This window comes from Boleophthalmus pectinirostris, unplaced genomic scaffold, assembly GCF_026225935.1.
Source record: "Boleophthalmus pectinirostris isolate CB_2022bp ecotype Guang Dong unplaced genomic scaffold, ASM2622593v1 HiC_scaffold_8, whole genome shotgun sequence".
Lineage (NCBI taxonomy): Eukaryota > Metazoa > Chordata > Actinopteri > Gobiiformes > Gobiidae > Boleophthalmus > Boleophthalmus pectinirostris.
Genome location: NW_026571515.1, coordinates 22,716,658 through 22,780,392, shown reverse-complemented (window position 1 = coordinate 22,780,392; position 63,735 = coordinate 22,716,658). Strand labels below are relative to the sequence as shown.

General features: G+C 38.2%; 2 protein-coding genes, 1 long non-coding RNA gene and 2 pseudogenes across 3 annotated transcripts in view; 4 read left to right on the top strand and 1 right to left on the bottom strand.

Annotated features, from left to right (window-relative positions):
- The first annotated feature begins 3,996 nt into the window (after positions 1-3,996).
- Positions 3,997-24,262, top strand: LOC110157988 (dynein axonemal heavy chain 12-like; annotated as a pseudogene).
- A 296-nt stretch (positions 24,263-24,558) lies between these two features.
- Positions 24,559-28,100, top strand: LOC129412385 (dynein axonemal heavy chain 12-like; annotated as a pseudogene).
- Positions 28,101-28,384: 284 nt separating this feature from the next.
- Positions 28,385-42,412, top strand: LOC110157958 (protein TASOR-like). Its single transcript, XM_020922361.2, is given in 24 exon segments — positions 28,385-28,804; positions 29,947-30,092; positions 30,541-30,633; positions 30,711-30,783; positions 31,491-31,582; positions 31,672-31,806; positions 31,892-32,016; positions 32,100-32,131; positions 32,218-32,320; positions 32,397-32,500; positions 32,776-32,885; positions 33,031-33,103; positions 33,205-33,279; positions 33,871-34,686; positions 35,209-35,498; positions 36,102-36,204; positions 36,310-37,199; positions 37,712-37,834; positions 39,155-39,314; positions 39,395-39,503; positions 40,047-40,225; positions 40,310-40,444; positions 40,830-41,133; positions 41,135-42,412. Coding segments are annotated over 24 exon segments (5,436 nt in total). The 5' UTR covers positions 28,385-28,500; the 3' UTR covers positions 41,997-42,412.
- Positions 42,413-53,453: 11,041 nt separating this feature from the next.
- Positions 53,454-54,856, bottom strand: LOC110158051 (amphoterin-induced protein 3-like). Its single transcript, XM_020922479.2, has one exon. The coding sequence runs from the start codon at positions 54,831-54,833 to the stop codon at positions 53,454-53,456; it is 1,380 nt and encodes a 459-aa protein (XP_020778138.1). The 5' UTR covers positions 54,834-54,856.
- A 2,890-nt stretch (positions 54,857-57,746) lies between these two features.
- LOC129412369 (uncharacterized) overlaps positions 57,747-63,735 on the top strand; it is an 11,034-nt gene continuing 5,045 nt past the window's right edge. The window contains exon 1 of the long non-coding RNA XR_008633678.1: positions 57,747-57,886. This is a non-coding gene — a long non-coding RNA (uncharacterized LOC129412369). The remainder of the gene's footprint in view (positions 57,887-63,735) is intronic.

The window sequence follows — 63,735 nt, the reverse complement described above, 5'->3', positions numbered from 1 at the left end:
TCAGCTGTTGAGGCGTTTGATAAAGGTAAAAATTAGCCTAAGTGACGTTAAGTTAGCAAGAAACGCTTCCATTTCAACAGTCAAATGTTTCGCGTGCCAGCTGCTGCCACCTGCTGGTCAAGAACGTGTCTGTATTTGTGGATCTGTTATGAGTTTGAGCGTCTCAAAATTATGTCATACCGGGAATCGGTGGATTCATGGAACTGGTGATCCACAAATGCGAATCACATTTTACAAACAGAATTTTCAGTTTTATAAATGAAATTATTTTTTGCAAATGAAAAAATATATATTTTACAAATGCCCATCTATTTGTAAATAGCAAAATACAAGTTACAAATATTAAATTGGCATTTGTGGATATCAAAACATATGTACAAACCAATGACTATTTGTAGATCACCATCTGTGCATTTGTGAATATTAATGAGACAAAAGTAACCCTATAAAAAGTAAGCCCATAAAAGCAACCCCATACTTAATACTTTGTACCACCTGCACTTGAAATTACATATGCAATATAAACTGGAATTATACATTAATATTATACACAATAGTAATACAATAATATAAACAATAAAGGTCATTGTGCCATTACCAACACCTACTGGATTAATTTTGTATTAATTATATTTGGTATTTTAATTATAAGAATAATTAAAAGTGAATTAGTGCCACACATAAATTAACCAAAATACAGTCAGAACATTACCAAATAAAAATTTATTGTGGGGTGTCTTTTTATAGCAAATATGTCCAGGGTGCCACAAATGTGAAGCCTTGGTGTGTTCATTTGTATGCTTGATTATATGATTTAATACATTCTCTTTATTCTTTTTTTCAGATTGACGAAACTGTCATTCCATTAATGACTGACCATGACCTGGCAAAGTACATCCCAAAAGTTGCTGACAGAATGAATATCCATCGTCACTTTTTCTGCAGAAAATAAGCAGCACACTTAAGTAGCATCTTCAAGAAAAGAAACCATACATTCAAGTCTTTGTCAAAAAACTCATCTCAAAATGATGCGGGACCCTCGGACCCTCTTCTTCCTTCTCCTCCTCCTCCTCCTCCTCTTCGTCCGCACATGAAACAAAAAGAAAGTGGACAAAGTGGGTGATGGATGGGTGACTTATTACAGTTAAGTTTATGTTCATAGCTGTTTTTCTAGCTTTTCCTAACAGTTTTCCTATTTGTTTGTAAAATCCCTAATCCATAGCAAAGGATTCAATTTGTCAACTAGACAAAAGTTTTTTTTTTTATTGAAAATGTTCAAAAACTGAAACTACTCTGAAATGCACACACCTACTTGTTTACAGTTTCTATTTGTTAGCTTTGTCTACTGTACTGCACTTACTAACAAAAACTGTAAACAAGTAGGTGTGTTACTTTCAAAGTAGTTTCTGTGTAGTTAGCGCCTCCCTTCAGGCAAATATAAGGCAATATCCACCAGCATCTGATCTAAGAAGCAGCTTGAATAAGCTGTGAAACGTTTTCACTCAAAAAATCTTTAGTCTGTTTGACAAATTGAATTTGTCCTTTGCCAGTTTTTCTATTTATTCTAAACGGTGGATGTTTGGCTATCTAGAAAACTATTTTGAAAAGTGTTTCTAACAAACCTTACTATAACTAATAGCATAAAACTGAGAACCATTGTCAACTATACAGTATACAAGTTCAATTAAAATATGAAAATGTCGCTGTTTTCACCCATTGACTTTTTTCTACATGGTATTGCTTTCATCACACACAGTCAGATCACTCCAAAAGCAGTTGACTTGTCTTGAAATTGCAAAATAATTTATATCTTAAGGAGGCATGTAACAGGACACTACTATCTGGAATACACTTTATTACATTAACATGTTTTAGTACATTGTTCTATATTATGAGGTGTACCAACAGTCGATGTATATTTTAGCAAGAATCAAGATCTTGTTAAGTGAGAGATCTGGGCAACGTGATGGTGCATACAATATCTTTCTGTAGCCCTATTACTCCTATTTCTTCAGTCACAATGTTACAAACAAGTTCTGGCCTCTGTCTTCACGTGTGTTACACATTGTATCATGGTAATAGCATAACCATGTATAAAGGTATTCATTAAATATATACTCAGGACAATAAATGCAAAAGTTTTATCAGGTCCTGACACAAAGTACCAGAGTTATTCCAGGAGTGAGGTGCTTGATGCTGAGGACACGGTCTACTTACATGTGTCAATAAGCACTAGTCTTTAAAGTTCACTGTATGCAGGATTTATGTGGCTCTGGATGAAATAAATTGAGGGGTTTCTTGTCAAACTGTTGTGGCCTTCTTTATTTTTTAGCGTCCAGCATAGCGTTAGATTTACGAAATGTTTATTACGTGGTCGTTAGCATATAACTTAATTTCGATGCTAATCGCTACGTCAATGAACAATGCAAAAACAATTCTACATGTGGCAGTGATTTCTATCAGGCTCTGGTGTTACTCACGTGTAGTTGAGTGGTTGTAAGTCTTCAAAACAGTCCTGGTATTTCATAGTTTGTGGTGATAGATGGCTAACGCTAAGACGAAATTGGGGCTAACACTGGGTCTATACAGGTCTATTCGCATTTCATCCAAATCGGTATCTTACATTCTACATGGATGTTGTGTTTGGCACTTGTATTGTAGGCTATAGATGTTACGAGATCAATGTTCTGAGGTGGAAAAACAGAGAAACTTACATTTTCATCCTTCAGTGTCTGGATGACTCCCTCCTCTGTGTTACGCTCCCTCAAAAAAGCAGCATTTTTGTTTTGTTTTTTTTTGGGGGGGGGGGGTAAGATATAATGATATATCTTACCTTTATTTGTGTCTGCTGAAGTCCGAGGTCCAGCTAGCCATGCAAGAAGAACTTGCCAAATCAACCGAACACCACGCCCTGTTTGTTTAATTGGCGGCATTTTCTTAATTCGTGGGAACGATTTAGCTAAAATGTGGGAACGATTTAATCAAAACGTGCGAACGATATATCTAAAACGTGCGAACGATATATCTAAAACGTGCGAGCGATATATCTAAAACGTGCGAACGATTTAGCTAAACTGTGGGAACGAATTATATATTGTGGGAACGAAATAGTAATTTGAGGCCACGATTTAATATCTTTTTTCGCGTACGTCATCGGGCGGGCTCCGTAGGGAGCCGTGTTTTCTCTTTCTCTCACTTTTTTTCTCTTCACGCCGCGTGATTCGTGGTTTGACAGCGGCAGCGGCTAAAAACGAAACTTTGAGAAATTTGCGTGTACGTAGGATTAAAGAAAATAAAAATTAAAAAAAACGAGCATATTTGACTGTAGTTTAGCATAAAATAAATAAGTCCCGGTTTAGTCCTTTTTCAGTCCTGGTTTAGACCTGGTTCAGTCCTGATTCAGTCCTGCTTGCAACAAAACAATCTGAAGAGCCACTTGGGAGCCAAAAGAACCAGCAGCTTTTAGTGAGCCGAGCCAAAAGAGCCGGTTCTCTAAAAAGAACTGGAATACCATCACTAGTGTCTAGAATGTGATGCAAAAATGCCATTAAGCCAACCTACTGTCTGTAAATATGATGTAAAGAGGCAGAATAACAATAAATGTTGCCTAAATAAACCCAATTTAAAATCCACCAGAGCCAAACCTAAGTTTTTTAAACAATTCAACATTTACAGTGAACTTTTACATCACTAAATATATCGGTGATTATATCGGCTATCGGCAGCGCCAACTCCCATTATATCGGTTTCATATCGGCCACAGCAAAATCCATATCGGTCGGGCTCTAGTTTGTAATCCACTTTTTATGGCGTTCTGTCAGCTTTTCCCATTTCTGACCTTTGTGGACGACTATCTTCGGTACTCTAAAAAAATCGCTTTTCCTTCTCTCGGTTAGAACAATTGGCACAAGCCGTAAACTGCACAACACATCGGCATTTCCCTCCAGTCGGTTCACTTCTTGCCCTCCATCTGATTTTGCGCGCTGACAAACGTCGCCCTGTAATGTCACGTGAAACCCAGATATTCAGAATTATTATTTCCATGTAAACTCCAAGGAAAATATTTTAAGTCCAAACAATTTAATCCAGAACAATTAAAAAACATCATGTGAACGTGGCCATTGTGTTCTAACAGTGAGTTTTTTAATCATTTCAATACCAGGTTTAACATTTGTGCGTTTACCTTTTGGATATTTCGTGGCAAAGTACAGTGTGATAAAGAGTAGAGGGGTGTGCAAAAATATTGAAATATCGATATATCGTATCGTTTAATGTGATGACACAGTATCGATATTGTGGGCTGCTCTATCGATATATCACCAAGAGTATTTTTGGTTTATTTTACTAAATGATTTTGTTACAGCTACAGTTTCGTTGTTTGTTTAGTGGAAGGAAACTCGTTTGACATTTTCGCTGTTTTGAGGATTAAAATGTTTGTGTTTCATATGAACTTTGCACAAGAAGTGGTTTAACAAAGATTTTCCATGATTTAGCCTTTATTTTTTACTGAACCGTATCGAATCGAAAGCGCACTGTATCGAGGTTTGTCTCATATCAGTGACTTCTTAACAACACTCGGCCTCAGTCAACAGGGAAACGTGGCTCTTGCCCCGTCTGGGAGTATGACATCATCACATTCTAGAACCTGAAAACCTCCCAGTTCCATCAGGTTCACGGCGCCGATGACATCATACATGTAAAGTTCCATAAAGCCTTGTTACCATGGCAACTCCGGAACTCAAAGCTAAACTTCAGAGCTCTGTGGGCTTTAACTCAAAGCTTTGTTTGGCCTCGGGGAGATTATAGGAGTAGGCAAATCGAAAATCACAAATCGAAAATCACATATCGCTTAACGGAAAAGGCACATTTAGCTGAGCTTGACACAGAGCAAATCGTACAAAGATTTCAAACAGTAGACTTCACAGAGGAGACTTTACAGAGTAGATTTCACAGAGTAGGTCGCACTTTTTATCTGCGTAACAGTAAGTACAGCAACACTTACAAAACAACTCAATTATAAAACAAAAATGGCCAGAAATAACAGAGGAAATATACCCTTGACCTTAAACCATGACCTTAAACTAAAGAACTGTGGTCTTCTTTGAAACATACTGAAGTTCAGGCCTATAATAACAACTACACTAACGTTAACGCTGTGTTTTTTAAATTCTATTTTAGGCATTTTCTTGGGGTTCACATTGTCTACTTATGTCAAACTCTAGGCTTTATTATCATATTAATCCATCAAAATTCACGATAATGTTTGAAATAGTTATATTACCTTATATATTGTTGAGCTACGTCGGCGACAGCTAGTAAGCTAGCAGTAAGCTAGCGGGTTTTTCGTTAACTTCCGGTCATTTCTTCCATCAAAAACTGCCAAACCAGGATAAACAGCGCCATCTATAGACTTTAGAAAAGATTAAATTAAGTTGCAAACACTTCGTTGCATTTCCTTAAATTAGTTCTCCTCTGCTTGCAGTAAAATAGTTTTGTTGATATTAGTAGTAATAATTAGTGATTACTAAAATATATTAGTAATAAAGTCTTTTGATCATTAATTAACTTGGCAATCTAACTTAATGATTTCCTTTGATGTTAATGTTTTTTTGGTAGAAATGGCAACCTCCGGTAGAATTTTGAAAGACAAAGAAGTGGATGGTTTGCCAAAGTTCCCAGTCCTGCCGCCAATTGACACACAAAGGTCGACGCTGTCAAAGAGACATGCATGTTGATTCATCAGAAACTTCAGAAGCGTCGAAAAAAGAAAATGCTAAATGACCAACGTCGATTGTTATTGTAAGTGTTCTGTCAGGTTGGAAACACTTGCAGTTAACTACAATGTTAGCTGGCTAAAGCAGTTGTATTGTATATACTGTCATACAGGGTGTCCAGGGCCACGGCTGCCTATAGACGGTGCTTGGATAACGAACCAGAGAGCTCATCACCAGAGCCACAGTTTCCACCCTCTGTAAGAAATACACAGTTAGACACTGTCTACATAAAATATTATTTATTTCAAGCATCCATCTAACACAGTGTTTTCAAATTTATCACAGATGATCAGTGAAGACCAGATGGAACGGGTTGGTTTACAGGTTTATGCCATTAACAGAGAAATGCTTATGTTTGAGAAATAACATTTGCTTCTCCTATTTTCAGATGAATTATGCATTTTTAAAGAAACGTGTGGAAAGTGGTCCATTTACTCCAATACAACAAGAATGGCTGCACTCCATCACTGGCCGACTCCTGCCTGAACTTAAAAATACTCCAAGAACACAGGCACTGTTACAGGAGCTCTGCACAGAAGTGAGCGAGGACTTCCGTAATGCAATTGTCAAACATACAGGTATTTTTTTATATTTAGTGTCTTTACTCTTAAGTGTGTGTTTGCTACTAATAGAATTGGTTACTTTAATGTATTTTGCTTTTGCATCAGTGGGCTCAATTTTAAAAGAACCACACAAACAGAATACTGAGAAACAGGAAGTTACTTCACTTGAGTAAGTTACACAATAAATGTATCAACCTAGACAACATATTGTAAATATTTTGTCTTGTGCAATAGAATTTTGGATTTCTCACAACCCCGGCACGAAAGCTTTGTCCAAAGCCACAGGAAGATCAAAGCAAATTTGCACATTCTTCATCCAGTGATGCAGATAATACTGGACATCAGTTACACCACATTTTCTCCAATAGTCTTAGCTGATCTTTCAGATTACAGGTAATAAAATGCACTGGGCATAATAACAATGTAATAATGTAATAATAGCATGATTTATTATGTCTAAATTCAGAGTTTCAGGGCCTGTTGACTGTAAAAGTTTACACAATAAAATGGCATTGGAGTGCAAGAGAACAGAAGAGCACATAATGAACACTTGGTTTCCGAAAATTATTCATCTGCTAACCCTAAGAGATACAGTAAAGGGTATTAAAGAAGAGAAGTTGGACTCTTTTTACAACTGTGCATCCACTCTTATGTCCAATCTGGTGAGATTACTGTGTCATTTTTTTATGGTTAAGATCAAATACTTGGATATACAGCACATATACTATTTCTTACATTCAAATTTGTTTATAATATTTTACAGCTTAAGTCCCTGCTTCATAAAAGTGTAGCACAATATGCTAGTCTTTTTGATGAAAAGAATCAGCACAGCCTGCCTTTGTTCAGAATGTCTCTGACATTTGATGATGAAAAGATGGAGATTTACCCAACCTTACAAGATCTAGGGGGAGCCATTTTTGGGATTCTTAATTCAATAACAAGTACACTGCAGGTAAGTGTGGCTCAGACTTCAGGCTCAGAATTAGTTTGAAGAGTTATGTCAAACATTTGTTGTTTATATTTCTAAAGAAAGTACCGACTGTCCAATCATGGCTGGCTCAGTCAACATCTTCATTTGTGGACGCTAAAGTGGCTGATCATATATGGGGTAGTGCTAATGCCATACTGAAGACAGCGGTTGAAAAAAATTTAGAGGAACCCGACAAACATTTCCAGAGTTATGGTAATATAATATTATACAAATTATGTCTTTTTGACAGTATATAAGATTACAATAATTATTTTACACAAAATAATATTTGTTTACCTTTACAGTTGAAAAATATGCATGGCTTGTTAATGGAACTGCACAAACTCAAGTGAAGTTGTTCATGGAGGAGGAGCATTCTTTTGAAGAATATACTCAGGTACTTACTTAAAAATAAGGTAGACTTTACAATAGCTATTATAAATATATATATATTAAAAACCCGGTCTGATATTTTAAGAAAGTGGAGGAGTTCCATCGTTTGTCCAAAGAGATTATCGACCTTCCAGCCAAAGCCCACTTCACAATGGTCCATCTGGATTGTGAAGAACTAAAGCAGGGACTAGCCAACAAAGCTAAACACTTTGCTGAAGAACTCATCAAGAAACTAGTTAACAATCACAGAGTGCTTAATGTGGAGTAAGTGGTTTAAGTATCAATTTATTACATAAATTACTATACAATTGGATCCATATGTAATTTATATCACGTTTTCTGTGTGTTTGAAGGATTTGTTCAGAATTTGAAACAATCAAGGAGAATGCTCAGAAAGTACCAGAAAGCACAGAAAAGATGGTTGAAATGATTGAATACATCAACTTTACCAAAACAAAACAACAGGTCTCTCACAACTCCAGAAGAAAATATCTGTGAGTAGGCCTACAGTGCTTAGGCTTTAACTAATGATTTATTTTCCTTCATATAACAGTTTGTGTATAATGCTTCTGTACCAGGAATCCCTTAAAAAATTACTGTACCTTGTGGATGTCCACATATTTGAGCCTGATGATCTGAAGCTTCACAAAACTGTATTTCTGTGGCCACAAAACATCATGCAGGCATTTGAACTAAGTAAGTGATGAGGTAATCCTCTTCTCTCTCTCCGTATGCTGTAAAATAATTGTTTCTTGTAATATAATACAGAGTTGTTGTTTTTTTCTAGGTGATAGAGAAAGCTAAGTATAAAGGAAAACATGAGCTGATTGCCACAAGAGAAAAACTAATGGTAGAGTTGACTAAATTAGCCCACAGAATTCTTGATTTCCCAGAATGCTCAGAGCTAGACCTGATTCCACAGGTAAAAAATACAATTTCATGTAACCAAATATGGTTATGAATATTATGTTTTCTAGGCCTTATATAAAATTTGTCCTAAAACTGGTCTTGTTGCAGTATGTGGCAGATATTAGGATTGTTCAGAAACTGATCCGGGAGGCAGAGGAAACTGTAGAATACATCAATAAAGAAGAAAAAGTTTACGACATGGCGCAAACCAGTTACCCAGAAGTAGCTGCAATTAAAGAGAGCATTGAACCTTACCAGAAACTCTTTGGGCTTGTGCTGGAGTGGCAGCACACAGAAAAAAAGTATGATTTACTGTATGGTTCCTTTTAGTTTATTTATTGTGGTAACAAATATGTGGCATTAATAGTGTCTCTGTTTAGATGGATGGATGGATCTTTCCAGGGCCTGAATGGAGAGAGCATGGAAGTGGAAGTTGATGAATTCTTCAGGAACGTTTTCAAGATGTTAAAGTTTTTCCAACAGAGACAGAGTAAAGCTGGGCAAGAGGGTGCAGAAGATTCAAGCAAAACTGAGAGTCCCACTGCAACTTTGTGCAGTACTGTGTTACAAGAGATCAAAGAGTTTAAGGTAGTAGAAGTAGTAAAAATACTTTAAATGCGTGTTGAAGAACTAAACAATGCATCTTGTATTGTAGGAGCATGTTCCTCTTGTGTCCATTCTCTGTAATCCGGGCATCAGACAACGCCACTGGGACCAAATGTCAAAAATAGTAGGATATGATATTACCCCAGACTCTGGCACTACACTAAGAAAAATCCTAAAACAAAACCTCACTCCTTACCTAGACAAGTTCGAGTCTGTCAGTGCAGCTGCTAGTAAAGTAAGTATATTACACATTGCAGTTACATTTTGAGCTTTTCACCCTAATCATGTTTTCTTTATCGCTGCAGGAATTTTCTTTTGAGAAAGCCATGAAGACTATGGTGACCATATGGGATGATGTTGCTTTCCACCATCAGCCTCACAGAGAGACTGGCGTATCTATTCTAATATCACTGGACGAGATTCAAACTATGCTGGATGACCAAATAGTTAAGACTCAGACAATGAGGGGCTCACCATTTATTAAGCCATTTGAACATGAAATCAAGGCAGGTTACTGATATTTTACAAAAACATGTCGGGCTTACTTCACATTAATTGATTTTCTTTTTTTATACAGAGTTGGGAAGATCGTTTGCTTCGTATCCAAGGAACCATTGATGAGTGGGTAAAAGTGCAGACTCAATGGCTTTACCTGGAACCCATTTTCTCCTCTCAGGACATCATGCATCAGATTCCAGAGGAGGGACGTCTTTTCCAAACTGTTGATAAAATCTGGAGAGAGGTCATGAGACACTGTGTCAAGGACCCTAAGGCATGCATTATATTAAATGTTGTATTAGTCTTATGGCTATAACATAAGCCTTTATATGTTAGTAGATAATATGCTCTGCTTGCTTTAAAGATCCTACCAGCAACATCACTGCCTGATTTACTTGAAAAGCTACAGGAATCCAATAACTTACTGGACACAATTATGAAAGGTCTAAATGCATATCTTGAAAAGAAGCGCCTTTTCTTTCCAAGGTAAGATGATGAATGCGCTTTATACATACGAAGAGAAAAATTTACACAATACTAATACAGTTATAATTTCTGTCATCAGGTTCTTTTTCTTGTCAAATGATGAAATGTTAGAGATTTTGTCAGAGACCAAGGATCCCTTGCGAGTTCAGCCACACCTTAAAAAGTGTTTTGAGGGTATCTCTAAACTGGACTTCTTACCCAATTTGGATATCCAGGTGCACATTATGCTCTATTTTATTTTATCACTAAAATTACAACATAATAATAATCATTCTCTCCTGTAGGCCATGTATAGCAGTGAAGGGGAGCGTGTTGCCCTTGTCCAGAACATTTCCACAGTAGAGGCCAAAGGGGCAGTGGAGAAGTGGCTGGTGCAGGTGGAGGATGTGATGCTGCGCAGTGTTAATGATGTGATTGCTCGTTCGAGAGAAGTTAGTGAATTCATGTCCAATATTATTAAGATCTTGTGTGTATCATTTAACTGTGTGATTATGTCCTTTTCAGGCCTATGCTGAAACCACCCGCAGCCAGTGGGTGAGGGAGTGGCCTGGACAGGTGGTGCTTTGTACTTCACAAATCTTTTGGACATTGGAAGTACATGAAGCTATTAGAGCAGGGGTTAGTTTAAAATTAGTTTAGTTAAGATTTCAAGATTCTGAAAATGGTATGGAACAGTTTTTAAATTCCTTTTTGTCTAGGTTTTGAAAAAGTACTATGAGCAGCTCCAAAGTCAGTTGAATGACATTGTGGAGCTTGTGAGAGGAAAACTGGCCAAACAAACTCGAACCACTTTGGGAGCACTGGTCACAATAGATGTACATGCCAGAGATGTCATCATGGAGCTCATTGAGAAAGGTATCCTATCACAGACCACTTTCATTTTAACAATTTCGTTGCTCTATACACTATTTTTAAATATCTATCCAACTACAATCAGGTGTATCAAAAGATACAGACTTCCAGTGGCTGGCCCAGCTCCGGTACTACTGGACCAACGACAATGTGCATGTTAGAATTATCAACTGTGATGTCAAGTATGCTTATGAATATCTTGGCAACTCTCCACGTTTAGTCATCACTCCACTGACAGACAGATGTTACCGAACTCTGGTAAGTAAAAAAAAAAAAACTTAGTGGTGTAATATATCATGATTTCTTAAACTGTTTCTGTTTTTTAGATTGGGGCTTTCTACCTAAACCTGGGTGGTGCTCCTGAGGGTCCAGCAGGAACAGGGAAAACTGAAACCACAAAGGATTTGGCCAAAGCACTTGCTGTTCAGTGTGTTGTGTTTAACTGTTCAGATGGGTTGGATTATCTTGCAATGGGCAAGGTTAGAATTTGTGTTACATTATGTTAAACCTACATGCATGTGGTTAACTCATTTGATAACATTTCCTCTTACAGTTTTTCAAAGGTCTGGCATCTTCAGGTGCATGGGCGTGTTTTGATGAGTTCAATCGAATTGAACTGGAGGTGCTTTCTGTCGTGGCTCAACAAGTGCTGTGTATTCAGAGAGCCATTGAGCAGAAGCTGGAGTACTTTGATTTTGAAGGAACAACACTCAAACTTAATCCCAACTGCTTTGTGTCCATCACCATGAACCCAGGCTATGCAGGGCGATCGGAACTACCTGACAATCTTAAGGTAAACTAAACACTTTTTTGTTATGTTGCTGTATTTGCTATATTTTCCTTTTTAACCTGACAGTAAAAATTTTCTTTCCCAGGTTTTATTTCGAACTGTTGCCATGATGGTCCCAAACTATGCTTTGATTGCTGAGATCTCGCTGTATTCGTACGGCTTTCTGAATGCCAAACCATTGTCAGTGAAGATAGTAATGACCTACAGACTGTGCTCAGAGCAGCTTTCCTCCCAGTTTCACTACGACTATGGCATGAGGGCCGTAAAAGCTGTACTTGTGGCAGCTGGAAATCTCAAACTGAAGTATCCAGAAGAGAATGAGGATATACTGGTATGAACTATAAACTTTCACTGACAATGTGTTTTTGAGCATTTTGTAATATATTATTTTATTTTATTCCTATAGCTCCTGAGATCTATAAAAGATGTTAATGAGCCTAAATTTCTGTCTCATGATATTCCTCTATTCAATGGGATTACCAGCGATTTGTTTCCTGGAATCTCCCTTCCTAAAGCTGACTATCAGGTATGAATCTAGTTTATTTACTAAGCTTCTTTACTTTATACTTTATATATACAATAATAAACTTATTTGATCTTTTTTGTAGTTGTTTTATAAAGCTGCTGAAGAGTGCTGCAAAAGCCACAATGTCCAACCTACTCAAGTATTTTTTAGAGAAGATGATTCAGACATATGAGATGATGATTGTGAGACATGGGTATGTTTATTTTCTGTTAAATATTAAAATGATATACTTTACCACAACATTAACCTTACATGTATGTATCTATCTCTGCCAGTTTCATGTTGGTTGGAGAATCTTTTGCGGGAAAGACCAAAGTTCTACATGTTCTAGCAGACACACTGACTCTGATGAATGAACAGGGTCAAGAGGAGGAGAAGGTCATTTACAGGACACTGAACCCTAAGTCCATCACTATGGGGCAGCTCTTCGGGCAGTTTGATTTGGTTTCCCATGAGGTACATCAGTGTCTATATGTAACTGCTACTGACTGTGAAAAATGTCCTTATGCAGTACAATTTTATTTTTTTTAAGTGGACAGATGGTATTGTGGCTAACACGTTTAGGGAATTTGCATCAGCTGAGACACCAGAACGTAAATGGGTAGTGTTTGATGGACCCATAGATACTCTGTGGATTGAGAGCATGAACACAGTACTTGATGATAACAAAAAGGTAATGAAAAAATGGCTTCATTTGTATGTCATGTACACTTAAAATTTTTTATTTGACCCTGACAGCTGTGTCTGATGAGTGGTGAGATTATTCAGATGTCCAATCAGATGAGCCTTATCTTTGAGGCTATGGATCTTTCACAAGCTTCTGTAAGTTACCAGATACTAGTACATAAGCATGCAAATGTTATCTTAGTGTATAAGCATGTAAATGTAGTTACTGTTTTTGTTCTGCAGCCTGCTACAGTCAGTAGATGTGGTATGATCTATATGGAGCCATCTCAGTTAGGCTGGGAGCCTTTAGTTCTTTCTTGGTTCAATACTCTTCCAGAGGATTTACAAAGTCCAGTGAGCAGGACCCTTTTGTTAGAACTATTTCACTGGCTTTTACCCCCTGCCCTGAGAATGCTGCGCAAATACTGCAAGGTAGCCTAAACCTCAGATGAAAATGAATAAAATTATATTTACACATACAATTAAGAATATCAGTATTGTAAATATGCATTTTTTTCTACAGGAAGTTGTCCCGACTAGTGACAGTAACACTGTGACCTCACTGTGTCGTCTGTTTGAAATGCTGCTATCTGAACCTGTCAAGACACACCCTGAAGACAAAATCCTTCATGTTTGGATTAAGGTAAATTGAGAGAGCAACCTTTTATCACTTTGATTCCAGTTGTTTTTAAATTCTCTATTCTCTTTTTTCTTCTACAGGCTGCCTTTGCCTTCTCTCTAGTGTGGTCAGTAGGGGGCAGTTGTGATGCACAGAGCCGGGGGAAGTTTAATGAGTTCTTTAGAACCACTTTAACAGGAAAGACAGACAAAAACCCTATTCCTGAGGCCATTGGGAAATGGGAATGTCCACTAGATGAAAAAGGTTTAGTTTACGACTACTTTTATGAGGTACTACTGTGTTATTACTTACAATTACACAATTACCTCAATTACTGCAATGAATAATGCTAATGAATATTTTTTGCACAGTTTAAAGGTAAAGGTCGCTGGATTCATTGGAATGACGGCATCAAGAATGTCAACTTAGGGGGCAAAAATACCAAAGTGCAAGAGATAATTGTTCCCACAATTGACACGGTCCGTCGTTATACATACCTTATGGACCTATGCATCACATATGGAGTGTAAGCATTTTTACAAGCACTGCGTACCATTTCTCAAATTGACATACAGCATCATATTTTGAAGGTTTAAGTAGAAATTACATGCTTTTATTTACTTTGTGTATTTTCTGTTCAGGCCTAGTTTGTTTGTTGGCCCCACTGGCACTGGGAAGTCTGTGTATATCAAGGACAAACTATTGAACAATTTAGACAAAGATCTCTATCTACCCTTTTTCATCAACTTTTCAGCACGCACAAGTGCCAATCAGACACAAGTAAGCTATTAGGATTATATTCAATTTTTATTTAGATTTCAAAATGTAAAATGTGTACTTGTTTTGTGTAGAATATCATCATGTCCAGATTAAATAAGCGAAGACAGGGAGTCTATGGGCCCCCAATTGGAAAGAAGTGCATAATATTTGTCGATGATGTGAATATGCCAGCGCTGGAACAGTTTGGAGCACAACCACCAGTGGAACTTCTCAGACAGTTCATGGACCATGGAAACTGGTACAATATTTGCTTTAAATTCTGAAGTGATTATTTTTATTTATATCTATATTTTTTTGCAGGTATGATCTCAAGGACACATCCAGAATCTGCCTAGTAGACGTTCAATTTATCTCTGCAATGGGTCCCCCTGGTGGAGGAAGAAATGCTGTTACATCTCGCTTCCTGAGACACTTTAACATCTGCAGTATTAATGCCTTCAGTGATGATACAATGGTTCGCATATTCTCCAACATAATGTCCTTTTATCTAAAAAACAATGAGTTTACCCCTGAATATTTCACCATTGGCAATCAAATTGTCACAGCCACCATGGAGGTAAATTTAGTAAAATCAATAATGTTACATAGTTTTGCTACATTCATTTTTTTTTTTAAATTATGTGGTTTGGGCTTCACAGGTTTACAAGAAGGCCATGGAGTACTTGCTTCCTACTCCAGCCAAATCACATTACACTTTTAACCTGCGTGACTTCTCTCGAGTGATCCAAGGCTGTCTACTCCTGAAGAAACAGTCGCTTAAAAGCAAACAAACTATGATCCGCTTGTTTGTTCACGAGGTTTTCCGAGTCTACTACGACCGCTTGGTGGATGACAGTGACCGCACCTGGCTTTACCGGCTAATGAGCAACATTCTTCACGATAACTTCAAAGAATCATTTGATCAAGTCTTTGAACATCTAAAAACGGGCAAGCAAGTAAGTTAAAAGATGTGTTCCACCTTAGTGTGTTGTTTTTTCTAGGTGAATTAATTAATGAATTTTTAAGCTTGTGGAAGAGGACATGCGTAATCTTTTATTTGGTGACTACATGACCCCTGACTTGGAAGATGAGGACCGTCTGTATGCTGAAGTGCCATCAGTGGACAAATTTGCTAAAGTGGTGGAGTCCTGTCTGGTAGAATACAACCAGATGAACAAGAGCCGCATGAACCTTGTTATATTTCTGTAAGATTTTTATATACTCTAGTGTTATTTTTGGAATGCATATCAAAAGCTTTACAGCTGAATATGTTGTTTTGTCATATAGTTATGTTTTAGAGCACCTGTCTCGGATTAGTCGTGTGTTAAAGCAACCTGGTGGGAATGCTCTGCTGGTGGGTTTGGGAGGCAGTGGTCGACAGTCCATAACCCGTCTAGCCACTTTTATGGCCCACATGACCATGTTTCAGCCTGAAATCTCCAAGAGCTACGGCTTGACCGAGTGGAGGGATGATATCAAGGTGAGCGTTGTATAAACATCTTTACAGATGTGTTACCTTTGTAGTTACACTGTCTCTGAATTTGTTATAGATGCTGATGAAAAATGCTGGGGTGAAAGGTCAGAAGACTGTGTTTCTCCTCACGGATACTCAAATCAAAGATGAAGCATTTCTTGAGGATGTGGACAGTGTCCTGAACACCGGAGAGGTTCCTAATCTCTTTGCTGTAGATGAAAAGCAAGAGATAATAGAGGTAAACTATACTACAATTAACTACTTAAATGATTTTCAGTATTTTTTCTTATTTTGTTATTTTTTTCCATAGGCCATACGCCCTATTGCTCAGGCTGGTAACAAGAATGTGGAGCTGAGTCCTTTGACTCTGTTTGCCTTTTTTATTGCACGCTGCAGAGAAAACCTGCACATTGTGGTGGCCTTCAGTCCAATTGGAAATGCATTTAGAAACAGATTGCGACAGTTTCCATCTCTCATTAACTGCTGCACTATTGACTGGTTTCAGGTAAAAGATTTGTATCTCAAAACATATGTGTAAAATTGTAATGCATCATATAGTCAAGATGAAATGTCATTGTCATTTTCTTGTATATTAGCCATGGCCAGAAGAAGCTCTTGAGAGAGTAGCTATTTCATTCCTGAAGACACTAGAAATGACTGAAATAGAGCGACATGAGGTTATACCAATATGTAAAACATTCCACACTTCTCTAAAGCAGCTCTCTGATAGGTATGGCCTGGGGATTTTACATGCATTCATTTAGTCTTATTTACTAAACAAACTACTACTTGTTGCAGATTTCTGTCAGAACTTGGCCGTTATAACTATGTGACTCCTACATCCTATTTGGAGCTCATGGCAGCTTTTCGGCTGCTACTTACTGAAAAAAGAGACATTGTTATGAAGGCAAAGCGACGTTATACTAATGGCTTGGATAAACTAGCTTTTGCTGAATCTCAGGTACTGTATATTCTACAATATTGCAGTATTATATCTTCTCTGTTTTATTTGTACAAGTTGGAATTTAATGAATGTGGCCAAGAAACTGCTCCAGTTTCAATATAAATGTTCTGCTCTGTGTGTTGAGCATTTTTAAGTACTTTGGCACAATTGTGGGTAGTCATTTTCCAAATGAGCACAGTATAGAAGGTGTGTACAAAAGAATCTTCTCACCGTCTGACTGTACCATTTGAGGAAGCTTGGTAATGTGAAAGTCAGTAAACAAAACCCTTACATTACCTTCTGTTAAATTGGCCCTAGGCATTCATTTTTACAGCAAGTAATTCAGCCACTATAACCCCAATAACATCACACTGCATTGTGATACAGACCTAAAATGAATGTTCTAAGCCTCATTTGAGATGTGATTTGGCCTTCGATGAAAAAAAGTTTGGACACCTCTGCACTAGTGGATAGTGTGCTAACTTTTGGCATCACTGCATGGCACAATCAGATTCCCTGTAGAGTAAAAAAACAAAATGAACTGAACAATATTGTCTTAATGGGCAGCATAAATGTGGGGAGACCTCAGAAACAGCTGTTTCAACTGTAAAGAACGAGGACACTTAATAAAGCCACCATGTAATTTCACGCCCCTACAACCCTCTCAACACACTCTATTCTATATACCTTAGGTGGGAGAAATGAAGCAGGAACTGATAGACCTACAGCCCAAACTGGAACAAGCCAAAATTGACAATACAAAAATGATGAAGGTGGGCATAATTGTTTTTGATCTCACATGCTGTAAATCTTCAATAAAGCATAGGAATCCAACTGACAACTGAATCTACCTTTTTGTATTTCAGGTTATTGAAGTTGAGTCAGAAGAAGTGGAAGCTAAGAGTAAAACCTGTTCGTGTTGATGAAGAAGCAGCGACTGTAAAAGCAAATGAGGCCCAAGCTTTAAAGAATGAGTGTGAGAGTGATTTGGCTGAAGCCATCCCTGCCCTAGAGACTGCTCTTGCAGCCTTAGATACTTTGAAGGTTGGTATTTCCTCCTTTAATCTATATTATGTGTCCCATGTAGCCATAGAAACTTTTGTGCTTTGACCTTCCAGTAAATTAAACTGCTTCCATGTTTCAGCCTTCTGATGTCACTATTGTGAAGTCAATGAAAAACCCACCATCAGGAGTGAAGCTTGTGATGGCTGCTGTGTGTGTAATGAAGGATATAAAACCAGATAAAGTCCCTGACCCCACTGGAACTGGTAAAAAGGTATGTTCTTTACATTTTTATCATATTTTAGTTATTGTCAACAATATGCTCATAAGTGTGTGTAATATTTTATAGATTTTTGACTACTGGGGACCAAGCAAGAAGCTACTGGGTGATATGAATTTTTTACGAGATCTAAAAGAGTACGACAAGGACAATATTCCTGTATGTTCTCAACGTGTGTACTATTCAATCTTTGTGTTTTGATGCTTGATAAATAAATATGAACTATATTTCCTCTGCCTCTGTAGGCAGCTGTGATGCAAAAGATTCGCACCGAGTACATGACTAATCCCGAATTCGACCCCAGTATAGTGGCGAAGGCATCTTCAGCAGCAGAGGGCCTTTGTAAATGGATAAAAGCAATGGAAGAGTATGACAGAGTGGCTAAGGTCTGGTGTGGCTCATGTCCTATCTTAAGTCATTGGTTTTAGTCTAAAATAGAAATTGTGTGTGCCTATAGGTTGTAGCCCCAAAGAAAGCCAATCTGGCAGTAGCCCAAGAGTCTCTTGCAACCACTATGGCCCTGTTGGACCGAAAGAGAGCTGAGCTCAAAGAGGTTGAGGATCGTTTGGCTGCTCTTCAAAAAACATTTGAAGAAAAGACAGAAGAAAAGGCACAATTAGAGTTCCAGGTAGATTTGTGTGCAAGGAAACTGGAGAGAGCTGAAAAGCTTATTGGTGGTCTTGGAGGAGAGAAGACAAGGTAAAGAAAGAGCAACATTTGTTTATGCTTATGTTAATGGTTTTATCTACTTTAAACTTGTTCTCAAGTTTACATTTATGTATGTTTTAGGTGGCGTAAAGCGGCAGATGACCTGCAGAGCACCTATGACAACCTGACTGGGGATGTCCTCATTTCGGCCGGTGTCATTGCTTATCTGGGAGCCTTTACAGCAGGCTTCAGACAGCACTGTACAAAAGAGTGGACTAACCTCTGCAAAGTATGTAATTACTAAAAATAATTAACAAAAAAGCCTCATTAGTAAGTTCTATTTATGTTTAAATATTTTTTGCAGTCAAGAAATATTCCCTCATCTAATGAGTTTTCCCTCAGTAAAACTCTGGGAGATCCAATTAAGATCAGGGCTTGGAATTTTGCAGGCCTTCCCAATGACAGTTTTTCAATTGACAATGGAGTTATTGTCAGTAATTCAAGAAGATGGTAAGTGTTTACACTATAATAAGTATAAATATTTGTAAATAACATCTAATATGTGTATGTTATTGTAGGCCTTTAATGATTGATCCTCAAGGCCAAGCAAACAAGTGGGTGAAGAATTCAGAAAAGGACAACAACCTGAGTGTCATAAAGCTGACAGATGCAGATTATATGAGAACATTGGAAAATTGCATCCAGTTCGGCACACCACTCCTGCTTGAAAATGTGGGAGAAGACCTTGACCCTTCGTTGGAACCACTGCTCCTCAAGCAGACATTCAAACAAGGTGATGCAAATATAGCTAAGTAGACTGATCTTATTTACATATGTTATATTAATTTGTAGTCTTGTACTGTTCTAGGAGGTGTTGACTATATCAGACTTGGAGAGAGTGTGATTGAGTACTCTTCTGATTTCCGTTTCTACATCACTACTAAACTAAGAAACCCACACTATCTGCCCGAACTATCCACCAAAGTGTCTCTGCTTAATTTCATGATAACCCCTGAAGGCTTAGAGGACCAGCTTTTGGGGATTGTAGTTGCCAAGGAAAGGTAGTGTTCAAACTCATAATGCTATATAGCAAATTTATATGTCTGTCAGAGTTTGCAGAGAATTGCTTGTGCTCCATTTGCTCCACAGACCAGAGCTGGAGGAGGAAAGAAATGCCTTAATCTTACAGTCAGCAGCCAATAAAAGACAGCTGAAGGAAACTGAAGACAAAATACTGGAAACATTACAATCCTCAAAGGGGAATATTCTGGAAGATGAGTCTGCAATTCAGATTTTAGATTCTGCTAAGATTTTGTCAAACGAGATAACAAAGAAACAGCAGGTCTGTAAACAAAAAGGTTACAAACAATAACATAAAACATGAAAACTAACATTCTGAAATTGTGTTTCAGATTGCAGAGAAAACAGAGGTCAAAATAGCAGAATCTAGAGAAGGCTATAGACCAATAGCAAAGCATTCATCTACACTGTTCTTCAGTATTGCTGACCTGAGCAATATAGACCCCATGTACCAGTATTCTCTCAGCTGGTTTGTCAACCTATACATTAATTCTATCCAAGACAGGTAAGTATTTGCCAACAGAAACGTGAAAATAGATTAACCCTTTACATTTTTTTACATGATTTATGCATAAATGACTCATATTATCTATTTAATTATCTTATTTTTATCAGCAATAAGTCAAAGATACTGGAGAGGCGTCTTCAGTACCTCATTGATCACTTCACCTACAATTTATACTCCAATGTATGCCGCTCATTATTTGAGAAAGACAAACTTCTTTTTTTCATTCCTCCTCTGTTGTAACATACAATTGTAAGTATATTAAAACACCAATTTTAATATTCAAATTAATATTTAAATTACAAATATAGATCTTGATACCTTTTGTGTACAGGGCAAAGAATGAGATTGAATACTCCCAGTTTATGTTTTTGCTGACTGGAGGAGTAGGCCTACAAAACACCATTCCCAACCCTGACCCCTCTTGGCTTCAGGACAAGAACTGGGATGAGATCTGCAGAGCCAATGAACTCCCGGGCTTACAGGGCATAAAGTAAGTTGAGCCTAAACTTTTACATTTTCTGCATTTTTCTCCTTTTTTAAGTTATACTTGGGTTAATTACAATCTTATGCATACAGAAATGATTTTATCAAAAACCCTGGGGAATTCAAGGTGATATATGATAGCAAAGATCCAGCAAACACTCCTCTACCTGCACCCTGGTGTGAAAAACTCAATGAGCTTCAGAAGATAATCATAATTCGCTGTCTACGACCTGATAAGATGGTACCAGCTATTACCAAATATCTGACTGACAAACTGGGGAAGACATTTGTCCAACCACCTCCTTTTGACCTAAGTAAAAGTTATGAAGACTCTAACGCCACCATTCCACTTGTATTTGTTCTGTGTCCTGGAGCGGATCCTATGGCCAGTAAGTATTTTTCTTTGTATACATGTTTCAACTTATGCTGCATATTTTCGTTTCATTAAGTACTACTTTATATGACATCTGTTGTTAGTTGTCATCTAAAAAAATATTCTTTCCAAAGGTTTGCTCAAATTTGCCACTGACAAGAACATGGCGGCTACAAAGTTCCAGTCTATATCTTTGGGACAAGGCCAAGGTCCCATTGCTGCAAAAATGATTGCGACAGCTATGCAGGACGGGTCGTGGGTGTGTCTGCAAAACTGTCATTTGGCCATTTCCTGGATGTCCACTCTAGAGAAAATCTGTGAAGACCTAAGCCCAGAAACATGCCATCCTGACTTTAGACTTTGGCTTACAAGCTACCCATCTGCAAAGGTGCAATACTAGCCTATTTTATTTGGTAAAATGTAATTTGATAATCCTAATATAAAGCAATGTGGTTTGTCTCCCTTTAGTTTCCAGTGACAATTCTACAAAATGGTGTTAAAATGACAAATGAGCCTCCTACTGGTCTTCGACAAAATCTTCTCCAGTCTTATCTGTCTGATCCGATATCTGATCCAAACTTCTTCAGCAGTTGTCCCAATAAAGAGATGGTAAGAAGATTATAGATACCCATTTACAAAAGGTTACTACACAATTTCTGTATTGATGATAAACATTTAAATTTTATCTTTCAGATCTGGGAGAAGCTCTTGTATGGACTATGTTTCTTCCATGCTCTTGTTCAGGAGAGAAAACAATTTGGTCCACTAGGTTGGAATATTCCATATGGTTTTAATGAGTCTGATCTGCGCATAAGCATCAGACAGCTCCAGGTATTGTTATTTGTATTATTTATTGTATATTTTACAGTATAGTAATGATGAAATAAAGAAAAAAAATGGTGTTAAAGTTTTACTCTTTTCTCTTTTTAGCTGTTTGTTAATGAATACGATGAGGTGCCATTTGAAGCTATAACGTATTTGACTGGAGAGTGTAACTATGGAGGCAGGGTGACTGATGACTGGGACAGACGACTGCTGTTGACCATTTTAGCTGATTTTTACAACACCAACGTCATCAAGAAACCTCACTATGCCTTCTCACCCAGTGGAGATTACTGTGCACCACCTAAGTCTGCATATGAAGGATATATAGAATTCATCAAGGTAAAATAATAATGAAAAGAATGCAATGTGGAAATTATGTTGGTAAAATGTGTCTGTGTCATGTTTTAAAGGAACTACCATTCACCCAGCACCCAGAGGTTTTTGGGATGCATGAAAATGTAGATGTTTCCAAAGATCTTCAACAAACAAAACTGTTATTTGATTCACTGCTACTTACTCAAGGAGGAGGGATAGGTGGAAGCAGCTCTGGGAGTGACAGCACGCTTTATGACATAGCCAATAATATTCTCACCAAGGTACACATAAAATTGAAGTGCATAAAATTATACTCGTATTACTACTGTTCAAGGCCCATCATGTATGTTTATTTCTAGCTGCCAAAGAATTTTGACATAGAAACAGCTCTTTTGAAATTCCCTGTTCGCTATGAGGAGAGTATGAACACTGTGTTGGTTCAGGAGATGGAGCGTTACAACACGTAAGCCCCATAACTTTTACAAACGTTTACAAAAAGTCTTTTTGATCTCAACCCATTGTTCTGCTTTGTTAGGTTGTGCACTACAATCCGTGTTAGCATCCAGAACCTGCTCAAAGCCATCAAGGGGTTAGTGGTGATGGATGCTGAGCTGGAGGCGGTGGCTGGCAGTTTAATAGTGGGGAAAGTGCCAGAAAGGTGGGCCAAGCGCTCTTATCCCAGTCTCAAACCCTTGGGCAGCTACATAAATGACTTTCTTGCAAGGCTGAAGTTTTTGCAAGTAAGATTTTTTATTTTTTTTGTTACAAAGAAATTTAACTGTTTATTGGAAGTTAATTAAAAACATTGAATCTTTTGTTACAGAAGTGGCATGACACAAATAAGCCTAATGTATTTTGGCTGTCTGGATTCTTCTTTACTCAAGCTTTTCTCACTGGTGCAATGCAGAACTATGCAAGAAAGTATCACATTCCTATTGACTTACTAGGGTTTGATTTTGAGGTGATTATTTTTTGTTTGTTATGCATTTTATTATTCAGGCTTTAAAAATATGTATTCATGTTTTTTTTTCTTTCACATTTTGGCTAAAGGTTCTTCCCATTGATGCATCAGAAACATCACCTGAGGATGGTGTCTACATTCATGGACTGTTTTTGGATGGAGCTCGATGGGACAGAGATAGGTAAGACAACTAGACAATGGAACATTCTCATTCTTATAAACTGTTCCCGCTAAAATCTGACTGTTGTTGTTGTTGTTTGTAACAGTAATGTTCTGGCTGAACAATACCCCAAAGTCCTTTTTGAATTTGATGCCAATTATCTGGATCAAACCAAGTAAGTCAATTTTAAATCATTTCAGCCCACAGTCAAAAAAAAGTAAAAAAAAAAAAAAATGTGTGTGCTGAATTGTATTAAACTGAAAATATGTTATGCATCTCTATGCTTTAATATATATATATTTTTTTTTTTACCTTTGTAGCTCAGAAGAAGGACATCCTTCAGTCTCAAAAGCTGTACATTTGTCCACTGTATAAAACCAGTGAGAGGAAAGGCACTCTATCGACCACAGGCCACTCCACTAACTTTGTCATTACTATGATGTTACCAACAAGCAGGAGGCCTCAGCACTGGGTCAAACGTGGAGTAGCCATGCTCTGTCAGCTTGATGATTAAGATACAAGCCCTTGTATCTTACATTTAATTATATATTCTTGGAGTATGCAAAATAAAAGTTGACTTATTCTGAGTATGCATAATGTCCTGAAAATACTTACCTGTCATCCAAACCGCGTGGACCTATTACCCTCGATACTTCCTTATGAAATACTGTAGCAATAATAGACGTACAGTTACTCCATATGGCCACTAGGGGGTGTTGTAACCTTATTACAGTTTGAGTAAATTTGATTTGAGCTGACACCTCATACAATACTTTTTTTCCCCTACAAAATGCATTTTTTGTTGACATTACAAATTTTTTAAATAAATGTAGATCATTGCAAATCAAATTAAATTCAAGTTTTTATATGTCTAAAGTATTTCAGATATGTGTTTTTTATTGTTTCATAACCTTAACGAAATTATGCTACTGCAAAGCAATAAATTAAGTCCATGTAGTGGGTCAGAGCTGAGTGTTGGCCATGATGGCCCCATGGTCTCGTATTTTTAGCCCACCTAATATAGCAACAGTATGTGGGTAACTGAGAGCCTGCAGACCAGTCGAGCGCAGCATTTCAATGAAGGTAAACATGTTTTCTGTCTTTTCTGTCCTCATGTAGTTCTACTATAAGTGTTTTATTTTGCACCACATTTCACTTACACTCGCAGTTGTGTAGCACTTTAACTTTTAAATTTTACTTGCAAACATTGTTTCAGTTTTTGACTGAATTTAATTCGTCAGGTTTAGATTTCTAATATGCCTCACTGTGTCACGGCAGTAGTGCTGTTCTTGTTGTTAGTATTCGCGGGGTGTCCATTCTGTGCCTCCAGCCTTTATGATCTTGTTTACCTTTTGTCTCTTTCCCAGCTCCTGGTGCTCGTGCTGGACATAAACACAGATGAACACTGAAACAGAAGATGATTTTTATCAGTCAGACGACAACTTTGATGATGATGAAGATGAGGCAACCCAATACATAATAGAACAAAGTCTTATCCAATACAGAAAACTTAAAGGGCTCAATCCAAGGTGACAATCTGTCTTTTTCTTAACCTATGTGTTCTGTGAATTTACCAGTGCTTTGTGATTTTTGGTGGCCTCCTTTGCAATGAGTAGGTTCAAATCAACCGTGAAGTTGGTAGAATAGCCATTGAGTAGACTATTATTACTCGAGAAACAGTCATCAAAAAGTAACTCATTGCTCTCCACCTCTGATCAACAGTGATCTGAAATCAAGTGAAGATCCACATGAGATTTATAAAGCAATCAAGGAGGGTGAGATGAAGTCATGACTGTACTGAGGTCAAAAGGAGAACAGTACTGAATGAACCATGTGTTTGAGACCTTAGGTGATGAAGATGCTCTGATAAGACTGACTATCCAACCTGAGATGCTGTGTAAAGTGGATGAGCGTGGGTGGATTCCACTGCATGAAGCAGCAATTCAGGACAACAAACAAATCCTTGAGATCATCTTTTCAGGTAATTGCGTGACTTATGTTATCTTTGTCTTTATACTATTTTGATTATGGGCGGCAAATATGTCATAAGGTTATATATAATGTATAAAAATGTATAAATGTGTTTAATACTGAAGGCAATAAAACAGTTGCTAGAGAAAACATACGTGTCATATCATGCATTGTTATCACTATGTTTTAGCATCGCCCCCTGGTGCGGCACAGTGTCGAACCCTGAAGGGTGAGACAGCACTGTTTTTGGCAATTGTCCATGGACTCAGGGAGAACGCCACATTCCTCCTACAGAACGGCAGTAGCCCAGACACCCAGAACGATGAGCAGGACTCTCCTTTAGTCGCTGGTATCGACTGTTTGTAGAGATAGTAATTTTTCGTTTTCATTAAAGTCAGAGTGCAACATGGTAAACAAAGTGTCACAATGTTCTAAAATATGATCTTAATTCATTATTTGAAATAGAAGGCAGTTTGTCACATTTTTTGACAGAAATAAAGAAACACAAAATATGCAAATGTTATATAAACAAAAAAGACTTGATTGTTTCTATCAATTTTGATAACTGCAGTTAATACAGAGATAGCAATTGTAAACACTGCATATAGACATACATTTAAAAAAAAAAAAAGCACAAAGAAACATTCTGATCACATACTAAACACATATTTACTATTATACTTATTGTTCTCATTTTTCCAGCTATTTTGAATGATCAGTATGACTTAGCCACTCTACTGCTACGTTATAATGCCAACGTGGATCAGACTGGGCCACTGAACCGGACAGCCCTTCATGAGTCTGCGTTTCTAGGCCTGGACAATTTTGTCTATCTGCTCCTAGAGTCTGGGGCCAATCCAAACGCATGTGACATCAAACAGAAAATTCCCCTTGCCCTGGCTGCTCAAAATGGGCATTTTAACGTGGTAGAAGTTCTACTACAGAAAGGTATGAAAAAGTTTCTCAGAATAAAAACACGCTTTTTACCTGTACCAGAATTTAGTAGAATTTGTGTGATTACAAATATAAGCGTACTCACAAACAGTTATTCAAGTGCTTGACACATTTGTTTTTTAGGAGCAAATGTAAAATGTGAGTCAGAGTCAGGCACCATTTTGTTCGATGCGGCTGCCTCAGGAAACCCTGACATCATATCACTGTTGTTGGACCATGGAGCAGATCCTAACCTACCTCTCTACAGCGGACACCTGCCAATCCATCGTGTGGCCTACCATGGACACATCCTGTAAGGAATATTTTACGTTAATATTAAAATTTTACACAGAACTGGACAAAATTCAGACATCTAAAATGTTCTTCAGTTCACCTATCACCATTAATTGTATAGTTTAAACAAGCATGATCTATGTCTTGGTACTGATTAAGTCTCGGTTTTAATTTAGTTTAGCCCAAGTTTACCCTTGTCAGGTTCATTTTAAACCTGTTTTTTGTCCACATTTAGTCCTGGTTTATTATTTAAGACCTGGCACATTCTGGAGAAATACTACATTTGAATTTCTTTAATTGTTAATGAACTATTTTTCCCTACTAAATACTAATTGAGTTGTATTTAATGTTCATAGATGACCTTCTCAGGACTGTCGCATTGTTAGGCCGTGGTTCAATACTTATAGAGGAGTAAGAGTTAAATGCATTTCTTTGACAGAGCTCTGGAGAGGCTAATCCCAGTGACAGACCTGTATGCAGTCAAGGACAGTGGCATGAGCCCTCTCCACTCTGCAGCTGCTGGAGGCCATGCTCACTGTGTAGACCTACTGCTCAAAGCTGGCTATGATCCAAACTTCATGCTCCACCCACGAGTTCGCCGCAACTATGACGACGAACGAAGGTCTGCTCTCTTCTTTGCCGTGTCCAACAGTGACCTCCAGTGCAGTCGCCTGCTGCTTGAGGCTGGAGCTATGGTAAACCAGGATCCAGTCAACTGCTTACAACTGGCTCTCCGACAGGGCAACTATGAAATGATCAACATTTTGTTAAAGTTTGGGGCGAATGTGAACTACTACTCGAGAGTAAACACAACACACTTCCCCTCGGCTCTTCAGTATGCTTTAAAAGATGAGGTTATGCTTAGGATGATTCTGAACCATGGTTATGATGTTAAACGCTGCTTTGACTGTCCTTATGGTGACAGCTCTCATGATTATGCTCCATGGGCATCTGCTGTCATAAAAGACATGGTGGTGAGTATAAACCAAAAGAAAAAATTACTTTACATATTTTTTACTATATACAGTTGACTGTATCCTTTTGTGCACGACTACAGACAACAAGCTCCTTACAAGAAAAGCAGCCAGAGATTTGTGACAAAAAGTAATCCGATTATTATATATATAGGGCATGGCCTATTTCCGAAATGCACTTTGAAATTTTTTTTTTGCTCCTAGGAAACGTAAGAAGTTTGAAGCACCTGTGCCGGTTACATATACGGCAACATCTCAGTCGCCTTCGCTTAAGGTCTTCATGTTTTATAAATTTCCTTCCACTTCCTCCAAGGCTGAAAGACTATCTACGTTTCAAGGAGTATGATGTCTACAACAGGGGGATCATGGGGGCCCCATAGCCTATAATTTTATCTGAGAAAATAATAACTATATTATATTTTGTCAGAAAGCATATTATTGTGTTGCTCATTAAAAATATTTGTATCTACCCTCTACCCTTTTCTATTTTGTCCAAATGAATAACAAAGAAACTAATTGTACTATATAAGTACAACTACTGTACTTATATCTATCATATTGTATATTAGTGATATAGTTACTTATTTACGTATTTAACTATTTACTTGGCCACCCATGTTTGGTTGAAAAGGCACATGACAGCACAGAAGTAAAATCACATTATTGATGTAATACCCGTTTCGTCCGTGCGGGGGCGCGGATTCTCCCGCATGTAAACAGTGACGGCAGCGTTTTGCGGCGGTGGAGAAGAACGCGCACGTCATTTTCACAATGGCGGAGGCAGGGTGAGGAGGAGAGTGTGTGTGAAGCGGCGCCCAAACTCTGAGACACATACTGCCCGTTTATACGTGCATGCTGTCCCAAAATGGCCCTGAACCCCAAAGCCCTGGGTAACAAAGACACGGATTGCACCACCACGGGCGGGCCTAGTGCGGACGGCGGCGGATCTCAGAAGAATCCTACCGCCACCTCGGCCTCAGCCAACCAAAATGGCGATCAGCCTGGATGTGGAGACCGTGTAATGCCCGAACATGAAGCCCCTGAACGGCGAAGGACTGCTCAGACAGACGCCAGGAGCTTTAGCGGTTCTCCTTTACCAGGCCAGAGACCAAATGAGGAGCTGCCACGGAAAAATTTCCAAATTCCGAGGAAGATACGAGAACGGAAAGGTGGTCCCTTACAGCTATTTTGCACTGTGGCTATCATGGCTTTCATAATTTTGTTATTGCACGTTGCTAGCTTGTTAGCTAGTAAGCTTTTAGATGTAGTCACTACTAATTTTATTGCTGACACAAGCCTTGATCATTGCATAGCTTTGGTATTTATCACCCCACTACTTGTAATGTAGCGTGGGTTGATACAGACTGGTTGGTTGTAGTGGTCAAGCTGTAGTCTCCAAGTTACCTCAGGGCAGCAGCTACAGCCCTGTGAAGACGCCCGGAATATGCATTTTAGGAAATGTGTGATCGAAGATGACAAATGTGTATGGTGTACTATATACCGAGGATAAGGGTACCTCACGTGCGCTACAATTGAAAACTTGAGCTTGTCAGTTTGACCCCAATGAAGGACATACTCTAATCCAGCAATCATAACATAACATGTTTGCCACATGCTGTACACACTGTATGAATTAAAATGTTTATAGGTGTGAAAATCCTCTCTTATTATGCCATCTACGTTGTATTCTATATCAGCCTCATCAGCCATTATAATAAATGGTCTATAGCTGAGACAAGAGCCTATATTCTAAGATATAGAGGACAATGAACACTCTATAGACCACAAGCCTACTTTAAGACAGGACTGTTGTTGTCACACTAAATATAGTTACTCATTTATAAATGCAAATGACAGACAAGAAGTGTAGTATACAGTAGTTTCACCTGTTTGCATGCTTGGGATTGTCTCCATCATCCACATGTAAATACCAGTGTGTTTCTGTCTGCAGTGTAGAAAGTTGCACTTGAACTGATTCCATGTCAGGTGATTCTTTGGTTCCCATTTTGATTTACTGAGTTATTTTTGAATGACACTTGATGATTAAACAAGAATTGTTCCTCATATACCAAACATATCTTTCTTTAATTTTCTTTGACATTTTGTTCATTTTTTTTTTCATTTGGGGGGGAAGGTTGAATTAATATACAATATATTCTTAAGATATACAATTAGACTCAATTCAGGATTCATAACAATCTTGATTTTCGGAGACAAGAAGAAAAATGTCATACTTTCACAATGATTGCTGCATATGATATAAACTCAGTTCACTGTCTGTGCTAAAATTATGTTACCTCTATGTGCCCAGGCCTGTACCAGTTTCTACCTCCAGACAGTAGAGAGTTTGAGGACCTCGTGAAGACCATTTCCTCCTTTTACCTGGACTCTGCATCACGAGGAACCTTCACGTACTGCAAGGCCAGGCTCATCCACAATGAGCTGTTGGAGAAAGAAGTAGGGTCATTTCACATACATATGCCTCCTTTTGAGGATATTAACTCTAGGCTTTTTAAAAAAAAACTTCTTATCGGGTATGTGAATTTGATTGGTTAGGAGTTTCTACTATATTGATATTCCCGTCCACTTTGAAATTTCCCATTCATTTTTTCAAAAAAATTGCACAATGGAAGCTAAATAGTTATGTGATAGCTAATCTCTATGACACAGCTTCAGTCCAAAAACACTTTTAAAACTTAAAATCCTACAAAATGCTTTAATGGGAAAACTAAATGATACGTTTACTTCTACAATCTTGTTGTGGGCGGACACTGTTAAGTTCCATTTAGGCACAATTTTTTGTAACAATTAGAAGTGAAAGTGTCTCTCGTACTGTTAAATCTGAATAGAAAAAAAAAAAACATTTTAAGAAAAGTGATGTTGTTTACCTTTTTCTAATTTCTAGTTTGTTGAGAAGCGGAGAGAAATGAAGCAGGAGGGTCGAAATGAACCAGAACTGGCAGAATCTTACTGCTTTCTGTATCCCGATAAATCTAAAGTAAGTTTTCCATTAATATTTTAAAGTGCATGCTCTTCTTATATTATTTTTACCCTTTGAATATTTATCTCATCCAGCTCCAGTGGATCTGTGAAAAGGGTTTGTCTGTTGGACACTCGAGGATTACTACTCTTGGCAATCCTTCATCCGGTACGTTGGTGTTTTTTTGCATGAAGATAAGTGTTAATTGTAGTAAACACAGGGTCCTATGTATGTCTTTTCACTTCTTGTTTGTATTTCTTAACTCCTGTCTGGCAACGGTCTATGTAAAAATCCCAAAATACACAGATAGTTGGTTCGATTTTGAGCACCAATAATGGTACCTACATGTACATGTAAATATACCTTTGTGTATTGTAATGTACCTTATACAGCAGACCTGGCCGTTGTACAGTTCCCGGGCCACATACGACCCTTTCTAATTTGTAATTACAAAATCAAATTATAAAATATGTTTATCTCATGCATGGACTAAACCTGCATTGCTTTTATTTTAGAGGTGTTTTTTAAAAGACATTTTTTGTAAGGCAACCTCAAGTTTTCATTGGTTAGTCATAACATGAACTCTTACCAGTTTTACCAGCTCATCAAAACAATGCTATTTACTACCTTTTTTACAGAAATAAAATTAATATTATGCAGAATTGAGTTAAGCATTTTGGCATGGCCCTACACAATATTTTCTTTTTCTCATGTGGCCCCATGGAAAAAATAATTGCCCACCCCTGTTATACAGGCATGTTGGCCAAACAAATAAAAATGAATGAATGGATGAATGATTTATGAGATGCATGTATCATTGCCTTATTTTTCAGAATTAAATTGTTTATAATTGATCATTATTTTTGTCTTTTCAGGTGTTTACCTCTCTAAGTATTCAGATTTATTACAAATTAATCCATTTGAGGCTGGGTCATTTGGGGACATGATAGTTTTCAAAGTAATGAGGGTAAGTTAACTGTTTTATATTCTAATTTATTTAAAATTTAATTTAATATTTAAATAAAAAAAAATTCTGACACATTTTATATTTTTCAGGGTCGAATAAAGCACATTCATGAGAACATGCCTAAAAATGCCATTGAACCTACCCCAAAGTTTGACTGTCATCTGTCCAAACGTGCCAACAGAGTTACATCGCTTCTGTCGTACAGGGCTTTTGAGCACACACAGGTTGTTAAGGCTCTATGCTTTTCTGATAATAAGACTCAGTCATGCTCTGGCCTTTTTCAATATTTATTTCATGTTTATTTTTCAGCAATATTTTTTTGAGTTTGCATTTGATGAAATAAAGACAAGACCTCGGCATGTGTGCCCCTATGCGGTGGTTTCCTTCCAGTACAAAGGCAAAGAGGGAGTAACTGCTCCTATGTCGGCACACAGGTAAGGAATGAAGCAGAACTAAAGTGTTTTTTGCCTCCAGAACTGCTTGTACAGCATGACAGTATACCTTATGTGTTTTACAGGTTTAACACCATTGCACCAGAAGGAAGTAGAGGTACTAAAACCTTTCATTAACTTGCCAAGCTGTAATGTACACTATGACATTGCTATTTACATATTTATATCTGATCTGTGATTTAGGGAAGAACTGCTACACTGTTTGGAGTGGGCCACTAGTGAACAAGAGTGAAGAGTTATTCCCTGTTTGTTTCCGGTCCTCACGGCCTTACCTTCCCTTTAAACTGTGCGTAGATCTGAAATTGTTTATAATGTTTACAGTTTTACATTAACACTAATAATGTACATATTTTGTTCTGTAGATCTGAAAAGCTGGAGATGAACCAGGGCATGCAGCTAGAGCAAGTGAAGAGGAAGATACCCTCAATTTTATTTTCTTCAGAGACCTACATTACATCACGGGAAGGTCAGTCTAGACCACAGTTACTCCTACACACAGCTCTTAGGCAGAGATTTCACTGTTAACAACTATAGTTCAAAACTGTATGCCTTAGATTATTTCATCTATGTTTTGTTTTTTTGTTTTTTGTGATTGTCCAGTTTTTCAATATACTTAACAATAATTTAAATGTGATTGAAAAGCTATCAAAGTTATGGCAATAAAGGAATACACTGGGAATATGTTAACCCGTATCAATATCCTAGTCTGTCTTTGTTCAAAATGTGACTGGCTTTTTACAGTGATGAGGTGTGGGATGTGGTGCAGCTTGTTCGACGTTATCGAAGGAAAAGGCAAACCCAGCAGAGGAAGCCTGGCAGCTCTAGTCAACAAACTGGAGAGGGACAGACTGGTGAGTTACCAACACACAGAAAACGAGTTTATTAACAGATTCATTTTATATTAACAGCACAGTATAGTAGATTCATTCAGACGCCGTATATTTGGGCTGAATCTTACCATTATTACTGTCTTACCTTCTACTTACCTTCCTTCAGGTGCTAGTGAAGTCCTTGTTTGATCGGGGTTTTCTTTTCCTGCTGTCCTCAGCTCAGATGCACGATTCCAAAGGTGCTGTTACATTCTTTTTGTTCTGTATTCTGGGATTGCCATTTTGCTGTTTTGTGCCTCTGGTAAAATGTGAAGCTTTAACATCTTTGTTTGTTTTGCAGAGCGCTGGGGGAAGGTTGAGAGAAACCTGCAAGCATTATTCATCTTTCAGGAGCCCAGAATAGTTGCTAAGTATTGTAAGCGCAGTTTGTGATCTTTACACATATCAGTTTCCCAAGTTTTGATGCTGTTTGTATTACAAACTGCTGTTTTGTCCTTGTGAATAATAATAATAATAATAATAATAATGAATAATTATTATTATTATTATTATTATTATTATTATTATATAAAACTTTTCTAAACACTCTTTATTATGACTTTGTTTTAATTACGATGTTAATCACAAAATGTTGATGTGGGATGCACTGTTACCCATACATCCCATTCAGACTATGGTGGCACAAGTTTTTTATTTCATATTAATATTTTTTTCTTCTAAAATTTTTGGAGTTCAAATCACTTATTGCCAATATTTGAGTCTTTTTTTCTCTATATAGTTAAGTTTGTATTCATAATGTGAAAGTGCGATTTTGTTTTTATTATACTATAGGGGATAATGTTTTGATGACTTTTAGGACTACTGAGGGGGGCCATATTAATGGGAAACACTGCTTTTTGAAATGCTATCCTCTTTATTGCTCTTCAGAATCTATTTAGAGGTGTTATGTTGGCTTACCCAGGCATATAACAGCTATTAACTCTCCACAATTTTGTTTTTAATTTAGCGTCCCGGATGGGTGAGCCTGAGCCACTGTTTATGGAGCCTCACTCTGCGATTCTGTCCTCCGCGGAGCCCTTCATCCCAGGAATCCATTACTCCATGTTCAAACTTCGACCCAACCCCGGCAAAGACATGAGCGCTGGTGTGGAGCGTCAGACCACGGACTATCTGACACGCATGGAGTCTGCCACAGTGCGCCCTTTCATCCTGCCCGATTACAAAAGCAACGTAGATGACAGGATGAATCCCCTGCTAACGCCTACTAGACCCAAATACAACATGGATGCTGCACTACGAACATATGTCCATAACTCTAATAATTACATGTTACCTCTAAACAAAGCCAAGGGGATCATTGAGAGGATACGTAACCCTGCGCCCATTGTCGAGGAAACGGCCGTGCCCGAGTACAGTCCCGTGTCAGATTGGGGTGGTTCAGATCGGGGTTCAGATCGGGCCGAGAAACCGCCAGAGAAAGTGCAGCAGGAAAGAGCGCCACCGGACAAGCGACCAGAGAAGAAGAAACCTGGCATATCTCATTCAAATGGTGGGCAGGTTCAGCACAAGGCACAAACAGAGCAGGCGTCTCCAGGTCAAAAAACACCCATGACCCAAAATGAATACGACGAAGAGAAAATGAAGAAATTACTCAAGCTCATTCAGCTTCATAAGAAAACACGTGTGAAAGAGCCGGGGAACGAGGAGGAGGACTGGAGCTCTGACATCAACACTTTAAAGAGGAAATATGAAGGGGAGGAGAGAGAAGGGCCAAAAAAACACCAGCGCAAAGATTCACTGAGCAACGGAGAGCCCAGTCGAGGTAAGGCCAAGTCCACAAGCAAATGATTAACTGGGGGGATCAGTGATACTTTAAACATTGCAAAAGTCCTTAAAAGTCTTCATATTAAGTGACAAAAATGAGAAACCACGTAAGATTATATTAAGAGCAAGAACACAGGAAAGCATGAGAAAATTGAGCATATACTCAGAATTTTCAATGCAATTTTATTTTTGTTTAACTAAAAAGAAATAAATGGCTTTCAATTATGATTTCATGAACATAAACAATACAGTATTTTAATTATTGCTATTTACCACAAAAAGAATGAAATTAATAGGTGCATCTCTTGACTAAAAAGACTTGATCATTCATGACGAGAGGTGACTGAATCTTGATCTCAATTCAACTTTAATTGCACAACCCGACATGCATATTTTAATGTAATTTTTAAACAGTATTCTTACAATTTCCAATGTTTTTCATATTTTCAAATTTCACTACATTTACTGACACAATCCCTCTTACACAATGATGTACTCACCATTTTACTGTTTCCTGTAGGATCCCAGGGGCGCGACTTTGGAAACGAAGGTGCAAAGACGGACAATCTGATCTCGGTAATGGAGCATATCGGTTATGACACGGACCTCAGAACACACAGCACACAGGGATCAGCCGTCAGCGAGACCCAAAACCTGCTCAAGATTCTGCTGGCCACTCTCAACAAAGCTGTGGCCCAGGGTTCATTGCCAAACCAAGATGATGCAGGATCTGAGAGGACTGGCTCTGTCACCCCCAATGTTGACCAAAGGAAGATAAATGAACATCCACCTCAGACAAATTACGCTGAGGTACTTGTTTTATAATTGGTTACTGTAATTTTTTTAAGTGGTTGTACCTACTAGGTATGTCATGGTACCACATTTTGAAGTACGATATATTGCTGTTGAAAATATAGACTATATACTATAATATTGAAACTAGACTTGGCAAGTTTATTCGTATAGCACAATGTAATTGAAAGTGCTGTACAGAATAAGAAGTTAAAATCACAATACAAACAAATCAAAATAAATAAATATAATCATCAATAAATAATCATCATAAAATTAACATGAAAAGAAATACAAAAATTAACATTAAAAGGACTTTCTAATTATACAACTAATTATGCTACTAACACACTTAACCTAAAGCAGGATTTCCTCCCAAAACATTGTGTACAGTATTGTTATTGAACGTGACATGCAATTAATAAATGAAAACTTACTGAGTCATAGATTTCAGTTGTTCACCCTGCAACTCAAATAAATAAAAAATCCCACTATAACAAAGAAAAAGAAAACATGATAAATATTTAGCACCAAATTTTATAGTTCTATCTGTCATATGTTGCACAATAAGTCGATATAGTAGTTATATTGACAGCTTGTCTTACTTTATGGTTTATTCAGGAGGACATGGAATGTAGCCCTGGAAGTCCATTCAGTCCTGGATCGCCAGTGGAGCAGGCTCACACGTCAGATGACCTCAACTTGGGTGCATCCAATTCTGAAGGTACTGCATGTTTGTGACACACTTTGTATCACTAATTTAATTTTCACGTCATCATCTCATTATACATTCTTATTTTTTGTTTGTCTCTTTTTGCTTCCTTCATAGACAAAGAGCAGCTGTCATTAGAGCTGCTGAAGAAACTGAAGGCAGAGTTAAAAGCAGAAATCAAACCCGAGCTTAAGCCTGAAGTTAAACCAGACATAAAGCAAGAAGTGAAGACTGAGGTGGAACCAGAGCAGTTTCACCAAAAGACAAAGCCGCCCCCAGTGGCAGAAGTGAAAAAGACAGGTCCACCACCAGCATTACCTGTGGTGGAGGAAATCCCCACCGCAAGACCCTCCATCAGCCTAGACACTATTTTAAACCAGGAAGTGTACAGTTTGACATCGGACATCAAAAGCCTTATGCAAAGTCACCACATTTCCTATACCTCAAAGCTGCCACCACGGTTACCCAAGAGGCACTGCTGGCAGCCCAACAGTGGCTTTTCGGAGTTTGTTGTTCCCTACGCTAGTCCAGTATCAGTCGAGAGCTATGTGAAGGTACTGAGCGAGAGGATAGGCAAGCTAATCTCTGCTTCATCAGAGGATTCTTCTTCTGTTCCCCCTGTCTCTACGCCCTCCACAACCCCCAACCAGTCCAGAGCTACACCCGAGCCCTCTTCAAGTACTGCATCCACCACCTCTTCTGTTAAATCAGGCCCAGTCAAAGATAAGCCATCCACTAAGGTCAAATCTGAAGCTTTTAAAGGGGAGGAGAAGAAGGAGATGTACTCGCCCACGCACGTTACTCCTGACTCTCCAGATATTTACCGTGACGACCAGGACCCTCCTCCGGGCGGGGGGCTGCTCGCCGGGAGCCTTATTGGTCAGCTCAAACCCGAAGTTTTCAGCAGTTTGGTGGAGATCTTTAAAGACGTCACCAAGAATACCGTCAAGTTTTTCATCTACTCTGGAGACGAAACTGATGAAAGCACTGTCTGCAAACAGATCAAGGTAAAAGGAATTAGTTGTATTTTTTAAATAAAGCTTTGTTTTGGCTAGAATTAAATATTTAGAAAAAAGATCTTCAATTTATAATGAATAGTTAAGGGATTTCATTACACAAATATCTTGAGAAAGAATTAGCCTTTCCTTTTAAATTTTTAAACAAAAACTGAAAATAATTAAATTATGAAACGATTTGATCCCATTCCTAACTTTTAACCCAACTGTTAATGACTTGTTTACTTAAAACTTTGAAAGTTTCCTGTCTTTGCTTTTTTCTTTTCTTTTACTTTTATTTCTGTGACTGGAGAACTGTAAAAACATGAACAAAGAACTGGAGAGAAACATAATTTTATATTCACTAACACAAAACATGCGTTCTGGCCTTCCCATGTGTAAGCGTTATTATGATTCACTGGCTGATGTCCTTTATATAACTGGTGCATGGTTCTGTCTGTACTGGTGTGTGTAGATCCATGTGTCCGGCCCTAACAAGCATGTCTCTTCTGTCTGTTACAAAGGAGTACTTGATCAGCCTGGGCAACAGTGAGAGCAGCCCTCAGATGTTTCTGGAGAACAGTGGCAGTTTAGATAAGCTCCTGATCATCATTCAGAATGAACACATCGCTGCTCATGTGCACAAGGTAAGACCACATACTTTGAATGTTACACTGGAGGACATTTTATTACCACTTGTAATACTAAAAATAGACAGGTAGGTAATGTTTCTTGGATTTATTTTTGTATAGATGTAGATCTGAAAGTGAATAATACAATACTCCAGAGAATGCAACATAACATGTATTTATAATATAATTTAATACATAATATTTAAAGGTGCACTGCGTAGCATTTCTAGTAAAGGGTCCATAACCTGCTTCTCTCCACTGAAATGTTATTGCTTTGTCTAGAATGTTCCATAGTATAGATCAAACCTATATAATACAAGAGAGATAAGTAGGTTACAAGGCTATACTACATTATAATTCAAATCTATGGAGAGTCCACACCTTTTCACTGGAGGAATTTTTGTATTTTTGTGCAGTAGAAACACCCGTAATAAACGCTAGATAGATCTGTGTAATGACATATTTATTTGACAGGGACACTGCACAACAAATGTTTTGAACTGACCAGATTTAGCTACGAGATAATTTTCATCTGTAGTCCCTGGGCAAAGGCAAAGTGACATACCATGGAACATTCCAGGGATAGCAATAACATCTCCATGGAGACTAGAAAAGTTGCACCTTTAAGTTTGCTGAATAGAGATAATTATAGTTGCAGGTGACTTGGTAAGTATTATTTAGCAGCTTAATTTCCCTGCTCGACTCCATGGTGTTATTATGTTATTGGTCATAATTACTTAACAGGGTTCCCCCACTGCAGTTAGGGCTGCCACCTGGCAAAAACCCGCTCTGTCCGGATTGGAGATGTCCCAACTGATTGAACTGACATCCAATAGAGCAGGCTCAAGACGAAAGTGGCACCATGCATGGCCGATATGAGTGTTGCTGAATAAGTTGTTATAAATTTAGATGAGTAGATTTAAATGCTTTTGCCTCTAGACTGAACTAGATCTTGGAAAATAAACACACACGAGCAAAATGATAATTGAGATTTTTCTGTATATTCACATTGGGATTGAACAAAGAAGGATTAAGTGCTGGTGAGTCTTGAGAAAACTGTCAACTGAATTGCACTACTTATTATAAGCTATGTCAAAATGACATCTTCGTCATCGTCTCATTCTCTGGACCCAATATCTCATATCTTTGCTTGTGGGAGTTGTGTCTCATCCCACCACTATTTTGCCACTAGGCTTCTCACTTTTGAATTACTGTCACATGAGTTACTTGTTCTTTGAAACAAAAGGCAAAAAAATTGTTATTTGACCTGTCAAGTCCTGCTCAAAATTTGAACTAACCGCTAACTGAACTCTTATCTTTTTGTACTTATTGCAGATCCCAGCATTAGTGTCTTTAAAGAAGCTGCCTTCGGTGAGTTTTGCTGGAGTGGATTCTCTAGACGACGTCAAAAACCACACATACAATGAGCTCTTTGTGTCCGGGGGCTTCATGGTGTCTGATGAGTTTGTCCTCAACCCCGACTCTATCACCCAGGGTAACATTTTAGATTTTCTCTGTGGAAAGTTGTCTCTGTAGCTGTCAGCGGATTTACTAATGACTCATTTTTCTGTTCAGATCATTTGCAAGGGCTACTTAAATTTTTAGAAGAGCAGAGCACCCCGGAGCACCCCTGGCAGTGGAAGGTGCATTGCAAGTCACAGAAGAAACTGAAGGAAATGGGCAGGTTAGTTATTGAGGCAGTGTGGAGAATTGCACTCATTTTAAATTTAAATATTCTTTGTCTGATCTCAAAACCAAAATCTCTCTCACAAAGAATGTTGTAATCTTGTCTAGTATAATATTAGTAGTAATGAAGATTGTAATAATAAGTTCCAAGGTCCACTATGCAACTTTTCTGTTTGTCTCTATGGAGATGCTATTGCTTTGCCTGGAATGTTTCATGGTATGACATGAAACAAGTCTATCTACCTTTTATTCATCACAGGTTTTTCTTTTGCTCAAAAATACATTAATTCCCTCTGTGAAACGGGGTGACCACAGATCTGAACTGTAATGTAGCATCGTGCTGTAACCTGCTTGTCAGACAGGTTTAATCTATACTGTGGAACGTTCTAGACAAGGCAATAATATTTCTATGAACACAAGCAGGTGGTGGACTTAACCTAAGAACTTGTATGACTCAACATGTTTGAAATTGAATGAAGCAACATTGAGACCCTTTTATCTTCAATAACATGGTAACTTAGGGATTTGATCTTTTTCTCAGGCTCAATGCAAATGCAATGGGGCTGTTGAATCTCCTGAACGCGTATCAGAAGAAGCACTTGGTGGAGTTTTTGCCTTATCACGAATGTGACACAGTATCACGGCAGGCTCCAGATCTCGACTGTCTCATAAAACTACAAGCCCAGCACACACAGCAGCGCCACCTTATTTTTCTCACTGGTACAACCATTACTTTATCTGCCTATATAGCATAAATCTTATATAATTCTTTCTTTTGATGTATTTTATGTTTTGTGCCCACAGAGCGCCCATTTGAGATGTTTCTTCAGTACTCTAGGAATGGGATAGTGATAGCAAGCATTGATGATGTCATGAACAGTTTTCACAGTCTGATTGGTTCCATTAATCAAAATGAGCTTCCCACACCTCCTTCTACTGGTGAGTTACAAAAACATTTCAGTAAAACCCCCAAATATATCCATATACTGTAGCTCAATCACCATGAAGTCAAATTGCAACTTTGAATCTTGACAGCTGAACTTTTTAATGGATTGTTGATTGTTGTTGATTTGTTTTGCTTTGTAATTACTCTGGTGTTAAGTTCTCATCACAAATGATTGACTGCTCCAGACCCTGGTTTTAGCCACTTCATTATGTTCTTGTTGTTTACCAGCTCTTTTATGTTTTGCGTTGTGGCAGAGTGAATGCTTTTGGGCTCAGATTCTCCCTCTGATGTTTTAAAATAGGAGTACAACAAGAATATATTATATAATACTACATATATTGTCATAATTTGTCTTTCTCTCTTCTTTCTCTTTCACAGTAGTGAACGATGAATGTGTGGAGGAGGACATGTCCATAGACTCTGAGGACGATTGTGAAGCTCCTGGGGTCTCAGATGAACAAAGCCAAGAGGGAGAGAAGCCAGCGCAGCCCCCACTCCCCGACAAAGAGGAGTTTCGTCCTCCTCTCCCAGAGCAGCAGGCCACCCCCTCTCTGTCTGACTACAGTGCCCTCAAAAGTGTCATCTCCCAGTTTAAAGCAGTAAACCAGATTGGAGCAGCAGACTTTGGCAGTTTATCCCCTGGAGGATTCCCCGTCAACCCTCATCAGAGCTTCCTTTGCCCCGTCTGCCCCCTGGTCGTCATACACTGGCACCTCCAGTTACAATGCGTCCCCAGCTTACCCTGCCTCTCCCTGCAGCAGCACACAGGAGGCTGAGTACCGGCCCGTGGTCACGACCGCAGCCGCAGCGCCCACGACCCCTGCACCTGTCATAGCACCTGTCACAGCTGAACCCCTGGCAAACTTGGCATCGTTACCCCTTGAAGTTAAACCTCCGCCTCCACCTCATCTCATGATGTTGGGCCACACATACAGCTCAGACAGCACAGGGACAGAGACTGCAGGGGCTTCTCCTCTGCCTGCTCTACGACCCTTTTCAGAAAGTGTGGACACAGTTCAACCAACCTACACGGCAGGCATCACTTCAAATGTTCCCGGGACAATGGGGGACAGGACACTGGGTAGTGGGCCTGGGGAGGGGGTGTGGGGGACACCTCTCTGTGTGGACACCAGTAGTGAACTGATGGGAGGCAGCACTCCCAGTAGTCAAGGGGACAGGACTCCATTGAACTCTGACAAGCCTGGCCCACCTGTGGGTGTTCCTGCAGCAGACACCAGGGGGAGCTCTATACCCAGGCCTAGAATGCCTCCTCCACCTCCACATTCAGGATGTGGAGCAGGGTACAGTGGGTTTGTGCCCGGACATGGACCCATGGAGCATGGGGTTTTACGGGGTGCTATGAGTCCAGGGCCTGGGGGCGGCTTCCGGGGCCGGGGACCCGCTCCTGGGGGACACTGGCCCCGGCCCATGCGGGGTGGGGGTCCTGGAGGACCACCCTGTTACTGGGGCTTTCAGGGAGGTAGAGGTGGAGGACAGAATTACTACTCGGACTACTCATACTCTCACAATTACGCTCCTGAATAGACAATCAGCTCAAGTAAAGGGGCTTTGTGGTGATACTTCAGAGACTTAAATGAATGTATATATTTCCTTGTCATAAACCCTAAAGTAGGTTCATCATTTTCTACATTAATAAAAATTGATACAGGCAGTGCCGAGTGTCCTACTGTCACATAACTGTACGTACACTCTCTGTGTGATCTTTGACCCTGTCAGACCACTATATTTATATTTGCCAACAAATGTTTATGGCCTTCCAGATCACTTTTTTGTTCGTCCCACCATTTGAAAACGGTTTGTGAATTATCGGGAAAGGCTGATAATATTTTTTTAAGAGAAAAAAAAAAGTGAAGCAGATTTCACTTTTGCTGTTGGTTTTCTTTTTTTATTTGACATTTGGTTGTCCTAAATTCTATAAAATAAAAACATTTCAAATATTGTTTGAGTGTGAAAGATTTGATAATGATGCAAATGGAATCATTAAAATCAAATGCTGAAGTCTGTTCACTGTGCCTTTCAGACTTATTCAAAGAAAATACTGTTAATTACTGAGACCCCTGAAAAACAAATGACCAATGTGCCCTTAATGTAATTATGCCCATGAATATTTATTAGTGCACCCCCCACCCACCTAAAGCCCACCATAGCTTGAAATTGATATTTCGTAAAATCTAAGCCTCAGCCTCCTGGACAGACATGGTTCTCATTACATTATGCACAACCATTTTGTCAGATTTGTTTTTCAGACATGACAAAAAGCACAGCGGTAGAAATCAGTTAAATCTAGTGCTCCCACAGAGAGAGTCATGCCCACAGAGCAGCATCACTCTGCCCCTCTGGAGAAGCACGTGGAGAGTTATCGGCCCACGAGACTGGATCATTACTGCAGCTCAGAGCTGATGGTGGCTCAGAGCTGATGACGGCTCAGGGCTGATGGCTTCTCCTGTGTAGGGGGCATGGACTGTATGGTGGGGCACATTAGGCCCTTTCATAATGTGCGGTGTTGAAGTTGGACGCCAGAGGGCGGTATTTGCACTTGATGTTTAAGTAGACATTACATAGACTGGACTTTATTGCTAGTAGTTACTAATTACATTTCATACACCTAGTTTAATATCTCAGAACGTAATTAAAAGAACGTTTGAACGATCTATCTGTCTGTGATGATTCATGTGTGGTCTAAACTGAGTTTCAGCTTTCTCTTTATAGGGGCAATTTTGAGCACTTTTCAGCACTCTAAAGGTCTAAAGATAGAATATCGGTGTTCTTCAGATGTTAGTATGTGATGAAGTCATACTCCAAGTGAGGATAGAAAGTTTTTCCTATTGATTATATTGTAGGCTATTTTACCATGAAATGTCTAAAAGGTAAAGTCACAAATGTTGAACATGATCATTTGTATTAGTGACTAGATCCAATAAATCACTGTATTACAACAAAAATAAGCATTTTAACAATATTAATATAGCTGCCCCATATTTGAATTGAATATTATTGGCCTATAGAATGTTGTGATGTCATCTGCAACCTTGTAATTAAGGTTTTTAATAGTTAATTTCCATGGCGTCGTACATTTTAATTACTCTGCAACTATGTCGTAGCAGCATATATATGTGAACGGTAGGGGGCGCTGCGATTTAGAATTGCTGCAATAGCCTTTTCATTTCCAGAAGAAGATGCTCAAGTTCACAAAAACATAGCTTTTTCTTTTGTTCATCTTATGGTAAAATTTACATCTTTCACTTTAATTAATGTTAGATATGTAGGAATTCGTTTTGATTTCTAAGTAAAACACAGCTATTATGCCATGTAAATATATGTTATAAAAAAACAACAGATGGCTATAAAATTAAATAAAACCTGCTTCTAAAATTGATTTCCGGCTAAATTAGCCTACTAAAATCCTTCTGGTTTTGTTTCAGCAGCTGTTCCAAACTCCCAAAATGCCTGGTAAAGTTAGTTACGCTGGTGGTTTACACTGAAAAAGAGACTGATCTTGAGTCGTGTCTTCATTATATTCTTCTTGTTCCCTGTGCTGATGATCAAAGCAGACCCAGAGATCCAGCGTGTCGCATCGACTCGAAGAAAGCGCGGCAGGATGTGGAGCTCACCAAGACATGCGGCGCATTGAGTAGACCTCTTCATTTATTAGGCCTACCCCTCTTCACAACAGAAGCGATTTACAGGTAATTATGCAGTTCGGGCACACTTTACAGCAGTAACAGCATTTAATTACGATACTAAGGTACTAACCATGTTTATCTAGAGTGACCAGACGTCCCTATTTACCCAGAACAGTCCCAGGACAGCCCTGCGTCTCCTGTCCCAGCAGATTTAACCAAGCCCACTGATGTGTCCAAGTTTTATACAAGAAATGCCCCAGGTGTCCTTATTTTAACAAGTTTGATCCCTCCAACAATAAAGAGAAGGATATATTAGCATTTGTTTGAAAATTATGATAAAGCAAAAAATGTGCTCTGTTGCACTGATTATAACTGGCACACAAGTGAGTCGAGAATAGACCATGTAAGTGCTCTTTTCACTATTTTACACCGCAGTCTTGGTGTGTCCCAGTTTTGAATGTTTGTCTTCATACTGTGTTAGGGTTAGGTTAGTTCATACCATGACATAAAGTACAAAACTGGGCCCTTTTTAGTTGCTATTTCCATTCTGCCATTACTGTGCTGTAAAGTGCTACCCATAATCCTTAATACAATCTCTCGGAAAATCCAATGACTTCTTTGCTGCAAACTGCAAATAACACTTTGCTTGCTTATTATTGCCATAATTTGTGTAATTTTGACAGAGATCCCTCTTAACATCATGTAGGACTAGTGCTTCCTATGACTGAACAGTCTCCAGCTGGTTTTAACTTACAAACCTAGAATCCTCTCTGTGTTCACTTCACATTCATTTTGGTATTTGATAAACTGCCAGTTGTCTGGCCTGCCCCACTGCACATTTATTTGGGCCTGTTGTGGGAGCAACGAGGCTATCTCCTAAAAAAAGATCCCTCCAGTTTGCCAGTATTGAAACAAATAGCTGTGTGTGTGCATATTCTGAGTAAAGTGTCCAATTAGGATGAAATAAGGGCTGCAGGTGGTCTCGGTGATACCAGGCCGCGTCACAATTGGCATGTGTGGGTGCTTATGGGAGATGTGGATGTTTCGGTGTCTCCTGGAGCCTCTTCTGCCTGATGACTGTTTTGACAGTTTGGTAATAGCCCCGTTGACAAGGCAGGCCCTCCACTGGCACAAAAAAACAATTGGACTCAAGCTATTCAGTTCAAAACACTTTTATATCAGAGTAATTAGATTCTTGAATAAATCATTTGGCATCCTTCTGAGTAAACAATTAACCAAGTATCATTGCAGCATTTTTTTTCATCAACGTTAAGGATGCTGCTAAAAAGTGCTTTCTGTATTTGATTAAATTGGGTCAAAGACCAGGTTTACAAATCACATGATATTTAACATAAAAAGCATTAATTACAAAATTCTAAATCAGAGCTAACTTAGACTCAAACCAAAAGTCTCCGATTTTGCCTGACTTTTTCACTATTCCAGACTTGTCTCATTTATATATTAAAACCAGTAAACAAGTGTCCTGTATTATACTTTAGCCTGTGTGTTTTCTGTAGTGTAACTGCTAAACTATTTGCATTGAAATGATCAAAAAAGAATCTCTGGTGGTCTGGCTGAAGTACACAGGGTGGGCAATAATGACAAAAATGTGATTATTATTATTTTATTATCCTGATGGCACTATTTAGACAGAATTGTGGTAATAGATGTGAAATGTGCCTATAAATGTGAGAGTGCCTTTGGTTATGTGGTTTGGAGGGATACGTTTTGAAAGATTACACTACATATATTTATGTAAATATTATTATTTTTCTTAAAACATGGCTAAATGCTCAAAACATATAGCAAGTCTAATGCAGTAACAGTTGTGCTTGTGTTGACAAATCAGACCTTCATTGGCACATAACCCAATTTGACTTCAGCTATTCAGAGCAAAACTCCCCTATTTCAGAGTAATTAGATTCTTGAATGAAATGATTTGGAGTCCCTCTGAGCCCAGCTGATCTGGGGAAAACAATTAATGTGAAAGAGGGAAGACGTGTGCGTTAATTGAAGCTCGATGGAGTGTTTTCTTTTGGAGAGGCATCCTTTCAGTAGTCAAGGGGCCTTTCTTTTAGATCAGGGCAATTTGTTCAGAATAATTCACAAAAGAGGAAAACATGACTGATAGGTGAAGACATGGAGAATTTTTCTGTCTTGCAATCTTGCATGCAACACCATTAAGCACGATATTCGGTAGTCTTTTACAATCTTGTCCACTGTAAATAAAATGGTATACTTTAAAAGTGAGAATTAATTCATTATTTATTAATCATTGGATTTATATAGTGCCTTTCAAAACACCCATAGCACTTTACAGTGCAGTATTCATTCACCTTACACATGGTGGTGGAAAGATACTGTTGTAGCCACAACTGCCTTGGGCAGACTAACAGAGACAATGAAAGTAAAGAGTATTTGTATATAGCAAAAGAAGCTTGAATTCTGTGAACTGGACAAAAATTTTTAGAGTACGTGAATACGTTTCATCCAAGTAGTTTCTTGAGTTCTGAGGGACCAGTGCTAAGGGACTGCCTTAAATATGTGTTTGAAGGAAGAGGCTAACTAAAATCATTAATAATGACAAAATTGGTATCGGGATGAGATTGGTACAAGATCGGTATCTGCAATTGCAAATATTTTTTACAAACTTGGTATTGGATTGGGGGAAAAAAAATCTGAATTGGGACATCCCTAGTAAAAATAAACTATTGATCCAGAGTCAAAAGTCAGTGTATATTTGTGTCTTTTTCATGCCTCACTTCATGCTAGATGCAAATGATTTATTGTGGCTTGAAGATCCCATTTGAGAAAACAACCAAAACAAATAACTTTTTTCTCTTCTAACATATTTTTAATATTTTGTTACCTGTTTTGGGTAGGTCTCTTACCTTTTGTTTGCCTGTTAATCAATTGCAGTGTAGAAGAATGGGTTTTCTTCATTAATTTCCTAAATGCCTTTTAGCTCTCTGCCTATTTTTACTGGTGCATTGTGAAAGGTAAAATAAAAAGCACCAAATGTCTTCTGCATCGTGCCTTGTCCAAGTCCCAACTCTCTGACATGATTCTTTGTGCCTACACTGCTGTGTGTGTCCTAAATCTGCAGGACTCTTATATAATATACCTCAGGTCACTCTGCAAAATATCTCCTGAAATGCTCAAATTGTGTCCTCCATGTTTTATAATCCCATCTGCTAATCATATCACAAGGCCTCAGTGCCCCAGATGTGCTGCTGTGCCAGAGCTCAGGCCCAGATTAAAGGGATTTAGGGAAAATAGTGAAATAAACAAAGCAATAATCTTCTGAAAACTGAACTTTTCAAATGTAATGTATTTTGTATCCCCTCGCAACAAAAAGGTTGGCATGACATGACATGCGAAGCCTCCTTCAGGAATGGAAAGGAGGACTTACATTATATTAATACTGCAGTTGGAAGATTTCTGTGTTTCTACATGAAATTCATTAATTAACATAAACTGCATATATAATAACAAAAGCAACCAAAAGTGATCTACACATTTGCAATGATTCAAAAATAAGTGGCAATGATTGTCCTTAGCTCGCACCTATGCCGTGCTGCACCTGCACCACACCCATGCTGCAACTGCACCACACCCACGCTGCACCTGCACCACACCCACGCTGTAACTGCACCACACCCACGTTGCAACCCGTCTAACCCCAAACTGACTGCTTTTTTGATTGAGAGCATGTCACGAATATATCTACCAAATTTTGTATGTCTATGACAAATAAAATGTTATTGTTCCATACAAATTGCCTAAGGTGCGCTACTGCACCCATTTTTGTATTTTTTTAATATTAATCAGTTTAAGGTTGGGGTGTCCATTCACAATTACATTTTGAGTGAAATCAGACAAAGTGTGATTTGTTGATTTTACCATTAGAATAACATGGCAACGCTGTATAAAATATGGCATGGGTGTTTGACTTTTTGGATCAGGATGCCAAAATGGAATTTTTAGCAAAATTTCAGAAATTTTGGAAAAATTATCTCCCCCCATATTAAATTTTATTTCAACCTGTAGAGGTGTTAAAGCAACAGATAAAAATGTTTATACATTAAGTAGATTTAGGGCAAGGAGTTTAACAACTGTTTCAAATTTCACTGAAATCGGAGTTCATTTCTGTGAATGGGAATAAATTGTAAAAAAAATAAAATATAAAAAAATAAAATAAAATAAATTGTCGCTTCACTGCACAGAGACCTTTTGATGTCCCACCCCTTGAGATAATGTGTGCCAAATTTGAGCCTGCCTGGATGCCCTAAGAGGAGCACATAAAAGTACAACCTTTACAAAAAATGCTGAGTCAAGTTTAATCGAATATTGCTGACCCATAGAGGAGCAGAAGGCGTTGGTGTAGGCGTAATGATATTTTTTATTTGTCTTGTCATTATCTACTTCTGTGTCAAATTTCATGAATCTACATGCACATTTTTTGAGCATAATTCCTATACCCTAATGCATTTTTGTGTGTCTATGGGAGCTCTCACACCATTTTATTTATTTTTGGAAAATGAAAATAGCCAAAAATTAGAGAAGCGCAAGTTGTAACTGGTAAAATTTTCATGACTTTTTGCAATTGTTCACTGGGTGAAAAACGGGGTGTGTTGGTTAGGAAAAAAGATTAGGATAACATAAGCAGGTGTATTATTTGTGCTCCTCCCAAATCTGAGTAGACAGAGAAAGAAGAGCATGTGAAAAATGTAAAGCTGTATGTAAATTGTAAACTGTAGGAAGATTCATTTGCTTTGGTGTTGGAAGAAAAAAAATAAGATAAAAAGCTGATAATACCAAACTGTATACTGCTCTGAATTACACATCAGCCTCTCTTGCTGTTACATAATCTCATTCAGTAATTTGAGCCCTACTTCACATTGTCAGGAAGACTTTTCCAATAAAACCTGTATAGTGTGATTAAACCAGAGGCCATGTTATGACAGTGTCTGATTCTGAAGGATTTCCGCTAAATCCCTCAGTTGTGATGACACTGTCCCACTTTCATGTGTCATTGTACATTTCATTCAAATCCCCACCTTTCTTTTACATTCAAGACAGGCAACAATTTCAGTCCCCACAATCCCAGAAAGATCTGTTTTAATGAAGGATTTGGGGTGATCAAAAGATGCATTTTGAACCTACACGCTGACTTCTGGTTACTACATCTTCTCTTTGACATTATATGAGGGATTACATCTAATCCCATTCAATCTGGTTTCAATCCTCCAGACCCCGTGTTGGCATCAAGATTAAGATACAATCCAATAAATTATATGAATTCTTCTTGGCTCTTAAAGAAATTGATTTGAGTCTTTGATGGCCTCAGTTTGTCTCATCCTAGCTCTTATCCCTTCATCTCTAGTCATCCATATGTTCACTTTGGTCTTTCATGTTATCGACTCTGTTCCCATCCCATACACAGAGCACATGGCATACCAGCACATGCCAGCCTCTTTTCTTTTGTTGTTTTGCATAATGTTCCCATTTTGAAGCATGTTACACTGAATTAGAACAGAGTATTTCCCCCCTGTGGTTTCTTGTCAGTGGCTCTTGAAGAATTTGTCACTCTGGTTCACGTTTTATGGCCTTGTGTGTTGGGTACCGAAGCAGCGTTTGATCAGAAAGATCTTTTGAAGTGTGGCCCAATTGATGCTTGTGTCTAATTCAGATACTTCCCATTGTAACAAACATTGTATTCTGTGTTGCAACAGGTTAGTGTGGAAATGTGGGTTGGATAATACATCGCAGCAGGACGCAGCGCTGTGTTGGGCGAGATAAAATGTTAGATCATGAAGCCTGAAATTTTGTTTTGTGATCTTTTCAAGGATTTTATTTCAGAAAACACAGACTCAGAAATAAATAAACAATTGAATGAGGGGCCGGTTACACCACATTGTTTTTCAGTGATTTGGTTGAATTTTTGTGTGTGTGTTTTTACATTTTTTTAATTCATAAAAAAATGTATTAATGCTTTGTTGTGCTTTACATTTGCAAATTAATTCCCTGCAAGCAATACTGATACAACTATGGAGTAAGAAAGCTGTCAAAAATATTTGTGCGCATAAAATAGAAATCCGTGCGTATTTGGGAAATCCGTGCATATTTGGCTGTAGTTGCGCATAAAATAAATATTTGTAAACTCTCAAATGAGTCCAGTCGTACATAAAATATATTGTGTGTATTTTATCCATCAGAATATGAATTGAAAAATTACGACGTCATGAATTACAATCACGAAATGAAAATTTACGATTACGCTTTCATCAGTACGAATACGAATTCACAGACGGAACTTTACTGTCAAAAATACGTCATCACTTCACAGACATTATCCATCGAGCAGAAGAAACATCGATCAAGATCAAGACTGCGCATGCTCAAGTGTGTACTAGAGGGTAAAAAGAGTAAAAGCACAAGAAGCTACAACAGCGACCAACAAGTGGGTTAATTAAAATCTATTGTAAAAATGTCTTGAATTCGGGAACCGAACGCTGCTGTATAATATTGTGTAGAAACACCTCCTTTGAACGGGAAATTGCACCTATATGTTAGATAACATAGTGGAGCCAGTTGGCTAACATCCGACGTAACGTTATCCCAGGGCTAATTAGCAAATATCAGGTTCTCTGTAGGTTTAGATTAAAACATTCACGGCTACAGCCACAGCGAGCATCAGTCAGTCTTCACTTCAGCTGCATTTCAGACAATGGGTTATACATGAGTTATAATGGGTTATAATTAGCAAATCCATTCACGTCACGGTGACGTTATACTTACCGGTAAATACTGTATATATACCAAGGTGTTTCCTGTAAACACGAACATTAATTGTTGCTGGAAGCTGCATTAAACTGTAATGTGTAACATTTCATTGGCTGTGATGTCTGTAACCAGGACAGTTTGGTAGTGTTTGGTGTAAACTGGGACATTTCAGCGTCCCGAGGAACTTTTGGTGGCATTTCATGCGAGAAATGCAGCTGAAGTGAAGACTGACTGATGCTCGCTGTGGCTGTAGCCGTGAATGTTTTAATCTAAACATACAGAGAACCTGATATTTGCTAATTAGCCCTGGGATAACGTTACGTCGGATGTTAGCCAACTGGCTCCACTATGTTATCTAACATATAGGTGCAATTTCCCATTCAAAGGAGGTGTTTCTACACAATATTATACAGCAGCGTTCGGTTCCCGAATTCAAGACATTTTTACAATAGATTTTAATTAACCCACTTGTTGGTCGCTGTTGTAGCTTCTTGTGCTTTTACTCTTTTTACCCTCTAGTACACACTTGAGCATGCGCAGTCTTGATCTTGATCGATGTTTCTTCTGCTCGATGGATAATGTCTGTGAAGTGATGACGTATTTTTGACAGTAAAGTTCCGTCTGTGAATTCGTATTCGTACTGATGAAAGCGTAATCGTAAATTTTCATTTCGTGATTGTAATTCATGACGTCGTAATTTTTCAATTCATATTCTCATGGATAAAATACACACAATATATTTTATGTACGACTGGACTCATTTGAGAGTTTACAAATATTTATTTTATGCGCAACTACAGCCAAATACGCACGGATTTCTATTTTATACGCACAAATATTTTTGACAGCTTTCTTACTCCATATACAACCAAGTACCAAATGTAACCATAGTTGTTGAGGTTGTCCCTTGTCCCCCTGTTAATGTCATGTAAGGGGCCCTGTTGGATGATTACACAGAAAGAGTTCCTGCCTATATTCATTTACATTATAAAAGTCATAAACTACAAAGTGCTTCAACGTGCGTAGATTTCAACATTCACAATGGTCTATTTTTTTCTCACAAAGTCTGCATGTGAAGTACATCTCTGCCATTTGAATGTGTTATAGATACAATATTTTTCTCCATTGCCATCATGTCCTATTTAAATAGATAAAGCCTGTTGGTCATCAATTTACCAAAAAGCATTAGATTGCATTACCAGTGTTTCCATTGTTTGCTGTAGCTACTGTCTATATATTTGACGTTATCTTCAGCCTAGGCAAATAGAATACAACAACTTACTACTTGGAGTCCATTACAGCCATAAACTGCTTTGCCAAAGTCTTTCTCTGTTGTGAGAAGCAGGCTACATTTCTTCTCCTTCACTTCCTGGTAGCTGAAAAAATATGCCTCCTGCCTCTTTTGTTGTAGGTGTTTGTGGGGCAAGTTATTAGCCGATCTTAAAGCGTGATAATGGCCTCACTGTGATTTAGCAGTCAGCACTGGGAGCAGTGTAAACCACAGCTGAAAGTTGCCACCCCAACTGGAACAAGCTGCCACCATTGAAAACTTATTGCGGTTTTAAAACAACTAGGTAATAAAACAGAGACATTAAGCTTCTAAGAGAAAGGTATATTAATGAATGTTCAGGTTTTGTAATACTGGACTTCACCTGTATAGCTACAAAACACATGATTCTATTAAAACTAATCGTGGGCCTATAGTTTGTGAGAATCTTTGGTTGATGGAGCTCCACAGTGACCGCTCCCACTACTTTTTTCTGGAAGTAAATTTCAAATCTCATTTTCCCCATAGATTTATTAAATCATTAAAAGTTTGAAACCTCGCTCAGGGCTAATAAGCTATTTGGGAACTAATGGCCACAAGACTTTAATAATAATTTTATTTGAAATCTGTTTCTGAAACTTTAGAGACTGACAAGTTATTAAAACAGGTAGGTTTTAAATGTATTTTTTGAAATAAAAACAACAGTGTTATGGATATCAGGGTTACCATCAGAAGCAAAGTGGACTTTCAAGTGGGCAAGACTGTTAAGCTCCATTTCCAAACAGTATTCCTTAAAATACACAAAATTCCAAAATATCTCCAAGAAAAAATATTAATTTAGTCCCTGATCTACTGGGGTCAGTCCTCAGCCCTATGTTCCCTCACCTCTGTGTTCCCACAGCCCTGTGTTTTCTTATTTCTAAGACTTTTCTCAAAATGAAACCATTTTTATCTTTATACTGCATTTAAAGGGATGATTCAAAGTCATTTCAACCTAGGGTCCTTTGCACCATGACCTCTGCATTACATCTGTAGTCAACTGCTGCTGGATAATAGGTTGGGTGTGACGACAACATTGGGAGAAATCGGGATAAATTCTGATGGAAATTGATGGTAAAGGAAATGTGTGAACATAATGCCAAATTTTGGAAAAACAAAACAAGCAAAAAAAAACTTAGGGAACATAGGGCTGAGGGAACACAGGCACGCTCCCGATCTACTTATTTTGACAATTGCAAAAATAAAATATTTTATACATTCTTAGCTAACCACATTTTTCTCATTCCCAGGTATTGCTGGAAAGCCTCAACTCTCTTGAGTCCACTCCTCTGACACCTCTGGACTCATCATTGGCTCCAGAAACGCTACATGCTTGTCGTTGTAGGGTTTGTTCTCCCTGATGGATGAGGAGAACACTGAGGACAAACTGCTGGGGTCATAGGTCGTAACTGAAGGGGGCTTGGGTTGTTTACAGCAGCTACAGCGACAGGGGGTCAGGTAGAGGTACATAAGAATTAGGATCATTGTGATTGCGCAGCCTAGCAGTGTTGTATATCCTGTGTTGAATGACTCAGGTGGAGGCAACGATACAGTTACATTCACCTCCCGCGTAGCATTCACCCCAAGTTTAACACTGACAGCTGTGCATACGTAGAGCCCTGAATCGTTGACCTTGACGGATTGCATCTCCAAAGTCCCATTGGGGAAGATGGTAATTAGCGAACTGTTCTTGGTAGCTGGAGTCAGGTAGCCCTTGCTTGGTGTTAGCCATGTATATGATAGCTCTGTGCTTTTTATGGATGTTTGGCAATCTAGGCTAATAGTATCTTCCTCTGTGACCAAAACAGTGGATAGGTAGACAGTGACTGGAAGGGATACGGCCTTTTCTAGGGTGCAGTTGTGGAAAAAACGGGTATGATGCAAGAACTTTATAGTCGCTCGCATTTCACCATAGATTAAACATCTGTGGTCATCTGTGAAGTCTTTGAGAGTTTCGTAGTTTCGTAGCTGCCAGTGCCAAAACATACTGTACATAGCACAATTACAGGTTAAAGAATTATTATGCAAATACAAGCCCCTTTGGACCAAACTGGGTAAAGCTTTAATATCTTCCCATGGTAAGTTGTTCAGACGATTTGACGAGAGGTCCAGCATGGTTAAAAAGGGATGGGTATGATCTTGTATGGTGAAAAATGGGAAGTTTGTAAGCTGGTTAAGGCTAAGGTATAGTTTCTTTAAGCTACTCAGGCCATTCAACATGCCAGATTCAACTTGTGTTATTTTGTTGTTGAAAAGAAGAAGTTCCTCCAATCGCCAAAGCCCATGGAAGTAGTGCTGTTCTACCAGATGGAGTTTATTCGATGACAGATCCAGAAACCGGAGACCAGAGGCGTTTTGGAACACACCTTCCCCCAGACTCGTGAGCTGATTGTGGGCAAGGCAAAGGTTTTCTAGCCTGGGCATCTTCTCAAAGCTGCCAGCGCCCAGATAGGATAGGTAGTTGTGGCTGAGGTCCACGGTGATGGAGAAGGTGGGTAAGACTGTGGGGAATTTGGTGAAGCCAGCAGAGCTACAGCTAACAGTATCGGATAGACAGAGGCACATATTGGGGCAGGTCCCATCACAACTGCAGACAAGACAGAGGAAAACCAGGAAGCAGCTCCCATTGGCCATGTGAGCTGGCATAGTTTCAAATGATGATACCGCCCTTCTGTAAGAAAAAAAAATATATATATATATAAAAAATTTGTAAAAATAAGTTAATACTGACCTCAGCGTACATCTTTAAAATATGACTTATTTATCTCACTACATCTGTTAATATCTCACATATTAAAAGATTCTAATGGAAAACAGAAACATACAAATGTAAATGAATTTCCAATGATGGCAATAGATGAATTTTTATATTCTATAAATATAATTATCATTACATTTGTAAAAAGTATATGAAGTATTCCACTGTACTGATTCCACATTAAAATAGTGTTCAGTTCAATAAAATTATCGAAATAAGTTAACGTAGTTATGTCATAATTTAATTGAATTGACATGCACTGTCTAAAACCATCTAAACAAATCTAGAAGTTACTAATGCATGTCCTGGAGAGTTAAGTGGCCAAAAGTTGGACTTACACAGAGTCGTGTGAAATGTGGTTCACTTAGATGATCCCATTTTATTCCAGAAACTGGAAAACAAAAACAAAACAATTGCCAGTCCAAGTCCAAAGTATCCAAAGTGCACAGCTTCGCTTCAACATGAGATTTCACTTCCTCTCATTTCGGAGTTTGATCCTATTGCTGAATGAGCACAGCATTTCCGTCTAATCCTGCGTGATTTTGTTTTCTATCTTCTTCCCAGGGCGATGGAGACACAATGCGCTGCTATTGGCTTCCTTGTTGTGGGCCAAGTTTAAGGCTCCCTGCTGGCTCGCCCTTATTTTTCCTCGTCCCAAATGAGAGAACCGCTGTACAAACATCCTGCCGAGCTTTGCGGTCTTTAACAAACAGCACACAGCTCACTTAATCTCCTACAATCCCCTCCTCCTTTTTCGTGTCATTTACAGACCAGCCGTGTGTCTCCCTCTCTCATCATTAAGTTATGACGCTGCACTGGTCCATTCACAGAACCATATCAGATATCATCACATCCTCTTCATAATCAATTCCAATAATGCCCAGTGTTTCTTTTACTGGAGCACTGAGCCAGTATTAAAGGCAGGGCTAAACCAGGACAAAAATGAGCCTAAACCATGAACAAACACCAGAAATCAGTAATAGATTTGACTATCTCATCTTAATCAAATCAAAGACACAACTACAAAGACTGAACTATGTCTTAGACTATATTGTACTATTTTGGTTTCTATCTTGTGTTTATCATCAATATATACAATCATGTTAGAAAATATAGTTGCATTTTTACAGAATCAGCCGAAAATCATATGTGTTTGTTTAATTTAGAGTCAGTTTAGAGCCAAATGATTATTTTTTGGGTTTGTCCTTTTTTGGATTTAGTCAGAGATTAACAATTCTATTTTAGACAAGGTATGACCTCGTTTGGACCTTATGCAGTTGTGCTTTAGAGCTGCTTTAGATCTGGTGGTACTCTAAGCGGTGAAAGGTTTCTTAAGTGGTACTTGATGTGAAAACTTTTTACATCAGCTCTAAGCTGGAGCTCTTATAGGTGGTTTGGGGCCTGCAGACACTGAAGTGGAGGGAGGCTGGTCTGTGTGGTCTGATGCAACAGACAAGATGCTGTATCTCAAATTACTGTAGAAGTTAATGCACTTATCATAGTGCACTGCAGTCTTATGCCATTACATTTTATGCAGTGGTTTTGATGTTATGCTCTCACTAAGCTGTGCTTCAATTTAAGATGCTGAAATCAGTTCACATAAACCTTTCTGAGGTGTTTTCTAAGTTAAAGATGCACTATGAAACTTTTCTGCTGGCACCTGGCACCTGGTTGTGTCCATGGAGATATGCTAGGGATTGGTTTCCCTTACATTAGAACAATACCATATAAAACTAGAAAAGCACTCAGAGAGCGCAGACCTCCACCAAGGACTACCCCCATTTTTTATATAAATTGTGATAAAATCAGTCTTCTGGATCAGATCCAGATCAGCCTTTGGAATATGAAAGAGGATCCCATTGTCCATCCCTGAGTGTAATTTCATGGGGTTTGGTCAATAATTAATCGAGATATTGAGAAACAAAATTTTTGACCCCATTTATCACAATGTTAACTAAAATTTCAAAGTGATCCAGAATCCAGGATTTCTTCTGGATCACCCCCAAAATGAATTCAGTTCTTCCTTTTCATATTTCCAACAAATCCTGAAAATTTCATCAAAATCGGTCCATAACTTTTTGAGTTATGTTGCTAACAGGCAAACAAACAAACAAAGAGACAAACGCCGGCAAAAACATAACCTCCTTGGCGGAGGTAAATATGCATTGTACTTTAAGCAGGCCACAACTCCCTAAGTTGGACCTGTAAGTCGGCTTGGTGCTTGTCTCCATGGAAATAGATAATATATATATTATGAGTAAGTTTACATCTACATCAATCTCACCTGTAACTTGACCTGGTTGATTGGCTGATTGTCTCCTTTCTGAGAGATATCTTTAATGCCATACCGTGGAACACTCAGGCAAAGGAATAGTAATACATCGTGCTCCCAAAAAAGGTAAACTTTTTTTTTTCAGTTAGTGAAGTAATTATCATGATGGGCCTACTTGCAACTTTATACTGTAATTGCTTAAATTGAAAAAAAGCAGACCTCCTAAACCTTCTATATTGAGGCAAGCATGCTATCTCTAGCCCCCAAACCTTGTCATTGCTATTTTTTGCCGGTCTTTACTGGACAAACATCACCTGCTCCTCTATGGGCTCCACACTATCAGTCTAAGTGTATTATCCGCTGCATCCGATCGCTCTCTCCTCTGACATCCTCTCCTCGTTTTCCTTCAGGCTGCTTTAGTTTGACTGGATCCACAGCGTCTATGCTGTTTGGTCATGGTGGTCCTCACAGCTCTGATTCCTGTCACAGTGAATTAGCTTTGCTTGCTGTTCACTGTGAACCCACACCACCTCCAGTACCACCTACCACTCCCGAAAAAGAAAAGACCACTGCAAAATGATTTTAAATGTCTTTTCTGGTTTTATGTTTTGTAGGTGCAAGATTGGAAATTCAACACGTTTCTGCTGATGACATTTTCAAATGTTTCAGGTAAATATATTGCTTATAAGTTCAAGACAAATATTTTTCCCACTGTGATAAATGAAAACAATATTGATACTTTGCAGTAACATTACACTGGGTGTTTTCTACATGTATCTCTAATGGTGAAAAGTTACCATGGTGAAAAATACAAAACAACACATTTCCAGGAGCCTGTGATCAATACGAGTGCCCATGTCCTGTTTAGGTGTTTGATTCAACAAAAATTGTGTGAGTGTGAACTGAACTGAAAAACAGCTGGCGATTGCTAGTGTGACTGTAATTTATGTGAGACAGACTAAGACAGATAAGCCAGTTCTTTTTGGTCAGATTGTGTTAAAATAAAGCAGATTAAAGTCCTATAAAGCCTCAGTTAGCATCACACCCTCAATGAATGTTGATGCCATCAGCTGCAAAGTATCAATTCTAGAGTAAATCACAGCTGTATGATTGTGTTTAGGTTGAAGCATGCTTGTAATATAGGCTCCGTTGTCCTCAGGGTGATAAATTCTAAACTCCCAGTTTACTGTATGTCTCTCCTTAATCTTCGCTCTCATTCAATGCTTGAGGCCGTTCTGTCTAGTAAAGTCTACTAGCTAAAAACAAATAAAAAACAAAACAAAAATAGATCCAAACTAGAATTAACATCTCCTTAAAAGGAAAAAAATGAAAAAGTATTAATTTAAATAGTGCTGTGCATTTAATAAAATTGAGATCTAACTGTGGTCAAAACAGCCAATTTACTGTCAGTAAAAGCATGCTGAAAAATTTGCTCGGTTGGATATAATTTCTTGGCCCAGAAAGTCTCATAATGATTGAACATTTATTTACACAAAGCTCCTACTTGAGGGAGGGATAAATTTGTCTTATTTTATTTTTGTTTAAAGAAAATAAATGCTGTTTTCAGTCTCTGCTCTCTTATTGGTTGATATCGGTTACCGGCAGATACTTAAAGCTGTAGTATCAGAATCAGTATTGGAACTAAAAAAGCTGGATCTGTACATCCCTAGTTTATGTTCAGTAATTCAGATTGAAAATTATATTTAATAGTTTTTAGCAAATAAAAATTGTGATCTATCTATACAAGGGAAAAAAGTTTTTTTTTTTTTTTTGCCACACTCAAGCCTTAAAGGGGTTAGGAACAAAAATACAGTTGCTGCAGTTTGAGACCCCTGTCCTAGTTGCATTTAGAAAGTGGATTACACCAGATGCGTGTGCTAAAATGTCTTTCTTTACCGTGTAGCACAATCCTGTCCCAAGGCTAATCATCGGCTTAGTTCTATACATTGCATTGCACACTCCTACACACTTGTTTATTTGAGTATGTTGTTTCTAAACCAGGTCCTGTGTGTTTGCTTATGGACTTGCTAGCCTCTCAGTTCTTGCAGCTCTGGGAAGACATTTGCCTACTTTGCAAAGAGAGTGTGAACTTTGCCCTACTGTAAAGCAACACTTATAGCTTGTTAAATATTCATGTACATTGATTGTTTTTGAGGTATTGTGTAACATGTGCTTTTTATGGAATAAGCTCTTGCAATCATATAGAGTCTGAACAGATACTGTATGATGCAGCCAGGTTCATCTGCATAAGCCGGTAATGATTCATGTTTGCTTTGCATATCCCAGATACAGTAGGTGCATGTAGATTTGTTTTAGCGCTGCTGAAAAAGTGGGATAGGTGCTAGGGGTGTGCAAAATTATCGAGATATCAATATATCGTGATACAGTATCATTGTCTCGGAATAGCTATATCACTATAGTGCCAGGAGTACTTTTTTGCTATCCTTTAGTATTTTTTTGCATCCGCATGACAATTTTGTAGCTTATTTACATACTACATACATATACATACATACATACATATTTGTTGTTTTGATTATTAAAATGTATGTATTTCATATTAACTTATTAGTAGTTTAACAAAGAAATATTTTTGCTGTTTTTAGAGTATCATCTGCCCTAGGTACTTCTACTGGTAAACAGGAGTTCCAAGAGCTACTTAAGCCATCTTTTGTTGTAGAGTATAGTGTAGTTAATAAAATGTAATCACTGTTTAGTCCATGTTAAGCTCCAGTTTTATGAATTCTCATATCCTGGTTTAATTGCAGTAGGCAAGGCAGGGCAAGGCAAGTTTATTTGTATAGCACAAGTCATACACAAAGTAATTCAAATCGCTTTACTGAATAAGAAAGACAACAAACAAATCAATCAATCAAGTTAAAATCAAAACATAAATGATCATCATAAAAGAGAAAAGAGTACGGAATAAAAACAGGATTATTTAGAATTACACTTGGTTTAGTTGTGTAGTTGTGACAAAAGTGACCTACATATATATATATATATATATATATATATATATATATATATATATATATATATATATATATATATAAAATTACTAAAATGTAATCTCTGTTAAGTCCATGTTAAGGCCTAGTTTTATGAACTGACTTGAGTGGCCTATAATTAAAGTATATTCAAACAGTATTTTTTTTTGTTCTTGTTAGCTGTCTTAATCTAGTATTTTAATGAAGATGGTACCATTTTGTCTTGTGGGCATTTCATGAACAACTAAGTGCTTCTTTGTTTTCATTATTGACTGCCCTCTATCCCTTTTAAGTGCAATCATTCACCATTGTTCACTTCGATCATTTCAATCAAAACATTACAGCTCTACAGCTCATTTCAACTATGCAATTGTGTTCAACTTCTGATTGCTTCTTTTTAACAAAACAAAACAAAATGTTGAACAACTTCTCACCTTTTGAGCAAATCCACCATATTCCCCTTTATACAGTAGCTCTTGTTTTAACTGGTCTGCTTGGCTGTAGCCTGCTGCTCTGCGCAATCCCCATAATCTAATCAGTATCTCCGACTGACGCTGCTTTGTAAATCCTCATTCGCATATATTTGATTACAGGAAGTGCGCGTATGCAAAATCATTGCAGGGCCGTGAAGGCAGGCAGGTTCACAGTGGACCTCAAAAGCTTAAACCCTCAACCCTGCTGCATCCTGCCCCAAGCACAAAGTGATTTTCTCTTTACCATCTGCTGTGGAGCCATGGCGGGGGGAAAAGGGGGAGAAAGAATCAAACACATAGCCACAGCAGTAGCAGCAGTGTTGGATGTGTCTGCTCTTATCTCGCCCTTGAGAACCACTGGAGCTCACTACAGTCGATAATATAAAGCAGTGTATTTTCACATGCACTTGGAATATTATTATACAATATGAAAGCTCTGGAAAAAAAAGGATAACAGAGAACAGTTCATTTTATACTATTCCTTTTTCACATGTATCACGGATATGTAGCGTGACAAGCAGTGAACGATGTCTGTCAACGCACTGACCATATCGAGCAATGACAATAATGTTATAGAGACCAGATCAAGACTAAAATGGGACCATTTTGTATAGGGTTTACATACTTTTAGTATACCAAAGCCACACATAATCATAAAACTACATTTGTTTTTACACCAAGTAATAATATTTTCTTTAGTATTACCATATGATCCTTTACTAGCTCTGATAAAGAGCATTTAAAAATGATTCAGTAAGTGGTGTGTTTTTTTATGTCTGAATGTCATTCACTTCTAGTCTTAAAACAAATTATTAGTGCCCATTTGTTCTCTTACGGACCTCTTGTGTCTTGTATTAGTAATGCTATCGTGCTGTATATCCATATTCAAAATCTATCTTTTCTCACAGCTCTAATCTTTTTACATTTTGACTGCATTTTGTCAAAGTTCTGTTTTTTTACCTGCTGCATTTTGTTCTCCCCAGTGACACATCTGTTTAAAAAAAAAAGGTAGATGAATCATACAGTGAAAGTTTGCTTGAGCTGTGGTATTGTTTGAGGATCATTCTCAGTGCTGGAGGAGCTTTTTTTAAAAAAAAATTGTTACACAAAGCTCCCAAAACCATAGTTGTACTGATCGTTGTGTGTTTCATCATGTCACACTCTGTAGCCAACATGACTCTGTCCCATCAGGAGGCAGAGAAACAAGAACTCCATCTAGTGGCTTCCCCTGTCAACTGGGATTGTCTGCTATCAAAGCACAGAAGAGCTGTTAAGATTTTTAAATATACCACTGTGTATGTTTTTCATGTACAATATTGAAACATTTAGCTTATAAATCTTCCAAATAAAATATAATACTAATTTATATTGTTTAAATCCAGGCTCAAAACTCATCTATTCAGACGAGGAATGGGTGTCATTAAGAAGCTGTCGATACGATACATAGCTCGATCCATACGCCACGATATGATACATATTTTGATACAGTGCACTTTCGATTTGATGCGATATATTTCAAATTGATTTGATACAACTCTAAAAAAATAGTTGCTCAGACGCTGTGATACTAAAAGTCTTTGTTAAAGCACTTCTTGTGCAAAGTCAATTTGAAACTTGCAAAAACAGTGAAAATGTCAAATGTGTTGCATAAAAGAGTTTCCTTCCTTTAAACAAGCAACAACATTATAGTGCTATAACAAAATAATTTAGTAAAATATACCAAAAAAAAAAAAGTACTCTTGGCGATATAGCAATACAGCAGCCCATGATATCGATACTGTATCATCACATTAAACAATATGATATATTGCTATTTCAATTTTTTTTCACACCCCTAATTCAGACTGACTTTTAACACTTAGTAATGCAATGAGACTTTGCACAATTTCTTAAATTTCATTGTTTAATGTTTTGAATGTTTGTATATTGTGTTGGTTTTATTGGAAAGCACTTTGGTCACCTTGAGTGTTGTAAAGGGCTCTATAAATAAAGTTTGATTTAATGGCCAGTATTTGTTGTTAGAGTGCAAACACAGTTGCATCAGTTGTATAGAGCTTCCTATTTCTTGCTCCATAAATGTTTGAATGGGCAACAAAATGGTACTGTGGACACTAATGAAGATCCAGTGATCCAAACACACAAGCTCTTAACACTATATGTCAGACTTCAGTCAGTACTCTTTATAAATAATCTTGTACTCTGTAATCTCCCTGTAATCTGTTAGTAGCTGTTTGAAGGCTGTGTTTTATCCATGCTCAGATCTAGAATTCATAAAATGTCCGGTCTAGAATCGATAAAATGTCCATCAAATGTCTTCAGAGATATCAATACAGATAACTCAGTGCCTATCCATGTCTTAACGGACCACCATTAGTCCAAACAGGAGTTAATATGATTGCTCAGTGTTTACCCTTTCTTGCTTCCTTCCATAGAAAGCCAATTATGCATGAGTAGCAGTAAATGAGCGCTGGACGTTGCTAATGGTTGTGCATCTCCCCTTTGTGTTCACATTACTGGGGGATATGGCTTGTGAAATGAGATCACTACTGAATACTGTGTGTGCTAGCTGCGCTCGTGCTATAAAACATTATGGAGCAGAACATGGTGAATTGAGTGAAGTGGCAGTTTGGGGTGGCTACGTGTCTACTAGTTTTTAAGTCTCCTATAGTTCTTTCCTTGTTCTTTTATCCCCTTCTCAAGAGATTTGCCTTTCATGAGCCACTTCCTTGTTGGAGACGTTTCGGCGGTCTCCTCTCATCTTGTACTCCTACCCTTGCGTTTTTTGCCCCCACCCTTATCAACCCACATCACTTCGAGCACTCTTTCATCCGCCATGCTTGGTGGTTATCAGCAGAGACAGACTGAACACCAGCCATTGGCCTTTCCCCTTCTTTCAGATCACTTACTGTACGCTCAACCGACGCTTTGTGATAATCAATAGCAATTATAGTACAGTAGACAATGAGGGAATTTTATATAAAGCTCAGCAATAAAACAAACCAGAGAGTCCATTTATAAGTTTGTGCAAAAATAAATACTTGATGGCAGCCAATGG

Bases quoted from the DNA above. Each gene is read 5' to 3' on its own strand.
- LOC110158051 (XM_020922479.2), bottom strand. From the start codon at position 54,833: ATGCCAGCTCACATGGCCAATGGGAGCTGCTTCCTGGTTTTCCTCTGT.